The sequence below is a fragment of the Phocoena phocoena genome, chromosome 2 (assembly GCF_963924675.1).
Source record: "Phocoena phocoena chromosome 2, mPhoPho1.1, whole genome shotgun sequence".
In the NCBI taxonomy this organism is placed as follows: domain Eukaryota; kingdom Metazoa; phylum Chordata; class Mammalia; order Artiodactyla; family Phocoenidae; genus Phocoena; species Phocoena phocoena.
Genome location: NC_089220.1, coordinates 8,727,882 through 8,799,970, shown reverse-complemented (window position 1 = coordinate 8,799,970; position 72,089 = coordinate 8,727,882). Strand labels below are relative to the sequence as shown.

Here is a 72,089-nt window from a genome sequence, read left to right as displayed (position 1 = left end):
TCCGGTGGCGTGTTTTGGGGTGTCTGTGACCTTATTATGATTTTAGGCAGCCTCTCTGCTAATGGGAGGTGTTTTGTTCCTGTCTTGCTGGGTGTTCGGCATAGGGTGTCCAGCACTGTAGCTTGCTGGTCATTGAATGGAGCTGGATCTTAGCATTGAGATGGAGATCTCTGGGAGGGCTTTTGCCATTTGATATTACATGGAGCCAGGAGGTCTCTGGTGGACCAATGTCCTGAACTCGTCTCTGCCACCTCAGAGGCACAGGCATGACTCCCAGCCAGAGCACCAAGACTCTGTCAGCCGTACAGCTCAGGAAAAAAGGGAGAAAAGAAGAAAGTAAAATAAAATAAAGTTAATAAAATAAAAAAATTTTTAATTATTAAAAATAAAATGTAATAAAAAAAGAAAAGAAAAAGAAAGAAAGAAGAGAGCCACCAAACCAAAAAACAAATCCACCTATGATAACAAGCACTAAAAACTATACGAAAAACGAAACAAAACAAAAAATGGACAGACAGAACCCTAGGACAAATGGTAAAAGCAAAGCTATAAAGACAAAATCACACAAGGAAGCATACACATATACACTCACAAAAAGAGAAAAAGGAAAAAGAAATATATATCTATATTAAAAAAAGGAAGAGAGAAACCAAATCAATAAACAAATCTACCAATGATAATAAACTCTAAATTCTAAACTAATATAAACATAAAACCAGAGACAAATTAGATGCAGAAAGCAAACCCCAAGTCTACAGTTGCTCCCAAAGTCCATCGCCTCAATTTTGGGATGATTCATTTTCTATTCAGGTATTCCGCGGATGCAGGGTGAATCAAGTTGATTGTGGGGATTTATTCCATCGATCCTGAGGCTGCTGGGAGAGATTTCCCTTCTCTTCTTTGTTCGCACAGCTCCTGGGGTTCAGCTTTGGATTTGGCCCCTCCTCTGCGTGTAGGTCGCCTGAGGGCATCTTTTCTTCGCTCAGACAGGACGGGGTTAAAGTAGCAGCTGATTAGGGGGCTCTGGGTCACTCAGGCCAGGGGGAGGGAGGGGTACAGAATATGGGGTGAGCCTGTGGTGTCAGCGGTCTGCGTGACATTGCACCAGCCTGAGGCGTGCCGTGTGTTCTCCTGGGGAAGTCGTCCATGGATCACAGGTCCCTGGCAGTGGTGGGCTCCACAGGCTCCCAGCAGGGACGGGAGCTGTGGGTAGTGACCTGTGCTTGCACACAGGCTTCTCTGTGGCTGCAGCAGCAGCCTTAGCATTTCATACCTGTCTCTGGTGTCTGCGCTGATAGCCAAGGCTCACGCCCGTCTCTGGAGCTCATTTAGGCGGTGCTCTGAATCCCCTCTCCTCGTGCACTCTTTTGGGAAGTCTGAGGTCTTCTGCCAGTGTTCAGTAGGTGTTCTGTAGGAGTTGTTCCTAATGTAGATGTATTTCTGATGTATTTGTGGGGAGGAAGGGGATCTCCACATCCTACTGCTCCACCATCTTGAAGGTCTCCCCCACTTTTTTTTTTTTTTTGGTGGTACACGGGCCACTCACTGCTGTGGCCTCTCACGTTGCGGAGCACAGGCTCTGGATGCGCAGGCTCAGCGGCCATGGCCCACAGGCCCAGCCGCTCTGCAGCATGTGGGATCCTCCCAGACCGGGGCACGAACCCGTGTCCCCTGCATCAGCAGGCGGACTCTCAACCACCGCGCAACCAGGGAAGCCCTCCCCCACTCTTATATTGCCCTTCCTCCCTTCCCTCTTCCCACTGGTAACCGTTGGTTTGCTCTCTAAATCTGTGAGTCTGCTTCTTTTTTGTTATAGTCACTATTTTGTTGTATTTTTTAGATTCCACATATAAGCGATATCATACAGTATTTGTCTTTCTCTGTCTGACTTAATTCACTTAACATAATACCCTTCAAGTTCATCCATGTTGCTGCAAATGGCAAAATATTCTTTTTTATGGCTGAGTAGTAATCTATTGTATATATGTACCACATCGTCTGTATCCATTCACCTGTTGATGGACATTTAGGTTGCTTCCATATCTTGGCAATTGTAAATAATGCTGCTATGAACATTGGGGTACATGTATCTTTTCGAATTAGTGTTTTTGCTTTTTCTTGGAATTGTTAGGTCATATGGTAGTTCTATTTTTAGTTTTTTGAGAAACCTCCATACTGTTCTCCATAGTGGCTGCACCAATTTACATTCCCACCAACAGTGTAGGAGGGTTCCCTTTTCTCCACATCCTCACCAACATTTGTTATTTGTGTTCTTGTTGATGATGGCCATTCTGACAGATGTGATGTGATATCTCATTGCGGTTTTGAGTTGTATTTCCCTGATGATTAGTGATGTGGATCATCTTTTCATGTGCCTGCTGGCCATCTGCATTTCTTCTTTTTTTAAAAAAAATTATTTACTTATTTATTTATTTTTGGTTATGTTGGGTCTTTGTTGCTGTGCACAGGCTTTCTCTAGTTGTGGCGAGCGGGGGCTACTCTTCTTTGTGCTGCATGTGCTTCTTATTGTGGTGGCTTCTCTTGTTGCGGAGCACGGGCTCTAGGTGCATGGCCTTCAGTAGTTGTGGCATGAGGCCTCAGTAGTTGTGGCTCGTGGGCTCTAGAGTGCAGGATCAGTAGTTGTGGTGCATGGGCTTAGTTGCTCCGCGGCATGTGGGATCTTCCCCGACCAGGGCTCAAACCCATGTCCCCTGCACTGGCAAGAGGATTCTTAACCACTGTGTCACCAGCTAAGTCCCTGCATTTCTTCTTTGGAAAAATGTCTATTCAGATCCTCTACCCTTTTTTTTTTTTTTTTTTTTTGTGGCCTCTCCCGTTGCAGAGCACAGGCTCCAGACGCGCAGGCTCAGCGGCCATGGCTCACGGGTCCAGCCGCTCCACGGCATGTGGGATCTTCCCGGACCGGGGCACGAACCCGTGTCCCCTGCATTGGCAGGCGGACTCTCAACCACTGTGCCACCAGGGAAGCCCATCTCTGCCCATTTTTAAATTGGGTTGTTTGCGGTTTTTGTTTTTGATGTTGAGTTGATATTGACTACAAAATATTGATTACGTGTTGTGATGATAATGTTTTGAATATACTGGGTGAAATAAAATACATTATTAAAATTAATTTTACCTATTTCTTTTTTCTAATGTAGGTACTGGAAAACTTTAAATTATGTGCCTGTCTTGCATTATATGTTGATTGGATGGTGCTGGTCTAGGTTCTCACAGGGAATTAGTGGCAGTGGATGAGAGTGTGTGTGTGTGTGTACTGTGTGAGTATATGTATGTGTCTGTGTATATGTGTGTGTGTGTGTGTGTCTGTGTGTGAATGTGTGGGTATGTAATGGGGGGTGGGGCATGGGCGGGCGTGGGAAAACTGAGCTGTACAGTCAGGGTCTATAACCCTGCCCCAAACCTGGGACATTTTCATTTCAGCATCTTATGCTCTGGCATCTATTACATGCCATGCACACATCACACACAATTTCCTTAAATCCTCAGGGGAACACAGTGGTCTGGGAAGAACCCTCCTGCCTGCACAGGCTCAGAGGGGCTGAGGAACTCATCAGGTCACACGCTGAGAAGTGATGGGAGGGGGCCACGATGGGGTTCCAAGCCACCGTCCTCTCCACTGCAGGACCAGACCCTGCCTTGAACATCTTCCAGTCCCTCGTGACACCAGCCCTCACTCAGAGGCTGGGAGAGGGTGCAAGAAGGGGCTGCAAGGGAGGATTCAAAGTGAATTCCATGTTGCTGTGACCCAGGTGCAGGGCCAGTGCACATCAACCCCTGTCCCCCCATGTTCTCTCCTCACAGCCACGCTGCTTCAGCGGTCAGGCCTTGCACTTGGTCCCGAATTCATAAAGATCAAAGAAATTGCCAAGTTATTCGTGTCTGTTCTTTCAACATGTGTAGAAATAAATACTCGCACGTTCAAGAAAAAAACGCAAATCCGTGAGTGCCTGGGACCAGCCTGGGCTCAGATGCTGATTCTGCCTCTTTGTGGCTGTGTGACTCTTGCCTCCATCTCCGCATTTGTGTCACGGGCCCCTAATGCCTGCCTGTGTTGGGAGTAAGTGAAGTGATGCTGGTAAGATGCTGGCCACAGACTAGATGCTTAATACACAACACTTCCTCTTCCCTTCCTCTTTAGCTGTCTGTTTAAAGTTCTCTTCCCAACTGCTCGGATGTGACGGTTTCCTCTTAGATGATTTCCTAGACGAGTCTAGACGTGTAACAAGCAAGCAAACACAACCTCTAAGAATAATCAGTTATCCACAGCCACGACTTTCCGTATATTTTATTGAAGTGTATTTGATTTACAATGTGTTAATTTCTGCTGAACAATGTGTTAATTTCTGCTTTTTCATATTCTTTTGCATTATGGTTTATCACAGGATATTGAATATAGTTCCCTGTGCTCCACAGTAGGACCTTGTTGTTTATCCATCCGATATATACTAGTTTGCATCTGCTAATTCCAAACTCCTAATCTGTCCCTCCCCTACCACTCTCTTGCTTGGGAAACACAAGTCTGTTCTCTATGTCTGTGAATCTGTTTCTGTTTTGTAGATATGTTCATTTGTGTCATATTTTAGATTCCATGTATAAGTGATATCATATGGTATTTGTCTTTCTCCTTCTAACTTCACTTCCTTCCTTGATGGTGTTTCAATATAGGAATCATGTCGTCTGCCTCTTTGCATCCCTCTGTATTTGTTCGTCATTGCTATGTAACTAATTATCCCAAAGTGGATCCATACGGTAGTTCTAATTTTAGTGTTTTGAGGAACCTCCTTACCGTTTTCTGCTGTGGCTGCGCCATTTTACGATCCCCTCATAGTGCACAAGGATTCCAATTTCTCCTCATCAATACTTGTTATTTTCTGATTTTTTTGATATCAGCCATCCTAACGGGTGTGAGGTGGTATCTTGTGGTCTTGATGTGCACTTCCCTAATTGTTAGTGATATTGAGCATCTTTTAGTATGCTTATTGGCTATTTGTATGTCATCTCTGAAGACATGTCTCAAGTCCTTTGTTCATTAAAAAATTTTTTTATTTATTTAATTTATTTTCTTAGTTGTGTCGGGTCTTAGTTGCAGCATGCGGGATATTTTGTTGTGGTGCTCAGGCTTCTCTCTAGTTGTGGCCTGCAGGTTTCTCTCTCTGGGCTCCGAGGTGAATGGGCTCTGTAGTTTGCAGAACACTGGCTCTCTCGTTGAGGCGTGTGGGCTCAGTAGTTGTGGCGCGCAGGCTTAGTTGGATCCCGTGGCATGTGGGATGTTAGTTCCCCAACTAGGGATCGAACCCTCGTCCCCTGTATTGGGAGGAGGATTCTTTGCCACTGGACCACCAGAGAAGTTCCCCTTTGTTCATTTTTAAATTGGGTTTATTTATTTGTTATTGAAGTTTTTACATTTTTCAGTGGTTAAAAAAGAAGATTTTGTGGCTTGTGAAAATTACGTGCAATTCAAGTTTTAATGTCCATAAATTAAATTTCATTGGGATACAGCCATGCTCACTTGTTTATATTTTGTCTATGGCTGCCTTTGTGCTACAGCAGCAGAGGTGAGTATTTGCAACAGACTGTATGTTCTGTGAATCCTAAATGTTTTACTATCTCACCTTTTACAGAAAACGTTTGCTACTCTTGGGCTAGGATGTAAGAGGTAAAGAGAAAGCCTTCTGAGGCCTGAAGGCAGGGTGTTGTTGCCTTCTGAAGACAGTCGGGGGCAGCAGAGAGCGGATGTGCTGGAGATTCCATATGGGTTCTGCAGCCCAGAACCACAGGATGGATTCTGCCCAGGGTACCAGGGCTCGTCGGCTTGGAAGGGTTGGTGGAAACCATCAGAATGTGTGTGAGGCTCATCTGGGAGAGAGTAGAATCTTCTGGGGTCTCCCTGCCCTCCTCCTGCTTTCCCATCTCTCCTTCAGGTAGATGCCCGATTGCTCTTCCCCACAGGCATATCTGGCCCCACCACTTCCTGCTTGACCCTCTTCACTGGCGCTTTCTGCTCTCTTAGAGATCAAGTCCAAGTTCCATAAGTCTGGTTCCCAAGGCCCCGTTTCTCTCTGCCTTTATTTCTTGGTCTTCATCGCTTGGTTCCATCAGTGTAAGCTGACTCCAAACTTCACACTCCAATAATACAAACACCATGCTCCCTGCCCCTCGTGGCATTTTCTGGCCTATGGGTCTTTGTTCACACCTTCTGATGGCATGCTCTCACCCTGAACCCTGGCCCCTCCACCTCTTTAACCCTGATAACTGCCTCTATCCTCCTTCAGGCTCAGCTAATCCTCCACCTCCTCCAGGAAGCCTTCCATGACCACCTACTTCCACCCCAGACACAGCAGGTACCTCTCTTCCAGCTCCTTTAATTCTCAGTGTCTACCCCCCGCCTAGTACCTTAAACATGGCCACAGGTGAGAGAAGGACCAGGACCTAGGGATCTTTGGGTCCCCAAGACCTATGAGAGTTTCCAGCACATAGCAGGCTCTCAGCAAATGTTTGGAATGAATGAATGAATGAAAGAATGAATTGGGATAAGAAAGGAGTAAGATGTACAAACAACTATATATAAAATAGATAAACAACAAGGACCTACTGTATAACACAGGGACTATATTCAGGATCTTGTAATAACCTATAATGGAAAAGAATCTGAAAAAAAATATATATATATATATGTATATACACATATATATAACTGAACCACTTTGCTGTACACCTGAAACTGACATAACATTATAAATCAACTATACTCCAATAAAAAAATAACTAAAAAAAGAAAGGAATGAGATCCCTTCAAGTCCAAAAGCTGCTTTAGCATCATCCCCCATTTTCCCAGTGAGGCTGTACCTGGGCAAAAAGAGATGCTGGACATTGCAAATCCCTGCAGATTTGTGAGCTGAACTGGTTAAGAAGTATCCCTTCTGCTGCTAGGAAATTTTACCCAGTGAGGTTGACAGCCTGAGGCCCTCCCTGCCCCTTTTTGCCTAAACAGTCTCAGGTCAGGTGCATTTGGCACTTGAGACGGACCAGTTGCCATGGGGACCCCAATGATCACTCGTCACACTGCCCTCTGGAGCTGAGCAAGGTGGTAATGTTCTGTGACAGTATGGACACCCACTCCCCAGAGCAGGAGGAGACCAGGGCTCAGAGGCAGAATAAGCTTCATGGGTCCTCCTCTCATCCTGTCCCCCTCCTTGGACTGGGGCCCACCAACCCGGGGTGGATCAGAGCCAAGAAGAGCACTGGAGTGGGCATCAGATGACCTGAGTCTGAGGCTGAGCTGTGCTGGCAGTGGCTGTGTGACTTTGGGGAATCGCTTGCCCTCTCTGAGCCTTGGCTGTAACCTCCTGGGGTTACTGGAGGAAGACCACATGAAGATTTATCTGCGAGGTCTTTCTACAGTGTCAGTGGCTCTGTAGATTCACAGGTGGCTACTGGGCAGGCCACACAGGACAAAGCTACCACACACTTAAAACCTCTTTAACGGCCATCCAGAACCGTTTAAAGGAAGAGAACCTTTAAAATTCCAGCCAGGTTCTCAGTTGCACCTGTAGCTCTAGAGTCTTCCAGCGTGCTGACTCCACAGCTCAGCTCAGAGGCCTCAAACTCATTTTAGAATTCGCTGGAGGAATTACTCACTATACAAACAGACTCCTCCTGTCAGGTGCGATTTGTAAGTATCATTTACAAAAGGAAGTCAATTAAAACTTTCCCTGCTGACTCAGGCCTTCATGCCCCTGCCCTCCCTGGCCTGCAGAGTGTCACTCTTTTTTTTTACATCTTTATTGGAGTATAATTGCTTTACAATGGTGTGTTAGTTTCTGCTTTATAACAAAGTGAATCAGTTATACATATACATATATCCCCATATCTGTTCCCTCTTGTGTCTCCCTCCCTCCCACCCTCCCTATCCCACCCCTCCAGGCGGTCACAAAGCACCGAGCTGATCTCCCTGTGCTATGCGGCTGCTTCCCACTAGGTATCTACCTTACGTTTGGTAGTGTATATATGTCCATGCCTCTCTCTCGCTTTGTCACAGCTTCCCCTTCCCCCTCCCCGTATCCTCAAGTCCATTCTCTAGTAGATCTGTGTCTTTATTCCTGTCTTACCCCTAGGTTCTTCATGACATTTTTTTTTTCTTAAATTCCATATATATGTGTTAGCATATGGTATTTGTCTTTCTCTTTCTGACTTACTTCACTCTGTATGACAGACTCTAGGTCTATCCACCTCATTACAAATAGCTCAATTTCGTTTCTTTTTATGGCTGAGTAATATTCCATTGTGTATATGTGCCACATCTTCTTTATCCATTCATCTGATGATGGACACTTAGGTTGTTTCCATCTCCGGGCTATTGTAAATAGAGCTGCAATGAACATTTTGGTACATGACTCTTTTTGAATTATGGTTTTCTCAGGGTATATGCCCAGTAGTGGGATTGCTGGGTCATATGGTAGTTCTGTTTGTAGTTTTTTAAGGAACCTCCATACTGTTCTCCGCAGTGGCTGTACCAATTCACATTCCCACCAGCAGTGCAAGAGTGTCCCCTTTTCTCCACACTCTCTCCAGCATTTATTGTTTGTAGATTTTTTGATGATGGCCATTCTGACTGGTGTGAGATGATACCTCATTGTAGTTTTGACGTGCATTTCTCTAATGATTAATGATGTTGAGCATTCTTTCATGCGTTTGTTGGCAGTCTGTATATCTTCTTTGGAGAAATGTCTATTTAGGTCTTCTGCCCATTTTTGGGTTGGGTTGTCTGTTTTTCTGTTATTAAGCTGCATGAGCTGCTTGTAAATTTTGGAGATTAATCCTTTGACAGTTGCTTCATTTGCACAGAGTGTCACTCTTTAAAGAGGTGTGTGGCTGTTAGGACTAATATTGTGAGAATTCTCCTTTCCTCTATTAATTAGATACGATCTGGGTTTGGTTGAAATCTTTTGAAGTTTCAAGCTCTTGCTGTTGAGCTCTTTTTCCTTAGAAATAAATGAAGATGGTTCTTTATTTCTTCATTCATTCATTTGTTTTTTCAACAAATGGATGCAAGCTACTCACCTCTTTTGAGTTTGTGCTTGAATCTCACCTTCACCATGAGGTTTCCCCAAATACCTGTTTGTTTGTTTGTTTTAATATTTATTTACTTATTTGGTTACGCTGGGTCTTAGTTGCGGCTCGCGGGCTCCTTAGTTGTGGCACATGAACTCTTACTAGCAGCATGCATGTGGGATCTAGTTCCCTGACCAGGGGTCGAACCCGGGTCCCCTGCATTGGGAGAGCAGAGTCTTATCCACTGTGTCACTAGGGAAGTCCCCCCAGCTACCTGTTTAATTAAAGCTGCAACCTGGTCTCCCCACAACACTTCTCCCTTTCCCTGCTCTCTTTTCCCCCCCATCACCTCTAACAGACAAAGTAATGTACTTATATATTACGTTTATTGTTTATTTTGTCTTCCTGACTAGAAGTTAAGTCCCCTGACAATAGGGATCTTTGACTACTGTTTTCACACATGGACCCAACTGCTGGGACAGTGCCTGGTGAATAGCAAGTAATCAATGAATAATTTTTAATGAATAACAAGCTATGGACTTGTAGGAAAAGACCTGAGTTTTCAGTCTAAGACAGAGAAGACAGTGATACAGGCCAATGGAAGGAAGCAATGTTTACTGAGGGCTCTCTGTGGACCCAACCCTTACTGTAAGGGACCTTTGTCACTTAATCTTCACAATGACCCTACAAATTAAGTGATTGTTCTATCTTCACACAACGAAATGTCTGTCTAGAGAAGTTAGGCTATTTGCCTTAAGTCACAGCTGGTATGATGTGGATCTAGGTTGCAAACCCAATGCTATCCTACTTTAAAGCCCCAGGCACTGCAGCATGCATGTAGGAACCAATGCACTGGGGCTTCAGGGAAGACTTCCTGGAGGAGGTGGCTTCTGCACCATCTTGAAGACACGACACGGTATGGATATGCAGGGATGAGGTGCAGGTACTGTTATCTGTGATAGAGAAAAGGGTGAGCTGCCAGCCTAGGGAGAGGGTCATCCAGGGAAGGAGCAGCGATCAGAGCCCAGGCCACCTGGGAAGGACAGTCGTGGCCAAGAAGATCGGAAAGCCAGAGTGGGGTCAGGCATCAGGTGAGACTCAGGTCCAAAACTACCACTTTAATTTTCAATCTGCAAAGCTTTCATATATACTATTGAAAGATGCACCATTCTCCCTAAAGTCCTTAAAATAGTCACAACTCAGCATTTCTCTGCTTTACATCCCCTCAAAGGAGGCAGATCTAAGATGTACTGAAACAAAATAGAATTACCTTTTGGGTCTTCTGGGCCAATGGTTATAAAAAGCCCATTTGGTGGAAAGTCCAGCTGTTGCCAAAACATTTTTTAAAAGCCTTCAGTTGTCACGAGTGCCTACTATGAGCTGGACGTTTTTCATCTATTATGTATGCTTTAAGTACTCTGAGGCAGGCAGCAGGAAGGTCACTGTAAGGATGAGAAAATCGAGGCTCAAGGAGATTAAGCTCCTTTTCCAAAGTCACAGGGCTAGTGGAGGCACAGGTAAAAGTCCCGGGTCTGCGCTCACTTACCTGATGCTTCTTCTGCCCCTGAAAAATGCACGCCATGTCCTTGGAAATGCTGCTTTAGCGGCTGCCAACAGGGTGTCTACTGGGAAGAATAATTCATTTTAGGTCGCTGTGCCTCATCCTTTTAGGGAACTGTGGAAATGGTCCCTAGGAGCTCAACTTGATCCATTTAGCCGGGAACCTCCTGCAGGGCTGAGCAGATGAAGTGAGCAGGGAATCTGGGCTTCTGTCAACCTTCGTTTGATGGTGACAGTCTGGGAAAGCTAATGCCGAGGGAAGCATCATTTTCAGGACCAGAAATGTGCACCCGGCTTGCCCTGCCGAAGTCTGGGAGTTCTCCCATTATACATGCATCCAACTGGATGTTCATCCACTGGGCTAGGTTCTAGGAATATGAAGATGAATAAGACACGAACTTCGTACCCTCCAGGAGTTCCCAGCATAGGAGAGAAAACAGATGAGTAAAAAGGTCATCTTAGTACAGGCAGAGAAGCAATTGTGAAAGATACTCCCAGGGGACAAATAAAAATTCTAGAAAATCAGAAGCTTTGAACCAGCCCCCTAATAGCTCTGGTTCTGGTCCATTACTCCAAATGGCCCAACAAAAAAGCAGGATGGGTTGAATTCCCTCTCCCATCTTCATTTTGAGAACAGCATTGTGTTCCTGGATCAGTTTATTTCTACCCACTGCATGAGCTCTTCATCGCAAACCATACAGTCCCCTAAGCATGTGTACAAGTGGTTTGGGGACCGTCTAATCCTAAGAGGCTCCCATGCACAGACTTTTCCACTGTGATACTGCATGTTGTTCTGGTTTGAGGGACTCATTAAATGACACCTCTCTTTCCCAGCCTGAGTTCAGCAGATGGAGAGCAAAATAGCACCTCTATGCATTAGGTTGGAGGATGTAATAGTTAGCTTTTTGCTTCATAACAAACAAGCCCCCAAAACTCAGTGGCTTATGACCAAAGACAAAAAAAAAAAAACCATTTACTTTTCTACCTCATGGATCTGTGTACTAGAGCAGCTCTGCTTCAGGCTGCGGGATGGGCTTATCTCTGCTCTGTGTGTCTCTGATGCTGGGACCAGGACATGCTCTTCTCATGGCAGGTGGCATAAATGCCAGGGACCAGCAGACACATGTGATGCCTCTTAAAGTCTCAGCATGGAAATGGCACTTTTACCCATATTCCACTGGCTAAAGCAAATCCCATGGCCGAGGTCAGCATCAGAGTGGCAGGTTCACCCACAATGAACCGTTCCAAGAACAGGAAAGAAATCATACTTGCTGTGTGTAATGTGGCTTGGGTGCATGGAAACAAAGGAGATGTTGAACCCTTTATCAGAAAGTCCCACCCATTCTCATTGGCACAGCTAGACCACCACCAGCATCCCTGCATGGGGCCTGCCCCTGTAAACCTAGGGAAGGGCAGCCCAAAACATATACTTCCTGTGGGAACCTGGGTCGCTCCCTGAGGAGAAGGAGGAAGGAAGGAGGGGCTGAGCTGGGCACGCCCACTTCCCCTCCCCCTAATCAGAATTCATGGTATGAGTGAAGGTTGGCAGGAGGCCATGAGTGCTACCCTAATTGATGTCCCTCAAAGTGGAAACAGAGCAGAAACAAGGTTCCCTCCTTGTACATACGTGTGCACATGATACATCTTGGCACTTGACCTTCCACAGCCCACCAATGTAGGCGTATACCCTCCTTGCAAGGATGGTACCCCATAAACGGCCATTTGTTTTGAGGGTTGTGTTCATTTAATTCACTTGACGCCCATCAATTGAAAAATCTGTTATGTTCCAGCAGCGTCAGGGATGTTTAAGATCGTAGGTCTCAGACACCCTGGCCTTAGGATTGATTCCCCATCTCTTCTCATATCAAATATATTAAAATACATCCACCCTATGTAAAATTTTTCTTTTGCCTTAGAAGTTTTGAAAGGCTTTTAAGGCCTTGGTTTTACTTTTTAAATTATTGGGTGCAAGTCATTCTTTATGATCATCTATGATTTCTCAGCAACCATTGAGGGGTTCTTGCAAAGAGAAAAAACTACACACTTTTCCATTTATAATGACATTTTATGAACATTAAATGGAACAATTAATGAAACTGACTTATTGTCATGGTTAACAGACAAACATTAACTGTATTTTGCACTTTTCCCCCCAAATTTGGAGCTATCGTTGTTTTCAGGTCTCAAGCATTTTTTTTTTCAGCTCTTGAAAATTTAGCTGTCTCTAGGCACTGTGCTTATTTATCCCACAAGGATGAGATAGCTCTGAGCACCATGCAGGAAGCTGCAGGAAAAAGGACAGGGAAGGTGGGAGTCCTGCCTTCAGGAAACTCTCAGTTTAGAAGGTGAAACAGAGATGGAACAATGTAAGTTACAATGGCATGTGAGAAATGGGATCCTAGGCCTGTGTCTAGGGTGTAGAGGGCACAAGAGAAGGAAGGAGGCAGCCAGGGCACAGACTTCTTGGAGGCAAGGAAGCTTGGCTGTGACCTGAAGGGTAAGTGGATCCCCCCAAAATGGCGAGAGGGTAAGCAGGGCTGGGGGAGAGCAGAAGGGAGTTTGGGAAAGGAATTCCAGTTCTAGGAAAGGAGGTGAGCATACATGAAAAACCATGAAAGAGCGTGTTGGGAAGACGTGGGGTAAATTATTGCGGCTGGAGCACAGAATGGGAGGAGGCACGTGGCAAGCACGTGGCCGTGGGGCGCGTCTTCGTAACCGAGTCCTGGCCAGGCCTTATCAGTCTGCTGACCTGGCACTGTGATGTGAAGGTGTAACTTCTGAGGTCTGGAATTTTCTTCTATTGAAGTACTCCCGCACCATTTATGCTGGTTTTCTTTTTGGTAAAACTTTTTATTAATAGGTTAATATTCTGCCATTGCTTTTCTTTTACATTTTATTTATTTTAAAAAAATCCCTTGGGCTTCCCTGGTGGCGCAGTGGTTGAGAGTCCGCCTGCCGTTGCAGGGCACACGGGTTCGTGCCCCGGTCCGGGAGGATCCCGCATGCCATGGAGCGGCTGGGCCCGTGAGCCATGGCCGCTGAGCCTGCGCGTCCGGAGCCTGTGCTCCGCAACGGGAGAGGCCACTACAGTGAGAGGACCGCGTTCCGCAAAAAAAAAAAAAAAAAAAAAAAAACCCTTAGTATAAGACACACAAGGCCAGATGGAGGGCTTGCTTTTATTTTTATTATTTATTTACTTATTTTTAAATTTTATTTATTTTTGTTTGCGTTGGGTCTTCGTTGCTGTAGGCAGGCTTTCTCTAGTTGTGGTGAGCGGGGGCTACTCTTTGCTGCAGTGCAGTGGCTTCTCTCATTGTAGGGCATGGGCTCTGGGCACGCGGGCTTCAGTAGTTGCAGCCTGTGGGCTCAGTAGTTGTGGCTCTTGGGCTCTAGAGCTCAGGCTCAGTAGTTGTGGCGCACGGGCTTAGTTGCTCCACGGAGTGTGGGATCTTCCCAGACCAGGGCTCTAACCCGTGTCCCCTGCATTGGCAGGCGGATTCTTAACCACTGCGCCATGAGGCAAGTCCGAGGGCTTGTTTTTAACTCTTTCCTTCATGTCTAGGTAAACTCACTGGGGGCCTGGTTGCTTGCCCAGGCAGCCCAGTCGTTTAGATCTTTTCTCTCTTTCCTCTATAGCTATTAATTTCTTAACATTTTCATTCCGTTGTCTTTTTCCTTTTGAGTTGGAAGTATGACCTAGAAATCTGTATTCGTTTCTTAGGGCTGCTGTAACAAATTACCATGCACTGAGTGGCTTAAAACAACAGAGATTTATTGTCTCACAATTCAGGAAGGCAGAAGTCAAAATCAAGGTGTCCACAGGGCCATGCTCCCCCTGAAGGCTCTGGGGAGGAATTCTTCTTTGCCTTTTTCTAGCTTCTGGTGGCTCCTGCCAATGTTTGGTATTCCTTGGTTTGTAGCTGCATCACTAGAATTTCTGCCCCCGTGGTCACATTGAGACAGACTGGGACCTGGGACCCTTTGCTGCAGTGCTGCAGTGGTTGCACCTGGACACACCTCTCCTTGAGCGACAAAATACAAAGAAACTGTATAGGACTAAAAATAACTGTGCGCACATGCGCAGTTGGGACAAATTCTGGATAAAAGATACAAAGAGACTGAAAAACCCACCTGCCACTTTTGAAGAGCCCCGAGCAGAAGCAGGGGGTCGGCAGCAAAAAGCTGTGCGTGCCCCCTGCACCCAGCGCCACCTAAGGGGTGGGCGAACCACGGAAGCCGCCCCTCTGGCCCGACCCCTGGGCACACCCCTACCCTCACCCCATATAAGGAACAAGCTCGCCCCGCCCCCGCTTAGGGAGCGAGCAAACAAGAGAACCTGTTGTTTGTTCTCGCTCCCCCCGCTGCAGCAGGGGCCCCAGTAAAGCCTTGCCTGAATTTCTTGTCCGGCCTCTGATCAATTTCTATTGGTTTAGGAGGCCAGAAAACCACTGGTCGGTCACAACATGGCCTTCTTCCTCTTTGTGAATCTCTGTGAACCCTTTTGCCTCTTCACCAGTCTTTGGATTTAGGCTCTGTTCTAATCTGGTATAACTTCATCTTAACTAATTACTTCTGCAAAGATATAATTTCCAAATAAATTCACTCCCGAGGTTCTGAGTAGACATGAATTTTGAGCTCATACTCAACCCACTACAACTTCCTTCATTTGATTTTCGGCTTGGTCAATTCCGTCTTTAGCGCCGCAGATGTAGATTTCACCTTTGCAACCGCATCCTGGTTTTCTTGAAGGCTTTCATTGTTTCAGCCCATCTCTTCATGTCAGCCTGCTGCCCTAGGGTCTCAGACTCATCTGAGGCTCCTTGACCTTCTTCTAGAGAGGCCATGTCTTCTTCTGAGACCCCCTGAAAATGATTCCTAACAGTTTCCTTCTGCTTAATGGAGAAAATAATTTTCAGAGCAATTCTCTCCTGCGGTTCCTTGCAGTGTGACATTTCTCTGTGGCTGTGTATTTTTAATGGGTCCGGGGTGGCTCTTCCCCTCTATCGACCCATTCTTTATAGAGACAGATTCCGTCTACCCAGACCCTACACGTGTCCGCAGTGGGCAGTGTGGATTGCCTTTGGTAGAATGCCTAGAGAGCTAGAGCTACAGGAAGCGGGAAGGTACCTAACTCCTCTCCCCATCTCTGATACCCAGCCAGCATCCGCTGGTTCAGCTCTGCCGAGTTGGTTGAGACCTTCTCCTGTCCTCTCAGGTCTACAGGGAGGAACATTTGCGCTTCGAATAGCGGCTCCCATTCAAACCAGCCTGATCAGAATCACTTACGGATCTTTTCAGTTACAGATGCCTGGGTCCCATCCGTAAAGAGTCTGAGTGAGTAAGTCTGGGGAGGGGCTGGGCAATCTGGGTTTGTAACAGTTCCCCAAGGGATGCTAAGACACAGCCAGAATTAGGGACCATGTTAGCACAACGATTTGTTCAAGTTTGTTTCCCCCATGGGGTTGTGTGCTCCAGAATAATGATGCACATCCTTACCCAGCATGTTACTCTATACCAGGCACTGTCTAAGCACTTCATGTATATTTACTCCTCACACCAACCCTATGAGGTAAGTACTATAATTATGCCCATTTTACAGATGGGGAAATTGAGGCACAGAGAGGTCCCGTAGGTAATAAGAAGTCGAGCCAGGATCTGAACGTCTAGTCTTAAATAATACTCGGCTTCTCCCTCCATGACTGCAGAGCCTGTGTTTGACTGGCTCACCCCGGAAATCTCAGTCCCCACGTAGCATACAGCAGGTACTCCATAAGTGATTGCTATATGAATGACGTTCCCCTCTGCCAGACTGCTTTGCCCTGTGACAGTCTTATGGGACTGAGGCTGGCGGCCAGAGCATCTTGACATCAACATGCTGCTGCTGGGAGCACGGCTGGGGGGAATCCAAAGGGAAGTCTTGACTGGAAGCAGGTGGAGGTGAGCCAGTGGTTATATTCCAGGAGGACGCTGAAAGACACACACTTACAGAACCCAGAGAAACAGGGGCAACGGGCAGTGGGTTGACAGAGATGGCATGTGAGCTGACTGGCCAAAGAGTGGAAGCCAGGACAGCTCATTAGTGGAAGCCATGTGCTTCCCTGGGCAATGTGTGTGGCCAGTTGCTTAACCTCAACGGCGGGGTCTGAACAGGAGGAGCCGCGTCACCTTGGGCAAGTGTCTTAGACTTTCCAAGCTACAGTTTCCCTTACCTGAAAATGAGATGAATGATATCCGCTGCTTCCCATCTTATCTCGTTGCCAAGCACTTAGATTGCTTCTTTATGAGCAATGGTGACAAATTTTAAGGTTCACAGCAGTCAGCCTGGGCATTCCTCATGGGGGAGAGGTGCCTTAGTAGAGCAGGGCCCCGGATAAGCCCACTGTGGTGCAGAAAGACGCTGGGTTTCCAGGGCTGCATGTAGGCGGGGGGGGGGGGGGGGGGGGGGGGGGGGGGCAGGGATTGACTGTTGTTCAGGAAGTGAGTGGGAGGAAGAGGAAGCGAGGAAAGGGGGTGGGGCCAGCGAAGGGCCTACAGTCAACAGTGGGAGTGGTTTCTATGTGTCCTCCTGCTTGCTTTTCATTATTTTTCAAACTGTAGTTACAGTTACAATGACCATTTGTTTCTTTAAATGACCTTCAATGCAGACCAAGAGCCCTGGCCTGCAAAGCCCCCAGTTATTTAAAGATAGAAAGATGTGGTTTAGGCATTGCTAGGTTCTGTGACTTGGGAAGATATCTTGGTACCAAAGGTGACTTTTCTTTCCCTCCTCCTGAAGTGATGGGCTCATTTGCCTCCCCACCTCCCGCTGCGAGAGTATAGATCAATCTAAATAACTTCACCAGTGGAGTGTCTGCAATATTTCACTTTCCAGGTGGTTCCAAAAATGTCAGCCTCATTACTGGTGCTATTTTTTATCACTGCCCCATATTTCCATTTCCTCGGTGGGGATAGGCATCTCTTCCCAGTGACGCACGGGCTTATAGAGTCCTGGGGAGGGTGGCATGTTTTTGCAGCTCATCCCATCTTTCCTGCCTGTCCTACACTTGAACTTTCTTCCCCAAAGCCCAAGCCCTGTGCATTCTTGAAGACAAAATGCAGTCATCCCTCCGACAGGAAGTGAATGTCCCCTCTTCGAGGCTTCCCCGTGTTTTGCTGGAACCTTTTGGTGGGTGGGGAGCTCTCCCCCCTGCTGTGGTGCTGATCCTTCTTCAAGGTCAGAAGGACAAGGCCATCCTCCTCTTTTTCTTTTTTATTATTTTATTTATTTATTTTTTGGCTGCGTTGGGTCTTCGTTGCTGCGTGCAGGCTTTCCCTAGTTGTGGCAAGAAGGGCTACTCTTTGTTGTGGTGCGCGGGCTTCTCATTGTGGTGGCTTCTCTTGTTGCGGAGCATGGGTTCTAGGTGCACAGGCTTCAGTAGTTGTGGCTCGCGGGCTCAGTAGTTGTGGCTCACGGACTGTAGAGCACAGGCTCAGTAGTTGTGGCACACGGGCTTAGTTGCTCCGCGGCATGTAGGATCTTCCTGGACCAGGGCTCGAACCCGTGTCCCCTGCATTGGCAGGCGATTCTTAACCACTGCACCACCAGGGAAGCCCTATCCTCCTCTTGAAGAAGAACATAGCAGAGTAGAAAAAGCAGATAGTTCAGGGAAATGGGTGCATCCTTTGGAATAGGGTTTGAACCCTAGCCGGTGACTTAACAGGTAGGATGGATAAGTGATCAAGCCTGTCTGAGGGGGGTTTCTCCTCTGTAAGCCAAGTATCATAATCCCAGTGTCAGAGGTTGTGGGCGGGAGGCAGTGAGATACTCTCTATCAGGTGTCTGACACAGTGGCAGGAAGAGTGGGGACAACCAGGATTTATTGGTTTCTCTATTTTCCTCCTGTTGGGCAGGCTGATGGCACCCATGGAAATGGCTGTGGATGGAGGGGAGGAAGGAAAGGAAAGAAATACGGCAGGGAGTGGGAAGGAAGGGACCGAATGGGGAGGAAGGAAGGGAAGGAAGGGAGGGATGAAGCAGAAAGGTGCATGATGGAAGGTAGGACCATCAGACGTCCAGGCGGTTTCTGTGGTTGGACCACAGAGACCAGGGCCTTAACTAGGCTAAAACTTAGGCCAGGGCTGGCCTGCAGGGCTCAGCAGGGCTCAGCCCAGCCAGCAGCTCAGGTGAGGCTGTAGGTGATGGGAACATGGCTGGTACAGCCCGAGCAGAACTGGGCTATCATTCAGTAGGCAGGAGTCTGGTTCTGAGCTGTTCTGGCCTGAGCTTAGACATCCACGCAGTTCTGGAGAGAGGCCAGAGGTTGGCCTCCTCCTGGTGGCTTTGAGGGAAGAGCCTTTGCGGTCAGGAAGCCACAGGTGAGCTGGCATCACCTCAGAGCAAAGCCCGCTTAGACTTAAAGGGCCAGATCTGTTACACCAGGACCGGTTCCCCCAGAGATTGGGGCTGTGCTCTTTAGGGCCCAAAAGTCCATTCGCCCCATCTATGCATTGAGCCTTTATTGAGGGCCTGCTGTCTGCTGTGCTAGATGCTGATGATGTAGCGGTGAACAACACACTGTCCCAGACTTGAAGGAGTACCTAGGTTAGTAAGGGGTCACAATACCATAAGTTTCCAGTTCAGAGTGGTTAAGTGCTGTGCTGGAGATGGTAGGGGCTGTGGACGGTCAGGGTGTGTATCAGGGGACACAGAGTGTGCCCCAATCTTGCCTTGGAGGTCAAGGATGTCTTCAAGGTAGAGGTTACATCTGAGCTGAATCTTTTGCTTGGTCGAAAAGGATGGAAGACTGTTCCATTTAGAAGATGCAGCAGAGCTGCCTTTGGGGGCAGGAAAGAGCATGGGGCCTGCAGCTGCTGTGTGCTTTTATTATGACAATAGGGGAGGCTGCTAGTGACGGATGCACGGATGCCGGGTGAGGGCCTTGACGATTTATGGTGAAGGCATGGATGGGTCAGTGATAGAAGAAGTTTGACCAGGAGAGTGCCTTGGTCTGGTTTACGTTCTAGAAACATCGTGCTGGGAAGATAAGAGTGGTCAGGACCAGAGGGCAGGTGTGGGAGCGTGCACCAGGGTTCTAAGAGTAGAGGCGCAAAGGGGGACGCGGAGAGGGGAGATTAGGGAGGCGGAGTTGGCCTTGGTGACACCCAGATGTGAGTGTAAGGAAGAGTGAGACGAGCACAAGGGGACACAGAGGCTGCAGGACTGTCACCGGGGCTGCAGGGGAGACTCTGGAGACAGACCCCAGCCGGGAGGATATTGGGAAAGTCGGGTCAAGGCATGCCGCTGGTCAGAAGTAGAAGGGAGGTGCCTTCCCTTCTGTGGAGTAAAGGGCCACACCACCAAGATATCTGGGAGAAATCTCCCACCCTTTGAGTTGGAACCGTGTCCCACAAAAGAAATGGAGGCAAATGACACATACTGGATTTCCTGAGGTGGTCTGCATCCAGGCCACGGGCACAGGACCCAGGCTTCTGCCCTTTGGGTTAGAAGCACGTGAAGAAGCAGGAGCATCTGGTGGGGGAGGCAGCCGCTGAAGCCCCTTTGGATTTCGGGTCAGCAGTTGCCGGGTCCAGGGTCCAGCCCTGGGGGTGGTGTCTGTGCCCGACGGTGTTGGCAGCTGTGTCTGCATCAACTAGGTCTGCCGGGCAGTTTGGGGTCAGTCTCGGTTGTGTAGCCTACAAGCCCTGTTCTCTAGCCTTCCTCAAGAATGCAACTTCCCAATGTCTTTCTTAAATTAAAAAAAAAAATCATGGTAAACTACGAATACCATAAATGTACCATTTAACTGTTTCCACATGTACAGTTCAGTGGCATTTCACACATTCACATTGCTGGGCTACCATCACCATCTACCTCCAGAGCTTTTTCACCTTTTCAAACGGAAGCTCTGTAACCATTAAATATCAACTTTCCATCCCCCCCACCCCACCCCGCCCCGCCCAGCCACTGGCAGTCACAGTTCTACTTTCTGTCCCTATGAACAGTATTTGTCTTTTTGTGACTGTCTTATTTCACTTAGCATAATTATCCTCAAGGTTCATCCATGTTGTAGCGTATGTCAGAATGTCCTTCTTTTATCAGGTTGAATAATATTGCATTATATATATATATATATATATATATATATATCTCTCTCTCACATTTTGTTTAAACATTCATTCATTCTTAAATTTTAAAATAAAATGTTAATTTCTTTTTTTTTTTTTTTTTTTTTGCTGTACGCGGGCCTCTCATTGTTGTGGCCTCTCCCGTGGCGGAGCACAGGCTCCGGACGCGCAGGCTCAGCGGCCATGGCTCACGGGCCCGGCCGCTCCACGGCATGTGGGATCTTCCCGGACCGGGGCATGAACCTGTGTCCCCTGCATCAGCAGGCAGACTCTCAAACACTGCGCCACCAGGGAAGCCCAAAATGTTAATTTCTGAATAATTTTAGATTTACAGGAAAGTTGTAAAGACAGTACAGAGTCTGTATACTTCACCCAGGTTCCCTTGCTGTTAACATCTTACATTAACATAGTACATTTGTCAGAACTAAGAACCAACATCAGTACGTTACTGTTAACTGTACTTCAGACCTTATTTGGACTTTACCAGTTTATACGCTAAGGTTCAACAGGGTTTGGTTAGCTGTGTGGAATGAGAAAAAGCCGGGGCTTTGGGCTCGGGTGGCTGAGTGGGTGGTGGGCCTTGTGCTGAGATGGGGAGGAGGTTTGGTGGGGAAAGGGATGGAAGGTCACCAGTGTCTTTGCAGAGATGTGATTCTTCCTGGGTCTTTACACAGGTCTGAGCTTGGCTGGGAGCAGGTGCGGGGTAGGTCTTGGGAATTATTCTAGGAACCCAAAGCATCAATTCACCTGAGTCCTCCTCTTTCAGGAGCTGTCCAGGGTAGAGAAGAAACTCACGGCCAGAGTCAGGTCTTGCCCGTGGGTCTATACTTCCAGGATCCACGCAGTAGTTTGGACAGCGGACCCCACTTTCATCCCCCAATTTCCACTTGCAAGATTAAGTAGCACCTACCTCCCGTTAATTCCCATGGAAACACATCTATGGCCTCTCCTCATCAGCGTTCCACCTTAAAGCTGCCAAAGCCTGCCCAGAGGAAGAGTAGAAAATTCTTCGGTCACTTCCCTGCTTGTCCTTCTCTCTTTAAGGAAAACCTTCTCTTCGGGGGCTGCAACCACTGACTTGGGAATGAAGATTCCCTGGTCCAATCCTGGCTTTATTTAACTCTCAGGATGACTTGGGTGAGGCCCTTCCCCTCTCCAAGCCTCAGTTTCCCCTTCGGTAAAATAAGAGGGCTGCTGTAGAGCAGTGATCCTCAACCTCTACCCCACCGAGATGCTCTTTGTTTTCTGCCCTCAGAGGCCACATTTTTTTAAAAATTAACTTTTATTGGAGTATAGTTGCTTTACAAGAGGGCACATTTGGGAAAGATGTTGTCTGTCAGATGGAGCTGATTTAATAACATTAGGTCTTTCAGGTTTTATTAAAGACATTCATAACTTCCAACCAGAGCTTCTGGTCACAGTAAAAGCAAACTGGGTTGATGTCATTTCATGCAAGAGCTAGTGCAGCCTCATTTGGCTGGGAGTACTGTGTTCCCTTTGGAATTTAAAAGCATTAAAAATCATTCTCAGCTCTCCGTGACCACCCCTGGGAACTCAGGTTCAGTACCACTTGTTGTGTGGCAAGACCAAGGTATCTGGCTCTTAGAACCAGCTCTGTAATTCCATGAACTAGAAAGACAGTAGAATTTGGAGTCAGTGACTGGAGTTTTTAAAAATTTCTAGCCTACTGCTTAATCTGGTGTGATCTTGGATAGTGTGACAAAAGCTCACACATTCTTTGATACTCCTTCCTTTAAAAGGTGGAGCTCAATCTCCCTCCCCTTAAGTGTGGGCTGGACTTAGTGGTTCTACAAATAGAATGTGGTAGAAATGCTGGTGTTATACTTCTGACACCAGATCCTGAAAGGCATTCCAACTTTCTCCTTGCTCTCTCTCTTGGATCACTTGCTGTTCTACAAATAGAATGTGGTAGAAATGCTGGTGTTACACTTCAGACACCAGATCCTGAAAGGCATTCCAACTTCCTCCTTGCTCTCTCTCTTTGATCACTTGCTCTGGAGGAAGACAGTTGCCATGCTGTAAGGACGCTCAAGCGGTTTATGAAAGAAGTCCTCGTGCTGGGGAACTGAGGTCTCCTGTCAACAAACATATGAGTGAACCATTCCGGAAGCTGTATTAGTTTTCTATGGCTACTGTAAAAAATTACAACGAACCTAGCAGCTTAAAGCAACACACATTTATCTTACAGTTCTGTAGGTTACAAGTCCGGCATGGGTCTCACTGGGCTAAAATCAAGGTGTCATCAGGGCTGTGTTCTCTCTGGAGTCTTTAAGGGAAAATCTATCTCCTTGCCTTTTCAAGCTTCTGTAGCCGTCCCATGTTCCTTGCCTCGTGGCCGCCTTTTCTCCATCTTTAAAACCAACAATGTTGCAACTTTCTGAGGCTGCTCAGTTGTCATATCTTTTCCTCTGACCTTCCTCTCCCATTGCCCTCTTCTACTTTTTTTTTTTTTACATCTTTATTGGAGTATAATTGCTTTATAATGGTGTGTTAGTTTCTGCTTTATAACAAAGTGAATCAGCTATACATATGCATAAGTTCCCATATCTCTTCCCTCTTGCATCTCCCTCCCTCCCACCCTCCCTATCCCACCCCTCCAGGTGGTCACAAAGCACCGAGCTGATCTCCCTGTGCTATGCGGCTGCTTCCCACTAGCTATCCACCTTACGTTTGGTAGTGTATATATGTCCATGCCTCTCTCTCGCTTTGTCACAGCTTCCCCTTCCCCCTCTCCATATCCTCAAGTCCATTCTCTAGTAGGTCTCTGTCTTTATTCCTGTCTTACCCCTAGGTTCTTCATGACATTTTTTTTTCTTAAATTCCATATATATGTGTTAGCATACGGTATTTGTCTTTCTCTTTCTGACTTACTTCACTCTGTATGACAGACTCTAGGTCTATCCACCTCATTACAAATAGCTCAATTTCGTTTCTTTTTATGGCTGAGTAATTTTCCATTGTATATATGTGCCACATCTTCTTTATCCATTCATCTGATGATGGACACTTAGGTTGTTTCCATCTCCGGGCTATTGTAAATAGAGCTGCAATGAACATTTTGGTACATGACTCTTTTTGAATTTTGGTTTTCTCAGGGTATATGCCCAGTAGTGGGATTGCTGGGTCATATGGTAGTTCTATTTGTAGTTTTTTAAGGAACCTCCATACTGTTCTCCATAGTGGCTGTACGAATTCACATTCCCACCAGCAGTGCAGGAGTGTTCCCTTTTCTCCACACCCTTTCCAGCATTTATTGTTTCTAGAGTTTTTGATGATGGCCATTCTGACTGGTGTGAGATGATATCTCATTGTAGTTTTGATTTGCATTCCTCTAATGATTAATGATGTTGAGCATTCTTTCATGTGTTTGTTGGCAGTCTGTATATCTTCTTTGGGGAAATGTCTATTTACGTCTTCTGCCCATTTTTGGATTGGGTTGTTTGTTTTTTTGTTATTGAGCTGCATGAGCTGCTTATAAATTTTGGAGATTAATCCTTTGTCAGTTGCTTCATTTGCAAATATTTTCTCCCATTCTGAGGGTTGTCTTTTGGTCTTGTTTATGGGTACCTTTGCTGTGCAAAAGCTTTGAAGCTTCATTACATCCCATTTGTTTATTTTTGTTTTTATTTCCATTTCTCTAGGAGGTGGGTCAAAAAGGATCTTGCTGTGATTTATGCCATAGAGTGTTCTGCCTATGTTTTCCTCTAAGAGTTTGATAGTTTCTGGCCTTACATTTAGGTCTTTAATCCATTTTGAGCTTATTTTTGTGTATGGTGTTAGGGAGTGATCTAATCTCATACTTTTACATGTACCTGTCCAGTTTTCCCAGCACCACTTATTGAAGAGGCTGTCCTTTCTCCACTGTACATTCCTGCCTCCTTTATCAAAGATAAGGTGACCATATGTGCGTGGGTTTATCTCTGGGCTTTCGATCCTGTTCCACTGATCTATCTTTCTGTTTTTGTGCCAGTACCATACTGTCTTGATTACTTTACTTTTGTAGTATAGTCTGAAGTCGGGGAGCCTGATTCCTCCAGCTCCTTTTTTCGTTCTCAAGATTGCTTTGGCTATTTGGGGTCTTTTGTGTTTCCATACAAATTGTGAAATTTTTTGTTCTAGTTCTGTGAAAAATGCCAGTGGTAGTTTGATAGGGATTGCATTGAATCTGTAGATTGCTTTGGGTAGTATAGTCATTATCATGGTGTTGATTCTTCCAATCCAAGAACATGCTATATCTCTCCATCTGTCTGTATCATCTTTAATTTTTTTCATCAGTTTCTTATAGTTTTCTGCATACAGGTCTTTTGTCTCCTTAGGTATGTTTATTCCTAGGTATTTTATTCTCCTTGTTGCCATGGTGAATGGGATTGTTTGCTTAATTTCTCTTTCTGCTCTTTCATTGTTACTGTATAGGAGTGCAAGAGATTTCTGTGCATTAATTTTGTATCCTGCAACCTTACCAAATTCATTGATTAGCTCTAGTAGTTTTCTGGTAGCATGTTTAGGATTCTCTATGTGTAGTATTGTGTCATCTGCAAACAGTGACAGTTTTACTTCTTTTCTGATTTGGGTTCCTTTTATTTCTTTTTCTTCTCTGATTGCTGTGGCTAAAACTTTCAAACTATGTTGAATAATAGTGGTGAGATTGGGCAACCTTGTCTTTTTCCTGATCTTGGTGGTAATGGTTTCAGTTTTTCACCATTATGAATGATGTTGGCCGTGGGTTTGTCATATATGGCCTTTATTATGTTGAGGTAAGTTCCCTCTATGCTTACTTTCTGGAGGGTTTTTATCATAAATGGGTGTTGAATTTTGTTGAAAGCTTTTTCTGCATCAGTTGAGATTATCATATGGTTTTTATCTTTCAGTTTGTTAATATGGTGTATCACATTGATTGATTTGCGAATATTGAAGAATCCTTGCATTCCTAGGATAAACCCCACTTGATCATGGTGTATGACCCTTTTAATGTGCTGTTGGCTTCTGTTTGCTAGCATTTTGTTGAGGATTTTTGTATCTATGTTCATCAGTGATATTGGCCTGTAATTTCCTTTTTTTTGTGACATCTTTGTCTGGTTTTGGTATCAGGGTGATGGTGGCCTCATAGAATGAGTTTGGGAGTGTTCCTCCCTCTGCTATATTTTGGAAGAGTTTGAGAAGGATAGGTGTTAGCTCTTCTGTAAATGTTTGATAGGAGTCGCCTGTGAAGCCATCTGATCCTGGGCTTTTGTTTGTTGGAAGATTTTTAATCACAGTTTCAATTTCAGTGCTTGTGATTGGTGTGTTTATATTTTCTATTTCTTCCTGGTTCAGTCTAGGAAGGTTGTGCTTTTCTAAGAATTTATCCATTTCTTTCAGGTTCCCCATTTTATTGGCATAGAGTTGCTTGTAATAATCTCTCATGAATCTTTGTATTTCTGCAGTGTCAGTTGTTACTTCTCCTTTTTCATTTCTAATTCTGTTGATTTGAGTCTTTTCCCTTTTTTTCTTAATGAGTATGGCTAATGGCTTATCAATTTTGTTTATCTTCTCAAAGAACCAGCTTTTAGTTTTATTGATCTTTGTTATCATTTCCTTCATTTATTTCTGATCTGATATTTATGATTCCTTTCCTTTTGCTAACTTTGGGGTTTTTTTGTCCTTTCTCTAATTGCTTTAGGTGTGAAGTTAGGTTGTTTTTCTGAGATATTTCTTGTTTCTCAAGGTAGGATTTTATTGCTATAAACTTCCCTCCTAGAACTGCTTTTGCTGCATCCCATAGGTTTTGGGTCGTCATGTTTTCTTTGGCATTTGTTTCTAGGTATTTTTTGATTTCCTCTTTGATTTCTTCAGTGATCCCTTGGTTATTAAGTAGTGTATTGTTTAGCCTCCGTGTATTTGTATTTTTTACATTTTTTTTCCTGTAATTGATATCTAGTCTCAGTGTTGTGGTTGGAAAAGATACCCGGTACGATTTCAATTTTCTTAAATTTACCAAGGCTTGCTTTGTGGCCTAAGATATGATCTATCCTGGAGAATGTTCCATGAGCACTTGAGAAGAAAGTGTATTCTGTTGTTTTTGGATGGAATGTCCAAAAATATCAATTAAGTCCATCTTATTTAATGTGTCATTTAAAGCTTGTGTTTCCTTATTTATTCTCATTTTGGATGATCTGTCTATTGGTGAAAGTGGGGTGTTAAAGTCCCTAACTGTGATTGTGTTACTGTCGATTTCCTCTTTTATGGCTGTTAGCATTTGCCTTATGTATTGAGGTGCTCCTATGATGGGTTCATAAATATTTACAATTGTTATATCTTCTTCTTGGACTGATCTCTTGATCATTTTGTAGTGTCCTTCTTTGTCTCTTGTAATAGTCTTTATTTTAAAGTCTATTTTATCTGATATGAGTATTGCTACTCCAGCTTTCTTTTGATTTGCATTTGCATGGAATATCTTTTTCCATCCCCTCACTTTCAGTCTGTATGTGTCCCTAGGTCTGAAGTGGGTCTCTTGTAGACAGCATATATACACGTCTTGTTTTTGTATCCATTCGGCCAGTCTGTGTCTTTTCGTTGGAGCATTTAACCCATTCACGTTTAAGGGAATTTTCAATATGTATATTCCTATGACCATTTTCTTAATTGTTTTGGGTTTGTTATTGTAGGTCTTTTCTTTCTCTTGTGTTTCCTGCCTAGAGAAGTTCCTTTAGCATTTGTTGTAGAGCTGGTTTGGTGGTGCTGAATTCTCTTAGGTTTTGCTTGTCTGTAAAGGTTTTAATTTCTCTGTCGAATCTAAATGAGATCCTTGCTGGGTAGAGTAATCTTGGTTGTAGGTTTTTCTCTTTCATCACTTTAAATATGTCATGCCACTCTCTTCTGGCTTGCAGAGTTTCTGCTGAGAGATCAGCTGTTAACCTTATGGGGATTCCCTTGTGTGTTATTTGTTGCTTTTCCCTTACTGCTTTTAATATTTTTTCTTTGTACTTAATTTTTGATAGTTCGATTAATATGTGTCTTGGTGTGTTTCTCCTTGGATTTATCTTGTATGGACTCTCTGCGCTTCCTGGACTTGATTATGTCCTTTCCCATAGGGAAGTTTTCAACTATAATTTCTTCAAATATTTTCTCAGTCCCTTTCTTTTTCTCTTCTTCTGGGACCCCTATAATTTGAATGTTGGTGCATTTAATGTTGTCCCAGAGGTCTCTGAGACTGTCCTCAATTCTTTTCATTCTTTTTTTTTTTTTTTTTTCTGCTCTGCAGTAGTTGTTTCCACTATTTTAACTTCCAGGTCACTTATCTGTTCTTCAGCCTCAGTTACTCTGCTATTAATTCCTTCTAGAGAGTTTTAAATTTCATTTATTGTGTTGTTCATCATTGTTTGTTTGCTCTTTGGTTCTTCTATGTCCTTGTTAAACGTTTCTTGTATTTTCTCCATTCTATTTCCGAGATTTTGGATCATCTTTACTATCATTACTCTGAATTCTTTTTCAGGTAGACTGCCTATTTCCTCTTCATTTGTTTGGTCTGGTGGGTTTTTACTTTGCTCCTTCATCTGCTGCATATTTCTCTGTCTTCTCATTTTGCTTAACTTACTGCGTTTGGGGTCTCCTTTTTGCAGGCTGCAGGTTCGTAGTTCCCATTGTTTTTGGTGTCTTTCCCCAGTGGGTAAGGTAGTTTCAGTGGCTTGTGTAGGCTTCCTGGTGGAGGGGACTGGTGACTGTTGTGGTGGATGAGGCTGGATCTTGTCTTTCTGGTAGTCAGGGATGCATCCGGTGGTGTGTTTTGGGGTGTCTGTGAACTTATTATGATTTGGGGTAGCCTCTCTGCTAATGCGTGGGTTTGTGTTCCTGTCTTGCTAGTTGTTTGGCATGGGGTGTCCAGCACTGGAGCTTGCTGCTCATTGAATGGAACTGGGTTTTAGCGTTGAGATGAAGACCTCTGGGAGAGCTGTTGCTGATTGATAGTACGTGGGGCCAGGAGGTCTCTGGTGGTCCAGTGTCCTGAACTTGGCTCTCCCACCTCAGAGGCTCAGGCCTGACACCCGGCCGGAACACCAAGAGCCACAAGACTGCTATCTAGAGGCAGCTTTCTTCCAAAGTCGCTTTTCTCAAGCTGTCTCTTTCCCTCCATGGGTGAAGTTATTTATTTTCCTTTGTGATTTATAAGAATTCCCCTTCTGTTTCCAGGGTTATTGTCATCAGCTCTTCAGTCAACACATCTCACAGTCCTGGAGACAAACACAGGAGCTGCAACAACTCTCTCCAGCTAAACATTTCCTCCGGGGTTGATCCTCTGTTTATTTGTGAAGCATGAAAAGGCCAGGCTCAGAGAACCGGCAGTTGGGTTTTTTGGTCTCTTTGTACCTTTTGTACAGAAGTTGCCCCTATTGCAGCATGCACACAGTTAGTTTTAGTTGCATACATAGTTTCTTCGTATTTTGTTGCTCCATGAGAGGTTTGTCCACGTGCAAACACTGCAGCAAAAGGTCCCAGGTCCCAGCCTGTCTCATAACTGCTGTGAAGATAGATCATTACAATAGTGGATGAATGAGTGAGTGAGGGAGGGAATAATGAATCACGTTATGTATAACCTATACATCATGTCACCTTTGCCCTGTATTCTGTGCGTTAGAAGCAATTCACAGGACACATCACATTCAAGGGGAGGGGATGCTGCTAGGGTGGGAACATCTGGAGGTGGGGGTCATTTTAGAAGCTGCCTACCACACTGTCCAACCCATATTTCATACACTGTGATCCTAACAATTCCCCAATCCCTGTCATTCTGCCTTTGCACATGCTGTTCCCTCTGCCTGGAATTCCACTCCCTCTACCTTTGCTCACCTAAGGCCTCTGCTAAAATGTTCTTTCCTTTGGGCTCTGGCCAGCAGCACACAAATCTGTGTTGCTTTCTTCTATCATAATACTTATCCCCCTGCATTGGTATTTTTCTATTTATTTGTCAATCCCTCCACCTCCATCACCGCCAGAGACTAATGTAGAATCTACACAGGACCTGGACATTCAGGAAACACTTGCTGAATGAGTGAGTGAATAAATGGATTTACGAGGCCCCAGCTTGGAACTCAGGACCCCAGCTCCCAGTTCTGGACCCTGTCCTGCCCAGGGTCTGTCTGCTGGATCCTGTCTCCCGGGACCCCCTCTGCCGTCTCTATAACTATGCTGGCGCCGTGTCTGATTTCCCCTAACTTTGAAATAACTTTCCCCCTGCAGTTCTCAGATGTACTTTCCTGGAATCTTTCTGACTGTTCTGAGCCTCCCTCCTCCCCCTGCTTTGTAACTCTATGGCCCAGCCAAACACTGGAAGCTCATTATTAAACCAGGAGCTGCCTTATATTATCCCAGAGACTCCAGATGGAAAATATTAGCTTCTATCTTGACTGAGGACTGACATAGTAAAGGCTCCTTGAGCTGCTAGCTGTCAAGGAGAGGGATAAAAGATTTTCATCTGCATGAGTAATTGTTTCCTGTGTTATCCAGAGAGACTGTGGATTTATATCGCAGACGCTGTCACACTGGGCCAGGAGCAGCGGCTGTTGCAGAATCTAGACACGTACTTTTCCCCCTCCTTCCTCCTTCTCCTTCTTGGAGTTGGTCGGAAGAGAAATTAGGGAGGTGAGGGGGCAGCAGGGAGGAGAGAGGGGCTCTGAAATGTCCAGAATGGGAGGAGTAGAGCCAGGAAGGTTCTAGAACACAGTTGAAGACCAGGCCCAGTGGAGGAGGCCAGGAAGGCTGGCCAAGCACATATTGGTCGGCTGCCCCTCCTCTCTCTCCACCACACCTCTCCTCAATCCACCAGCCTGTCCTATCACCTTGACCTCCAAAACGTGACCCGAACCCAGCCCCTCCTCCTTTCTAGCCCAGGCCATGCACCTCTTACCAGGACCACTGCAACCTCCTCCCAAGGGGTCTCTGGGTCCTGCTCTCAAACCCTACAGTCCATTCCCCACACAGCGGCCAGACTGACCTTCTTATCCACAGCCAATTCGTGCTTCTCCTGTTTCTCATGGCCTATGGAATGAAATCTTGGCCTCTGGGGCCCTGTATGACCTGCCTCCCATCCCCACCTCCTAATCTCATCCGAGCTCACTCTTCCCTTCATCCCAGCCTTTCTGGTCCTCAAACACCTCAGGCTAGTCCTTCCCTTGGCATCTTCATACCGTCTGCCTGCCTCCTGGGAAGATGCTCCCCCCGGTCACGGAGTTCTGCAGAGAGGGCTTCCTGGACCACGTGGTCTGACATAGAGCCCCCTCCCTCCACCATGCTCCATCCATTATGATGCTTTATTTTCCCCAGAACTCTTCACTATCCAGACTTATACCAGTTGTCTTTTCTTTATCATCTGCCCCCTGCACTAGAATGGACAGTGATTGGAACAGGAGAGACGCGTCTGTCTCATTCACTCCTGAACCTGCAGCACCTGGGGCCATGCCCAGCGCCAGGCAGGGGCCCCATAAATCTTTGTTGAATGAATTCATAGAAGCCAGGTGATAGAAGGCCGAGGGAGGGAGACCAGCAAAGAGGTAAGTTTGACACCTAAGCAGAAGGGTGACTACCGCTGTCTGAGAACAGCCAATACACAGGGATTCAATAATAATAATAACAATCGCTTCTGCTGTGTTCTGGGCTGTGTTTTAGGTTCTGAAACAGTACAAAGCACTTTTATGTATAGAGGTTGGTTAAAAATCAATGAGACAGGGAGAATCAGCAGAGGAAGCTGCTCCCGCGACCACCTGAAAGCAGATGGACTTATGCATAGTGATGGGGAACACAGGACCCAGAGCAAGAGGCGACAAGGGGAAAGACATGAAAAACGACAACAAAGGAAAAAATCCTGAACGTTCACATCTTAAAATGACTTCACGTACACATTCTCAGTAATCTCCTACACTTGCCATGTTTTATATGCCGTGAGCCATAATGTAAAATGTGTATCACAAAGCTTCCAGTCTACACGGAATATAGGGTACTGATTTATATATTAAAAATTTCTTTTATTTTATATTGAGTATAGTTGATTTACGATGTTGTGTTAGTTTCAAGTGTACAGCAAAGTGATTCAATTATACATATACATATATCTATTCTTTTCCAGATTCTTTTCCCATATAAGTTACTACAGTGAATTGAGTAGGGTTCCCCTGTGCTATACAGTAGGTCCTTGTTGATTATCTATTTTTATAGATTATTATCTATATATAGTATGTGTATATGTTAATCCCAAACTCCTAATTTATCCCTCCCCTGACGTTTCCCCTTTGTTTTCTCTTTGTGAGTCTGTTTCTGTTTTGTAAATAAGTTCACATGTATCATTTTTTTAAAGATTCCACTTATAAGTGATATCATATGATTTATGATTTATATTTTTAAAAGTGATACAGACCCTCTATGCAGTGGAGAAGTCTCTAACATTCCTGGACCTTGCGTGTCAGGAAACTTAAAGAGAGTGAACCCCCAGAAGAAAATCCGAGTGTCATAAAATGCAATCTGAGTGGCAACTTTTCACTTTAGTCCAAACAGCTCAGCTAACAAGCTTTGTAACTGAGAAGGTCCCACAGATATTTCAGAGCCGAGACGACATTTTTTGTTCTGGACAAATGAAGGTCCAAGTGATGGCTTCCTAGTTTCTTTGTACTACAGTTAACTCTTCTCCTAAAGGAAAAGATATCTTTCTGATTTATTTCCCTTCTCAAAGCAGCATGGGTAGGGGAGATTCTAATAATTTTGTTTCCACACCACTACCGATCAAGAACAAGCCTGACCAGGGATGACAGCACACGTGTCCATATGTCATCTCTAATCCTCACAAACCGAGGAAATGAGGATCCAAGAGGTCAAGTAGCGTGTTTGCCATCACAAAGCTCATACGTTTCAGAACGCACATCCAAGCCTGAGTGTCTTCTTCCAAAAGATGTGCTCTTTGTATCGTTCTTCACGACTTCTCTGCAGCAGGCACGAGGCCATCGGCAACAACAGTTTAGTTTTCCTGACATTTATCAGGCATCTGATATGTGCCAGGCCTACTGCAAACACCAAGAAGATGTAGTGCATAGTCTACCTTATCCATCCAGCATCAGGGAAGTTGTTATCAGGCAGTGGGGCCTAAGGCAAAGCCCTGGGTCAGAGGCAGTGTTCCAGTTTCTGCAAAGAATGAGAGAGAGAGAGAGAGAGAGAGAGAGAGTGTGTGTGTGTGTGTGTGTGTGTGTGTGTGTGTGTGTTGGGGGACTAGGATTGGGGGTGGAAGGTGCCCCCTGCAATGTCAATATTAAGGCACATCTTCTATGATGGAGGGACAGGGTGTGGGGCAGGGGCTCAGATCCTAGTTTCTGATACCAGTATGGCTAGCAGACAGCCTGGACATGCTGAATTCTCAGAGGCATTGGACTAGGCCTCCTTTACATATTCCCCTTCTCCAAATCAGGATAGAATTGGACTCAGAGCTGGTGCAGGGCTGAACTTTCAGGGGGATGAATGGCTGTAGGTGCTGGGAGAGGACTGACAATGGATCATGGACCCAGTGGGTCACAGCAGGTGGGCTTGGCTGTATGTTGCACATTTGTGTACATCTGAGGGTTTCTCGTTGCTTCCACTTTGCCCTCATGCCTGCCCATCTCCTATAGGAGGTCCCTAGAGCACCATGAAAGTTGGAATGCTGCAGGAAATCTCCTATTTCCTGGAGGCTAGGGAATCCAGTTCGGGGAACGAAGATGGACAGTGATTAAGTGGCCACATTTTTTGCTCTGTTTGTTTGATGAAGCCTCACTTAGCTAGTCCCCCATGCCCCCATCAACAAAACACTCAGATTCTCTGATGAGAAAGACGAATGGTGCAGCAGGGCGGGGGGTGGTGGGGAATGCACACCATTATCAGAAGTTTAGGGGGAAAACATTTAGGAGATGAACGGTAGTTAATTTCAATTCCGCCCACCGTTTTAAACCTTATGTCAAAAGGTGAGCATCACCAGTGTCAAGATGTGGAACCAAAGGGAAAGCCAAAGACTGTTAAAAAGCGGGAGGGTCAGCAGCATGAAACAATGCAGAGATGCCGGGACGGTGTCTGCCCATCGTCTGCCACCATTAGGAGGGTGGCCCATGGGACCTTCAAGACAGCACTTGCAGTAGAGGGTGCGGAGTTGAGGTGGGAAGGTGGTTGGCAGAAACAAGATGATAAGGTGCTCTGTAAGAGGCGTGAAGCTTGAGCAAGACAGTGCCTCTGGCTTCTTCTGGGACATCTGGCTTCGAAGGGGAAGGTGGAGAGCTAGCACAGTACCCAAAGTAGTAGTCAACACCCAAAGCTCTTACTGTGCTAAGGACTCAGCCCACATGAGCTCATTTCAACCTTACAACTACACAAAGTAGGCTGTGTTCTCATTATCCCCATTTGCCCCGCCAGTTACTTGCTGCAGTTCGCATGGCTAGTAAATAGCAGAGATGTGATTTGAACCCAGATAATCTGGCTCCAGGATGTGTTTTTAATCCTTCCACTCTGCTGACCTTCAACCTAGAAACATGGTGGTGAGGAAGCTTGTTTTAAAGGGTGGGAGGGAATGCATGACATTTGTATAAACACAAGGGAGGGAGAGATGGCTTAATCTCTTTTCCTCTTGAAAACCAGATATTGGCTGGCATCCCTGGGACCTGAGATCTCCAAGAACCTATGACCGTGGCCTTGCATATCTGGCACTCCATCCATTACCCTTGTGCATTTCATCCCCAGAACGTCTCCTAGACAAGTTGGAGTCTATAGGACCCGAGTTAATAAGATGATGCCCTTTGTTATGATGGAGAAACTTGGAGCTGGGCCCTAGATGGCCTACAAGGATTATAGGAGTGAGTAGTATTTGGCAGTGTAACTAGAGAGGTTGGCTAAGTTCCGTGGACATGTGTGCCCAGCTTGTGAATGCCAGCCTGGTTTCTATCAGTCAATGAATAGAGTTGCAGAGTGGAAGAAAGCTTGGACTCTGGAATCAGACACACTGGAGTTCAGATTCCAGCTCTTCTGCTCACCAGCTCCATGATCTTCACCAAGTGATGGTCGCTTTCTGAGCCTTGGCACCTCATCTCTAGAATGAGGAGAAGAGACCACACAGAACAGTTCCCATGGGAAGTTTATGACGCAGTAGCCTCCCTCCCCTCATCCCCCCAGGCTTTGATTGGAAGCTTGCTCCTTGCAAAGACCCAATTTCTTCATCATAAGAAGGCTGCCACTGATTAGGAACCAAGATGGCAGAGTAGAAGGATGTGCTCTCACTCCCTCTTGCGAGAACACCAGAATCACAACTAGCTGCTGGACAGTCATCGACAGGAAGACACTGGAACCCACCAAAAAAGATACCCCACATCCAAAGACAAAGGAGAAGCCATAATGAGATGATAGGATGGGTGCAACCACAGTAAAATCAAATCCCATAATTGCTGGGTGGGTGACTCAAAGACTGGGGAGCCCTTATACCACAGAAGTCCAACCACTGGAAGGAAGGTTCTGAGCCCCACGTCAGGTTCCCAACCTGGGGGTCCGGCAATGGGAGGAGGAATTCCTAGAGAATCAGACTTTGAAGCCTAGTGGGATTTGATTTCAGGACCTTGATAGGACTGGGGGAAACAGACTCCACTCATGCAGGGCACACAGAAAGTACTGTGCGCATCAAGACCCAGGGGAAGGAGCAGTGACCCCAGGGGAGACTGAACCAGACCGACCTGCTAGTGTTGGAGGGTCTCCTGCAAGGCAGGCGATGGCTGTGGCTTACCGTGTGGACAAGGACACTGGCAGCAGAACTTCTGGGAAGTACTCCTTGGCGTGAGCCCTCCCAGAGTCCACCATTAGCCCTACCAAACAGCCCAGATAGGCACCAGTGTTGGGTCACCTCAGGCCAAACAACGAATAGGAGGGGACCCAGCCCCACCCATCAGCTGTCAAGCAGATCAAAGTTTTACTGAGCTCTACCCACCAGAGCAACAGTCAGCTCTACCCACCACCAGTCCCTCCCATCAGGAAACTTGCACAAGCCTCTTAGATAGCCTCATCCACCAGAGGGCAGACAGCAGAAGCAAGAAGAACTACAATCCTGCAGCCTGTGGAACAAAAACCACATTCACAGAAAGATAGACAAGATGAAAAGGCAGAGGGCTATGTACCAGATGAAGGAACAAGGTAAAACCCCAGAAAAACAACTGAATGAAGTGGAGATACGCAACCTTCCAGAAAAAGAATTCAGAATAATGATAGTAAAGATGATCCAGGACCTTGGAAAAAGAATGGAGGCAAAGATCGAGAAGATGCAAAAAATGTTTAACAAAGACCTAGAAGAATGAGAGAAGAAACAAACAGAGATGAACAATACAATAACTGAAATGAAAAATACACTAGAAGGAATCAATAGCAGAATAACTGAGGCAGAAGAACGGATAAGTGACCTGGAAGACAGAATGGTGGAATTCACTGCTGCAGAACAGAATAAAGAAAAAAGAATGAAAAGAAATGAAGACAGCCTAAGAGACCTCTGGGACAACATTAAACTCAATAACATTCGCATTATAGGGGTCCCAGAAGGAGAAGAGAGAGAGAAAGAACCCAAGAAAATATTTGAAGAGATTATAGTCAAAAACTTCCCTAACATGCGAAAGGAAATAGTCACCCAAGTCCAGGAAGCGCAGAGAGTCGCGTACAAGATAAACCCAAGGAGAAACACGCTGAGACACATAGTAATCAAACTGGAAAAAATCAAAGACAAGGAAAGTTATTGAAAGCAGCAAGGGAAAAATGACAAATAACATAAAAGGGAACTCCCATAAGGTTAACAGCTGATTTCTCAGCAGAAACTCTACAAGCCAGAAGGGAGTGGCATGATATACTTAAAGTGATGAAAGGGAAGAACCTACAACCAAGATTACTCTACCCAGCAAGATCTCATTCAGTTTCGATGGAGAAATCAAAAGCTTTACAGACAAGCAAAAGCTAAGAGAATTCAGCACCACCAAAACAGCTCTACAACAAATGTTAAAGGAACTTCTCTAAGTGGGAAACACAAGAAAAGAAAAGGACCTACAAAAACAAACCCAAAACAATTAAGAAAATGGTCATTGGAACATACATATTGAAAATACCCTTAAACGTGAATGGCTTAAATGCTCCAACCAAAACACACAGGCTCGCTAGGTGGATACAAAAACAAGACGCATATATATGCTGTCTACAAGAGACCCACTTCAGACCTAGGGACACATAGCGACTGAAAGTGAAGGGATGGAAGAAGATATTCCATGCAAATGGAAATCAAAAGAAAGCTGGAGTAGCAATACTCATAACAGATAAAATAGACTTTAAAATCAAAAATGTTACAAGAGACAAGGAAGGACACTAAATAATGATCAAGGGATCAATCCAAGAAGAAGATATAACAATTATAAATATATATGCACCCAACATAGGAGCACCTCAATACATAAGGCAACTGCTAACAGCTATAAAAGAGGAAATCAACAGTAACACAATAATAATGGGGGATTTTAACACTTCACTTACACCAATGGACAGATCATCCAAAATGAAAATAAATAAGGAAACAGAAACTTTAAATGACACAATACACCAGATAGATTTAATTGATATTTATAGGACATTGCATCCAAAAACAGCAGATTACACTTTCTTCTCAAGTGCGCACGGAACATTCTCCAGGATAGACCACATCTTGGGTCAGAAATCAAGCCACAGTAAATTTAAGGAAATTGAAATCATATCAAGTATCATTTCTGACCATAACGCTATGAGATTAGAAATGAATTACAGGGGAAAAAACGTAAAACACACAAACTCAAGGAGGCTAATCAATATGTTACTAAATAACCAAGAGATCACTGAAGAAATCAAAGAGGAAATCAAGAAATACCTAGATACAAATGAAAATAAAAACACGACGATCCAAAACCAATGGGATGCAGCAAAAGCAGTTCTAAGAGGGAAGTTTGTAGCTATACAAGCCTACCTCAAGAAACAAGAAAAATCTCAAATAAGCAATCTAACATTACAGCTAAAGAAACTAGAGAAAGAAGAACAAACAAAACCCAAAGTTAGCAGAAGGAAAGAAATCATAAAGGTCAGAGCAGAAATAAATGAAATAGAAACAAAGAAAACAATAGCAAAGATCAATAAAACTAAAAGCTGTTTCTTTGAGAAGAGAAACAAAATTGATAAACCATTAGCCAGACTCATCAAGAAAAAGAGGGAGAGGACTCAAATCAATAAAATCAGAAATGAAAAAGAAGTTACAACAGATACTACAGAAATACAAAGCATCCTAAGAGACTACTCCAAGCAACTCTATGCCAATAAAATGGACAACGTGGAAGAAATGGCCAAATTCTTAGAAAGGTATAACCTTCCAAGACTGAACCAGGAAGATATAGAAAATATGAACAGACCAATCACAAGTAATGAAATTGAAACTGTGATTAAAAATCTTCCAACACCCTACCAAACCACCACTGGTATTTTTCACAGAACTAGAACAAAAAATTTCACAATTTGTATGGAAACACAAAAGTCTGCGAATAGCCAAAGCAATCTTGAGAACAAAAAACGGAGCTGGAGGAATCAGGCTTCCTGACTTCAGACTATACTACAAAGCTACAGTAATCAAGACAGTGTGGTACTGGTACAAAAACAGTAAGATAGATCAATGGAACAGGACAGAAAGCCCAGAGATAAACCCACGCACATATGGTCACCTTATCTTTGATAAAGGAGGCAGGAATGTACACTGGAGAAAGGACAGCCTCTTCAGTAGGTGGTGCTGGGAAAACTGGACAGCTACATGTAGAAGTATGAGATTACATCACTCCCTAACACCATACACAAAAATAACTTCAAAATGGATTAGAGACCTAAATGTAAGGCCAGAAACTATCAAACTCTTAGAGGAAAACATAGGCAGAACACTCTATGACATAAATCACAGCAAGATCCTTTTTGACCCACCTCCTAGGGAAATGGAAATAAAAACAAAAATAAACAAATGGGACCTAATGAAACATCAAAGCTTTTGCACAGCAAAGGAAACCATAAACAGGACCAAAAGACAACCCTCAGAATGGGAGAAAATATTTGCAAAGGAAGCAACTGACAAAGGATTAATCTCCAAAATTTATAAGCAGCTCATGCAGCTCAATAACAAAAAAACAAACAACCCAATCCAAAAATGGGCAGAAGACCTAAATAGACATTTCCCCAAAGAAGATATAGACTGCCAACAAACACATGAAAGAATGCTCAACATCATTAATCATTAGAGAAATGCAAATCAAAACTACAATGAGATATCATCTCACACCAGTCAGAATGGCCATCATCAAAAAATCTAGAAACAATAAATGCTGGAGAGGGTGTGGAGAAAAGGGAACACTCTTGCACTGCTGGTGGGAATGTGAATTGGTACAGCCACTATGGAGAACAGTATGGAGGTTCCTTAAAAAACTACAAATAGAACTACCATATGACCCAGCAATCCCACTACTGGGCATATACCCTGAGAAAACCATAATTCAAAAAGAGTCATGTACCAAAATGTTCACTGCAGCTCTATTTACAATAGCCCGGAGATGGAAACAACCTAAGTGCCCATCTTTGGATGAATGGATAAAGAATATGTGGCACATATATACAAAGGAATATTACTCAGCCATAAAAAGAAATGAAATTGAGCTATTTGTAATGAGGTGGATAGACCTGGAGTCTGTCATGCAGAGTGAAGTAAGTCAGAAAGAGAAAGACAAATACCATATGCTAACACATATATATGGAATTTAAGGGGAAAAATGTCATGAAGAACCTAGGGGTAAGACAGGAATAAAGACAGAGACCTACTAGAGAATGGACTTGAGGATATGGAGAGGGGGAAGGGGAAGCTGTGACAAAGCGAGAGAGAGGCATGGACATATATACACTACCAAACGTAAGGTGGATAGCTAGTGGGAAGCAGCCACATAGCACAGGGAGATCAGCTTGGTGCTTTGTGACCACCTGGAGGGGTGGGATAGGGAGGGTGGGAGGGAGGGAGACGCAAGAGGGAAGAGATATGGAACATATGTATATGTATAACTGATTCACTTTGTTATAAAGCAGAAACTAGCTCACCATTGTAAAGCAATTATACTCTAATAAAGATGTTAAAAAAAAAAGAGGGATAAATAAAATGCATGGAGAAGCTGACCATTGAATTCAGCATTTTCGAAATAAAGAGGTTTTCAAAAAAAAAAAAAATCTTCCAACAAACAAAAGTCCAGGACCAGATGGCTTCACATGTGAATTCCATGAAACATTTAGAGAAGAGCTAACACTCACCTTTCTCAAACTCTTCCAAAAATTGCAGAGGAAGGAACACTCCCAAACTCATTCTATGAGGCAACCATCACCTTGATACCAAAACCAGACAAGGATACTACAAAAAAAGAAAATTACAGACCAGTATCACTGATGAATATAGATGCAAAAATCCTCAACAAAATACTAGCAAACAGAATCCAACAACACATTAAAAGGATCATACACCATGATTAAATGGGATTTATCCCAGTGATGCAAGGATTCTTCAATATACGTAAATCATTCAATGTGATAAACCATATTAACAAATTGAAGAATATATGATCATTTCCATAGATGCAGAAAAAGCTTTTGACAAAATTCAACACCCATTTATGACAAAAACTCCCCAGAAAGTGGGCATAGGGGGAACTTACCTCAACATAATAAAGGCCATATATGACAAACCCACAGCAAACATCATTCTCAGTGGTGAAAAACTGAAAGCATTTCCTCTAAGATCAGGAACAAGACAACAATGTCCACTCTCACCACTATTATTCAACGTAGTTTTGGAAGTCTTAGCCACGGCAAGCAGGGAAGAAAAAGAAATACAAATTGGAAAAGAAGAAGTACAACTGTCAGTGTTGCAGATGACATGATGCTATACATAGAGAATCCTAAAGATGCCACCAGAAAACTACTAGAGCTAATCAATGAATTTGGTAAAGTTGCAGGATACAAAATTAATGCACAGAAATCTCTTGCATTCCTATACACTAATGATGAAAAATCTGAAAGAGAAATTAAGGAAACACTCCCACTTACCATTGCAACAAAAAGAATAAAATACCTAGGAATAAGCCTACCTAGGGAGACAAAAGACCTGTATGCAGAAAAGTATAAGACACTTTTCTTATAAGTGGATATACTTATACAAGTGGATGAAAGAAATTAAAGATGATACCAAGAGATGGAGAGGTACACCATGTTCTTGGATTGGAAGAATCAATATTGTGAAAATGAGTATACTACCCAAAGCAATCTACAGATTCAGTGCAATCCCTATCAAATTACCAATGGCATTTTTTACAGAACTAGAACAAAAAAATCTTAAAATTTGTATGGAGACACAAAAGACCCCGAATAGCCAAAGCATTCTTGAGGGGAATAAACGGAGCTGGAGGCATCAGACTCCCTGACTTCAGACTATACTACAAAGCAACAGTAATCAAGACAGTATGGTACTGGCACAAAAACAGAAACATAGATCAATGGAAAAAGATAGAAAGCCCAGAGATAAACCTACGCACCTGTGGTCAACTAATCTATGACAAAGGAGGCAAGGATATACAATGGACAAAAGACAGTCTCTTCAATAAGTGGTGCTGGGAAAACTGGACAGCTACATGTAAAAGAATGAAATTAGAACACTCAGTAACACCATACACAAAAATAAACTCAAAATGGATTATAGACCTAAATGTAAGACCAGACACTATAAAACTCTTAGAGGAAAACATAGGAAGAACACTCTTTGACATAAATCACAGCAAGATCTTTTTTGATCCACATCCTAGAGTAATGGAAATAAAAACAAAAATAAACAAATGGGACCTAATGAAACTTCAAAGCTTTTGCACAGCAAAGGAAACCATAAACAAGACAAAAAGACAACCCTCATTATGGGAGAAAATGTTTGCCAATGAATCAACAGACAAAGGATTAATCTCCAAAGTATGTAAACAGCTCATGCAGCTGAATAGTAAAAAAACAATGAACCCAATCCAAAAATGGGCAGACAAGCTAAATAGACATTTCTCCAAACAAGACATACAGGTGGCCAGGAAGCACATGAAAAGCTGCTAAACGTCACTAATTATTAGATAAATGCAAATCAAAACTACAATGAGGTATCAGCTCACAGAAGTCAGAATGGACATCATCAGAAAATTTACAAACCATAAATGCTGGAGAGGGTGTGGAGAAAAGGGAACCCTCTTGCACTGTTGGTGGGAATGTAAATTGATACAGCCACTATGGAGAACAGTATGGAGTTTCCTTAAAAAAACTAAAAATAGAATTACCATATGATCCAGCAATCCCACTACTGGGCATGTACCCAGAGAAAACCATAATTCAGAAAGACACTTGCACCCCAATGTTCACTGAAGCACTATTTACAATAGCCAGGACATGGAAGCAATCTAAATGCCCATTGACAGACGAATGGATAAAGAAGATGTGGTACATATATATGATGGACTATTACTCAGCCGTAAAAAGGAATGAAATTGGGTCATTTTTGGAGACGTGGATGGATCTAGAGACTGTCATACAGAGTGAAGTAAGTCAGAAAGAGAAAAACAAATATCGTATATTAACTCATATATGTGGAACCTAGAAAAATGGTACAGATGAACCGGTTTGCAGGGCAGAAATTGAGACACAGATCTAGAAAAGAAACATATGGACACCAAGGGGGGAAAGTGGTGCGGGGTGGTGATGGTGGTGGTGTGATTAATTGGGAGATTGGGATTGACATATATACACTGATGTGTATAAAATGGATGACTAGTAAGAACCTGCTGTATAAAAAAATAAATAAAATTTAAAAATTGTTTTAAAAAAAGAAAAGAAAAAAGAATGCTGCCACCGGGCTTCAGGGAATGACCCACTAACAGCCAATTGCTTCCTTCTGGGTCATTCTGATGGATTAAACGAAGGACCATTTAAAACCACGGCCCAAAGAGCCAGAGGGAGAGGCTGTGGAGGGATGATGCAGCTGGAGCCCCATGCATGCTCGTGGAAGCTCGGTACCACCGTCAGGAGAAACCCCAGGCACACAAGGGCGGCCTCAGCGAGCAGCCAGCTCGCACGAGCCACCTTGGCATAGATGCTGACCTCACTAGACCAATTACAAAGAAGACCTTCAAGTAAAGTACGATAATTACAGAGTCCCAGGGGCCATCTGTTCGGCATGGGGCTTTGTCTATCCTAACCTCTCTCCTTTCACTGCAAACTCAATAACCAGGGCCTCTGCTGTGCTGTGAACACTTTTAGTTTTGAGTGCATTTTCTATAAGGCGTTGGCAGGAAGAGTGTCTGAATAAGTTCTATTCCAGCACACCTCTGGGTTCATGTTGGATGTGGCTGGAGCTGTTTTGAACCAAGAAAACATCTGACTAAAGAATATTTCAGTCCAACAAGTATTGATATTTGCTGGGTCCCGCCTACATTTCCAGTGCTACATTTGATGCTGGAACACAGAGATGAATAAGAGATGGTACCTTACCCTTAGTTAACAAATTACCATTGACTGAGGCCCTACCATGCGCCAAAGCCTTTACAAATGTTATTGTTCCTTATGACAACTTATTAAGGTTGATACCCCATTCATGTTACCAGTGACGAGTAGGAAGGCTAAAAACGTTAAGTTACAGGCTCAAGGTCACTCAACTAGTAAGGGTTGGAATTAAGTTTGGATTCAGGGATGTTTGATGGCCAACCCCACTTAATTTCAAATACTCTAAGGTACCTTTTTTGTCAGGGAGCCAGGGTCGAGTGGAGACAAAGATATAAAGCTTTTTTTTTTTTTTTTTTTCGGTACGCGGGCCTCTCACTGTTGTGGCCTCTCCCGTTGCGGAGCACAGGCTCCGGACGTGCAGGCTCAGCGGCCATGGCTCACGGGCCCAGCCACTCCGCGGCATGTGGGATCTTCCCAGACCGGGGCACGAACCCGTGTCCCCTGCATCGGCAGGTGGACTCTCAACCACTGCGCCACCAGGGAAGCCCAGATATAAAGCTTTAACTACTATCCAGTCACTATAAACCCACATGCTATGAGTCAAGGCCAAGGGAGTTGGACGCTGTAGCAGAAGTCAGAACAGGAAGGCGGGAAGCAGTGGTTCTGGAGTCCGTGCCACAGGCTGGAAGCTGTGTGCTTCTGGTTTCCCAACTCATTTGCAAATGGAAAATATTATTATGGTTTCTGGAGGAATAGACACCCTTGACACCCTCTCTCTCCATTTTTGTGGGGAGGGAGAAAGAATAACGGGGTTACATGAATTCAACTCTTGATCCTCTTCCAACAAAGCTCTGCTGTGAAAGACAGCGCCCCAGCCCATACTCCATCCCCTGAGGCAGGGAAGAACTCAAAAGCCCCTCTGACAACAATGCAGACCAGATTGCAAGGGCAGGACAGGCTCTGTGTTAATGGAGAAAACGTTTCCTCATTTGGGCTTTAGACTGTCGTGTCCTATGGGGGAAATGTCTGTCCTTGGGAGAAATGCCGACTCTTTTGATCTGTTAATAAAAGAACTAGCAACTTATAGTTCTTGCCGATGAGGAAACTCAAATCAGAGAGGCCAGGTTCACCCTTGGCCATCAGACTGGAGTCCATCAGACCAATTGCCCTTTCCCCCTTCCCCAGGCTTGTAAAACTGGGCAGCACCCACCTGGCTGAAGCCTACACCCTGCTGTAGCCCAGGGGCCAGACCAAAAGGACACTCTGAAGGAAGAGGGAGGGGCCACGGGAGGGGAGGGCTCACCTGCCGGCAGGGGTGGAATCTATCCAAGTGGAGACTTAAGAAATGGATGCTTATGGGGTGAGGGGTTATCCCGCAGGTGGGCAGGCAGGATAACGGGCTGGAGGGACAGTCCACTGGGGAATCTCTCCTTGCAAAGGCTAAAGTTCCTAGGTGTTTTGTCTTACAAAACTCAAGGGGAAGTCCAAGTTCTCCCAAACCCTAATATTTGTCTCTTCTGCATCAAAATGTCCCTTCTGAAACGGACCCAACCTTCAGTAAAGAAACCTACATTGGCCCACCTGCCTGCTGGGGGTGCTAGTTTTGTGGAAACTGACTCCGGTGACCTGGTTCCATTTTACCCTCTCCTAGTGCAGAAGGGGCCTGGCCAATAAGGCAAACCACGCCTCTTGTCCACGTTTCATTTTTGCAAATGCTTTTCCGCGTTTTTCTTTTTCTTCTTTCTTTTTTTTTTGCCGATATTATAGAGTTTTTAAAATGTATCTCATTTTAAAAGTTTGCATTTTCTCAATTCCTTGTGAGGTCGAGGTATGGCAATCGGCCATTTGCATTTCCTTTCTGTGAACTTATCTGAGCCTTCTCCTATTTTTCCAATGAGTTGCTCCTTTTACTTAATTGGTTTGTGAGAATTCTCTTTATATTCTGGAAACGAATAGTTTGCTGCATATTTTTAGTATTTTCCCATTTTGGTCCTTTTTTTCCTTAATATATTGCCATTAGAAGATATACTTTTGGGCATCTCAAGATGAATCAGTCTTTTTATTTGCCTTTTGCTTTGTGTACCATCTCTAAGAAGATTGTCCCTACCTAAGGATCATAAATATATTCGCTGTGATTACCTGCTAATAATTTCATATACGGTGTTTATTTTCTAGCATTAGGTCTCTCCAAGCCATTTGTAATTTTCTTATGAAAAGTGGAGGAGGGGAATTTCCTCTCACCCCCACTAATCTGAAACTCTTAAATGCATCTAACCCTGCTTCTCCTTCTTACCACAGTTACAATGGAAAGAGAATCCTTCCTCCCCTCAAGGGCAAGCCATCCACTTGGGTTCTCACCTCTATGCCTCCCTTTCTCAAGAACTGCCTTCAGTTTGTACCTTACCTGTCATCATCACCCCTTCCTTCCCTCTTGGATCACTTCCATCAGTACAAAGACATGGTTTAATTTCTTCCACCTTAAAAAAAAATACCTCCATCCTTTGGGGTAAGATGAAATAGTTTGCAACAGGACACAGCTACAGCCAAGCCATAGAAAATCTGGATAAAAATAAAAATTGTATTTCCCAAAGCATTAGGGAGCTATGGAGCAACCAGGACCAGAGGAACTAAAATTCTGGAGAAGGGGAGACTTCTCAGAGGTGAGCATCTGCAAATGCTTTTCCCTTCTGGTCATTTGATGATTCTGGGTCCAGGCTAGAGGGTGAAATAAGGCTGGATCACAGGGCTGGTGTAGAGTGACAAAACTGGAGGCTTGGGGGGCCACAAGCATCCAGCCAGATTCCACTCGAGACGAAACAAAGCAGGACCCTACGGTTCTTACCCCCCATGTCCTCCGTCTGCCTTTTGTCTGTAGAAAAACGTTAGTCAAAGAATAAGTTTAATCAGAGAAGTGAGAAAATGCAGAAACAAAGGAAAACAGTCAAATGAGACCAAATAATAATAGTTTAGTCATTAAGCAAAGTCAAGGACTTTATTTCCTCCTCAAGGGCTACAGATAATATTCTGAGCCATATCCTTTGAGCTGTCTTATAGATACTGAAGCCACCTCCAGGTGGAAAAAGTTAACTACATGATGACCAGACTGTAGCCATGACATAAGCTGCCATTCCGAGAACTGGCCTCAAGGAAATGGGAACAAACCGACCCTGGAACTGAAGATGAACCGTACTTAAAACAATGAAGACGATGCTGGTCAGACCACCAGTGACCAACTTCAAGGTGACGGTCACAGCTGACTGTGCTGTTTCTGCATGTAGCCCCCTCTCTCCGCCTATAAAAGCTCTTGCCCACTGATTGGGAGGGAGGGGCAGTCAGCCTCTGGGCATGAGTCCGCCCTTCCTCTCCCAGCTGCCAGCCTCTGAAATAAAGCAAACTTTCCTTTCCACCAACCTTGCCTCTTTATTGGCTTCAGAGCAGTGAGCAGCTGGACCTGTGTTTGGTAACAGAGATATGTGTTGAATTATGAAGCTGTGTGACGTAAGAGGCTGAAAAACTAAGCTGAAGACCTCTGAAAACAGACTAGAATTCTCTGGAGTCTCTTGAAAAGACAAAGGTTCACCAGGGGTTGGAGTGAGGACAACCTGGTAAGAGCTGAAGGTACGGGAGGGAGCAATGAACTGACATCAACCATCAGGCACCTGTGACTGCCTTTTTCCTGAGGACACTGGCTGATTCTGATGCATTTGGCCAAAGTGGAGACTTGAGGGACCTCATACTTAGACCAGTGCCCTCTCCCAAAAGGGCTTTTTACAAAGAGAAGCGGCTCAGGGCAGGATGCTGAAGAGCAAAGCCAGAGCCCCGAAAGACAGAACAGAATCTCCCGCAGTCTCTTTGTGTCGAGACAAAGCCCTACCAGGCTCTTGACTGAGAGCCACACTATAGAAATAGGGTGAACTTGAGGGAGGTAGACTGATGCTCACTGGAACTGGAACTGGACCTTGATTCAATTCTGTTCTTATCAGAAGTAAGCTGTTCAGTATCTCACTCTATCTGCCCAGCAGAGGAAACAGTTAACGCCATCTGGGGGAAGACAGTACTATCTAGAACTTTTCCGGGGTTTTATACCCACTATTTGGTATTCACCTAAAAATTACTCCCAAAGAAAAAACATGTAATTGAAAACCAAGTGAAAAAGCAGACTATAGAAGCAGACCCACTAGTAACCCAGAAGTATCAGAAAAGAACTTTAAAATCACTGAGGAGTATGTTTAAGGATACAGAAAGAATGATGGACAAAATGGTTCAAAAGATAGAGATTATCAGAGAAGTTTCAAATCTATTAAAAAAAAGCATCAAATGAACATTTTGGACCTGATAAATATAATATTTGCAGTTAAGAAATCAACTTATTGGTTTAAGAGCTGATTAGACACAGCAAATGTCAAGATTAATAATGAACTGTAAAATAAGCCGATAGGAGACATCAAAATTGAAGCTCAGAGAGGAAAAATGTTTAAGCCTCAAATAAAGCAGCACAGGGCATAGGAGGCATGGTACACAATTTATAAGGTGTAGCAAAGTGTAATTGGAAGCACAGAAGAAGAGAGAGAGAATGAGAGGAATAACGGAAGCTGTAATGACTGGGAATTTCCCAAAATATCAAAAAAAAATAGAGTTAAGTGAATTTTTGGATGTAGGGACAATATACATAAATCAGTTGCGTTTTGCTATACCAGCAGCAAACAAATATAACACAGAGTTTAAAATAACACCACTTAAAATAGCATTAGTCAGGGCTTCCCTGGTGGCGCAGTGGTTGAAAGTACGCCTGCTGATGCAGGGGACACGGGTTCGTGCCCCGGTCCGGGAGGATCCCACATGCCGCGGAGCGGCTGGGCCCGTGAGCCATGGCCGCTGAGGCTGTGCGTCCGGAGCCTGTGCTCTGCAACGGGAGAGGCCACGACAGTGAGAGGCCCGCGTACCGCAAAAAAAACCAAAGAAGAATAGCATTAGTCAAATACTTAAGAACAAGTTTAATAAAAATAGAGAAAAATTAAAGACAACCTAAGATATGGAGGGGAGGGACACACACTATCCTGAGATTGTAAGGTTCAATATGGTATGGATGTCAGTTCTCTTCAAACAGACCTATAGATACAACACAATCCCAATCAGAATCCTAGCAGGCTTTCTGGAGGAGAGGGATGGTAATAAACTGATTCTAAAATTCATATGGAATTGCAAAGGTTAGAGAATAGCTGAATTAGGGTTCTACAGAGATATAGGACCAACAGGGCATGTGTGTATATGTACATATATGTATATAGAAAGAGATTTATTATAAGGAAATGGCTTACATGAATATGGATGTTGGCAAGTCCAGTATCTGCAGTGTGGGCTGTCAGGCTGGAGACCCAGGAGAGCTAAAGGTGCACAACCTGGAGAGGCAGGAGAACCAATGATACAGATGAAGTCCAAAGACAGTCTGCTGGAAAATTCCTCCTTGCCTGGGGAGGCCTTTTCAGTCTATTAAGGTCTTCGGCTGATTGGATGAGGCCCACCCACAATATGGAGAGCAATCTGCTTTACTCAAAGTTCACCGATCTAAATGTTACTCTTATCCCAAAACACTGTCTAAGGTGACACATAAAATTAACCATCACATTATCCAGGCAGTCTAGACGGAGAATAAAGCTAGGAGATTTATACTACAAGATATCCATACCTATTTTAAGGCTATAGTAGTTAGAAATGTGCTATTGACACAAGGATATAAAAAAAAAAAGAATGGAATAGAAAAGAAACTCCAGAAACAGACCCGTACATATATGTTCCAGATTTATGACAGAAGTGATAATACAATACAGGAGAGAAGGGATAGTCTTTTTAATAAATGGGATTAAGTTAATTTGATATTAACATGGAAAAAGATACTCTAGATCTTTTCCTCACATCACACACAAAGGTAAATTGCATCTAAATATAAAAACTAAAACAATAAAACCTTTAGAAGAAAACAGACTATATCGTCAATGCCTTGGAATAGACAAAACTTCCCCAAACGCTCATTCTTCAGTTCCATGGCTGCGTCGAGTTTCTTTTATCATCCTGCCAATTTATACTGTTGATAGTTTGAAATAAACAGAACTGGAACTTGGATGTTTTTGCCTGTAATACTGCCTGAACCATCTCCATCCAGTCCATTTCTAGGAATCCCCGATTACTGAGTCACTCTTTTGTTTTATCATTAGTTCAAACGTTTATCAAGTGTGTACTTATGCCATTTCCTTTCCCAAACACTGTCTTTGCTCCTGATCAACTTGATCAAAATCAACTAGTTGGATTGGCATCCTTGCAATGAAGCGGCAGCATCCACCCCCCCACACATACCACCACCATATTCTCCTCCTTCCTCTTATGATGAGCCTGCATCCCCAGCACTAGCTAATCCTCATTATTCTCTGACCTCCAAATACATCCTGAATGTCCCCTCTCCATGTCCTTATTCATGCTGGTGAACAACCCCATCTGTGCCATGCTATTTCCAGGCCATCTGACTCCAGTGTCCAGCCTGCCTTGGCCAATTTGGGCTCAGTACATGGGAGGAGATGAGCAGAATATGCAGAGATCTTGGTGACCAAGACCCAGCCTTCCAAGTCCTGCTCAGTGCCCATCTGTGGTCTAGAATCATCCCCGTAGGCTGAGGGCCCCAGCACCAGGACACCTGGACTTAAGGTTTGTGAAGGGCGCCCTCTGCTGGAGGAGGATAGCATTGGGTCCAGGCATGACTACACTGTCGTTTTTTTTTTTTTTAACATCTTTATTGGAGTATAATTGCTTTACAATGGTGTGTTAGTTTCTGCTTTATAACAAAGTAAATCAGTTATACATATACATATGTCCCCATATCTCTTCCCACTTGCATCTCCCTCCCTCCCACCCTCCCTATCCCACCCCTCTAGGTGATCACAAAGCACAGAGCTGATATCCCCGTGCGATGCACTAGCTATCTATTTTACGTTTGGTAGTGTATATATGTCCATGCCACTCTCTCACTTTGTCACAGCTTACCCTTCTCCCTCCCCATATCCTCAAGCACAGCAAAGGAAACCATAAATAAGACCAAAAGACAACCCTCAGAATTGGAGAAAATATTTGCAAATGAAGCAACTGACAAAGGATTAATCTCCAAAATTTACAAGCAGCTCATGCAGCTTAATAACAAAAACAACGAACAACCCAATCCAAAAATGGGCAGAAGACCTAAATAGACATTTCTCCAAAGAAGATACACAGATTGCCAACAAGCACATGAAAGAATGCTCAACATCATTAATCATTAGAGAAATGCAAATCAAAACTACAATGAGATAGCATCTCACACCGGTCAGAAGGGCCATCATCAAAAAATCTACAAACAATAAATGCTGGAGAGGGTGTGGAGAAAAGGGAACCCTCGTGCACTGTTGGTGGGGATGTAAATTGATACGGCCACTATGGAGAACAGTATGGAGGTTCCTTAAAAAACTACAGATAGAACTACCATACGACCCAGCAATCCCACTACTGGGCATATACCCTGAGAAAACCATAATTCAAAAAGAGTCATGTACCAAAATGTTCATTGCAGCTCTATTTACAATAGCCAGGACATGGAAGCAACCTAAGTGTCCATCAACAGATGAATGGATAAAGAAGATGTGGTACATATATGCAATGGAATATTACTCAGCCATAAAAAGAAATGAAATTGAGTTATTTGTAGTGAGATGGATGGACTAGAGACTGTCATACAGAGTGAAGTAAGTCAGAAAGGGAAAAACAAATACCGTATGCTAACACATATAAACGGAATCTAAGGGGAAAAAAAAAGGTTATGAAGAACCTAAGGGTAAGACGGGAATAAAGACACAGACCTGCTAGAGACTACACTGTCTTTACAAGGCTCTGCCCAGAGCTATCCTGGAGAGATCAAAGGGCTTCCCAAAGACTTTGGTGATACCCACCCTGGAGAGTGAATCCTTCAAATTGCAGGTACCAAAGATGGACACTTGGCCAGGAAACATTGCTGTATCTCAGACATGATATGGGCCTGCTGAAGGACAAGGGTCCAAATTTCTGTTCTCATAGCCCGCCAGTGATCTTCCTTCTGTGCAGGTCCAAGGGGCCCAGGATGGAGCACATGGCATGAGAAGGGAGATCAGTGAAGCACTTCTATTCAGTTTCAGTGGCGTGAGGTGGGGATGACAGTCTCTAGCTCATGGAGTTGTTGGGAGACGTAACTGAGAGGACACACGTATGGTGCCTCATGTGGCGTAGATGCTCTGCACGTATTGACCAGTTCTGCCCCCACCCCACATACAGCCACATACTGGCTCATCTTGGAGTGAGGTTGAGAATACCCGTACATGTTTGTGATATGGAGTGATAGAGATAAATACTAGTTGCGTTCGTGTTACAAAGGGTGGACTGATGGCTTTTGCTCAGGAAGGGGACAAGTCTGGGAGCATAGCTAGTACCTGGCATTTTTCGAGTGCTCACTATGTGCTAGAGGCACTGCTCTTTATACACCATCTCATTTCATCCTCAGAGTAACCCAGTGGGGTTGGTGCTTATAGCAGACAGGCTCTGGGGAACCCCCTTGAGCCCTGACTCCTGATATCTACATCCTTGTATAATTGAGTGTGGGCAGGACCTGCTCCTATCCCATAGAATACGGTAACAGATGTATGTGATTCCATGTATGTGACCGTGTTATTCAAGACCTTAATGCCCCTCGTCTCCTACGGCCACTCCAATCCCACGATAGAAGGAAAAACACCAGGGAAGGAGGTGGAATTGCTGTGAAAAGAAGCTCAGGCTCAGAAGCCCAGGGTGCTTACCACATGGGCCTGCCTCTTGTGTCTGTGGCCTCCTGGCAAAGCAGAGCTAATAAGATGACCAGGCCAAGCGGGTGCTCCGGACCCCATGGTCAAGGATAGGGTGTGCAGGATGGCCACACACCCTCCCTCCCGTGGCCTGGTTTCCCTCACACTTTATACGATCCCGATTGCAAATGCCCCTGGGGCACTGGCTCATTTTCTGTGGAGAGGGAGCCTGATTTGCCCAGGAGGTTCCCTGGCCAGCTATCTCCAGGGGCAAGAATCCACTGAGCTCACTACCCCAAGGGTTCGCGATCGGGGTCCTGCTGAAGGAATGGCCACGGGAAGATGCCCTGGCAGTCCCTGCCAGCTCAGAATCTGGAGCTCGGAGGTTTGCATAAGGCCTGGCAAGAGCAGAGGATGCCAGCGATAGGCTGCGGAGGAATCAGCGGAAGCAGGGGAGTGTTGATCTTAAGGAACCAAACTGCCCCTGCGCAGAGGCCTGGGGGGGCTCTGTACCTGGGGAGCTTCTTATCCGCCGGCCCCTGAGGCTCCTGACTCCGGTCCGAGCACCTCCAGGCAGGTGGGCCCAGTTCCTCCGACTCCTGCTCTGTGGCCCCGCCCCTGCCTGCCCCCAGAGGCAGAGGGCTCCTCCCCGCTCTGGCTCTGCCCCTTATTCAACCCCCTCGAACCCTCACACCTGGGCTCGCTGGTCCCTGCAGCCCCTGCCAAGGCTCACTGGCCCCGCCCCCAGGATCACCGGCCTCACCCCACTCGGGAGCCAGTCCACTTAAGGAGACTGAACACCTGGGAGGTTCCCTGTGTGCCTCGAGGCCTGCCCTGGGCACAGCCTTGCAATGGAAGCAGAAGCTTCTCCGCCCCTTGGGTCGCCCCCATGCTGCCTGTGGTTCCGGAGGCCTGGCATCTACGAGGATGAGAATGGAAGGACCTGGGTGACTGTGGCCTTGCGGATCAGTCCCTCCCACAGAGCTTGGGGCAGGGGCTCCCCTGGCAGCACAGTGAGTCGTGGGGCATGAGGGGAGGCAGCGGAAGGGTGGTACGTGGACTTTAGCCCGTGGGGGCCCTGCATATTACGCAATGAGGATGCAGTTCTCACTGGCGCTGGAAAACTCGGCCTGTGTGGGTTTGAGCGTGCTGACCAGGAGCCCCTGCCTGGAGGGACCACAGGCAGAGCTTATCTACAGGAGATGATGCAGTCCTCCATGGGGTGGCTGAAAGAGAGGTAGCTCAGGGCCTAGTCTTGCCTCTAGTGCATGCTGAAAAGGCTTCACACATCCGGCGGCTATTCAGGTGGGCTCTGCGGGATGAGTAGGAGTTCTCCAGGATCAGAAAGGAGACAGGACAAGCACAAGCAAAAGCATTGCAACCTAGAGCAGCAGGTGGGCCAACAGTATAAAATTTACCTTGGCTTCAGGCTCGTCACCTGCAAAATGGGAATAATCTACTTCTGTGGAGGTCACAGACACAGCTCACCATCTGAATGGCCTGGGCGAGCATTTGAGAGGTAACACATTCTAGAATCCCACCTTGGAAACTGATTCAGGAGCCTTGGGTGGAGTCTAAGACCCTTTATGTTTTAAAAGCTCCCCAGGTGATAAGGATGATCACTCAGATTGGAAAGAGCTGCCCTAAACTAGGGGTTTGGATCACAGCCCATCTTTGAGGGACAAAATATAAATACTTCAGGGTAATATGGTAAATACTTATCCAGGTATTAAATAAACAATTCACGGTCATTTTAAACAATATAACACATTTCCTAGCTATCTTCAAATAGGTAATCCAGAAAATTTTTTGTTGAGAACACTGAGTCTTTTCCACCCAATAAAGCATGCAGAAAATTCTGGACAAAATAGTTTAGGAAGTTTTTAAAAAGCATACAAAAGTGTTCAATGGGAAAAGAATGGATTCTTCAAATAACTTAGCCATGAGTGGGGGAGGGGAACCTGGAGGCTGAGCATTGTTTTCACAATTTGAAATGATTATTTCTGAATAGTAGATCTGGGTTTTCACATGCAGTCTTAGGATGGGAGATGGCTTTCGAGCATGATCGAATGCAAGGGTCAGCAAACTTTCTGTAAAGAGTCTGATAGTAAAAATTTTCAGCTTTGCAGATGGTAAAGACTCCGTAGCAACTACTCAACTCTGCCCTCGTAGTGCAAATGCAGCCAAAGACAGCACACAAAGGAAGTAGTGTTTGTTTGCAATAAAGCTTTATTTACAAAAGCAGGTGGTGGGCCAGATTGGGTCCATACTTTGCTGACGCCTGATCTGAAGCCAGAATCCAAAGGGAAAGAGATTTTGCCACATAATTAAAACTATCCTTCTTGCAAAGCCAGCTCATAAAGTTAGGACAACAAACGGAGAAAAATAACTTGCAACATGTATGACTGATAAAGGGCTAGATTCTTAGCTCGGAAAAACGTTCAGCACAAAGACAAATACTCTGATAGAAAACTCTGTAAAGAACTTCCCATTTAGTTGCAAAACACATGGAGCTTTGGTTATAGTTGTCTGGTGACTTTCCCTCATTTTTATACCTTTCTGGATTGGCTGATTTTTTTTTTTCTTTTAATGTTCACAACAAGTAGTGATGGCCATGATCAAAACTACAAAATATTTTTAAGGGAAAACCCATCCCTCCCAGATCCTGAGGTCTATGGATATCTTATTTTTATTTATTTATTTTTTTAGATATCTTATTTTTGAAAAGAGAATTTTTAAAACTATGGAAGTGGCCAAGACAGAGGGCCAACAGAGTAATCAGTGTAGGCCCAATGTTGCGGACAGGCTGGAAACAGAGGCTAACTTTTCAGGGTGTGGTGGGGTGAGTGGGGTGCAGGTCAGTGGGAGGATGGTACAGAGGAGGCCTGGAGAGAACTGGTCCAAGGAAAACCCCCAAGTGATGGTGCCAAGGCTCTGGGTGTGGGATTCTGAAAGCATGCCCATCGACCTCTGGTCTGGGCAGCCCACCAGCCGGGCCAGGGGATCCAGGACCCTGGTTGTGTGTCTGCAGTTCAACCATCCCTGACGTGCGCCCTCCTCTCTGGTCCCTTCAGCATGAAATCAGCGTCACAGTCCACATGTGGCAGACACCAGTGCACCCCCAGATGCCCAGGTCCCCCAGCCATCTGCTCGTGTTCGGGCTGCCCCCCAAGTGGGAGCTCTACCCCGGGCGAAGGTACCAAGCAACGGATTCAAGACTCTGGGAAATAGTGGACCATGGCCAGGCAAGTGCATGGTGGCCCAGGTGAGGGGGATGGGCATTAAGTAGTGACCGTAGGTGTGCAAAGTGGGGCAAAGGATGGGAGGGATCCCTTCCCCGGGCCCCTAAATCCACAAACCCGGGTTCCCATCTGCTTCATTTGGATAGAAGAGCATCTCCCAGAGGCTCTGATCACTGCTCCCCCCGTTCTGCAGATCAACTCCATGGAGCAGCTGATCCTAAAACGTCTGCCGAGTGGGAGCCGCTGACGGGGCTGGTATGTCAGGCCTGGAGCCTCGCAATGCGGACAGCAGACACTAGCAAGGAGGACACTCCTCTTTACAGAAAGGCAATGCTGGTCACCTTGCCCTCAGGCTGCTCCCTGAGTTTTTCTTACGTAGCCACCCCTTTATGCCCCCTCCCAACCCCAGTGGATGTGATTTCCACCGTGGACAGACCCCTAGTATGTTCACAAAACACTGAATAATGGTCATCATTTAATTCTCAAAAGAATTCTCTGAGGTGTACATGTTAACATCCCGTGTTACAGATGAGCAAACAGGCTCTGAGAGCTGGAATGATTTCCCTGAAACCACAGAGCCTGGAAATAGCCGTGATCAAGCTTGGATCCAACGAACGTGGATCTCTAGGTCTGGCCGTGGCACTGGGGTGCCACAAGTTCAGTCGATGACAGTGGCCTTCAGGGACCCTGCATCGACCCACAGAGCCTTCTTCCTGAGACTGGCAGCAGCTCGAACTGCACTGAGGGCCCGGAGCGGGGCTTTTGCCCTCCTACCCCTGGTCCTGCTCTGACGGGCCGCCGCCCGGCTCTTCTGAGATTCCCTGACTGTCACCTTTTGTCTCCTCCCAGGCCCTGCTGGCCCTGTGATCCTTATGCACTTGCTCTTTGGTTTGCACACCTACCAGGGCCTCCTTGGGGGGGGGCAGAGGCAGCGGGCCCCCTGTCCACTCTGCATTTCCCATCTCCCTCCGTCTGTGCTCAGGGTGACCTGCCATAGCTCCTCTTCCCCCTTTGTATCCCTCACGCCGATCTTCCAGGTGCCACTCCCCCAAACACCTCCCCCCCATGCCCACCAGACCCAGTGCCCAGCCAGAGCCCCGAGCCTCCAGTACAGCCTAAAATGGGAAACTTGCCCTCGGCTCTGCTTGGCCTCGGGCAGGGAGTGGCTTGAAGAGTGACAGGTCTGGACTTGAGACTCAGATGCGCCCTGGATGTCACTTTTGCTGACACTTTGGCCGGGAGTAGATCAAGTGCTGGGCAGGCTGTTAGCTCCTGAGCCTCAGTTAGCCCATCTGCACAAGGGGCATGTGGAGCGACGGGTTTGGCCTGTGGTTCTCCCGCCCCATCAGTCCCAGGAAGTGATGCTGGTCCCTGAAGGTTGCCTCCCAGTGCTGGGTAATTAAATGTCATTGCGCGTTCTTCAGCTTTTGTGCGGAATCGGAGCTTAGCTTAAACTGGTTCCTAGTGTAGAAACGCGGCAGCTGACACTGAAGGTAGAACTGTAGTTACCCCTTTAGTGTTTTTCCAAGCAGGGGAGGAAGTTGGGATTGGCCCATTTCAGCAGCAGGACGTCGGCAGAGGGTAAGGGAGTGGAGGGTGGGCTCTTCGTGAGGCTGGGCTATGAAAAGGCAAAGACTGTGGTAGGTGCAGAAGGATATCCAGTAGCAGGCGTGAGCTTTCACAAGCGGTGATGTTCCTGCATGTCCTGGGTGAAGAGGCAACAGTCCTTGAGCGGGGAGGGGTGAGGCAGAGTCCGGGGCCCTGACGGGTCTTGCCCTTGGAAGCGGAGGGTGGAAGAGGGCGGCGTGGATGCAGGGCAGGGCAGTAATTTGGTGACGGCACGATGAGGGAATTCGCTCCCTCACACCCGTCACGAGAAGAGATCACCGACAGATTAAAGTCCTAACCTTAAAAATGAATTCGTAAAATTACTGAAGAAAGCACAGGGGAATATGTCCATGATCTTGGGATAGAAAACACCTTAAACAAGACAAAGATAGAAAGAAAGCAAAAGACAGTGTGAGACGATTAACTTTCTCAAATGCAGCATTTTCTATGTGACAAGATGCTAAAAAAGCAAGGGTGGAAATATCAAGACTAGGTACAAAGCACTAGAGTGCAGAATACATAGAGAACTCCTAGAGCTCCCTAAGAGAAGAAAAATGGGCAAATGCCAGGAATGAGCAACTTACAGAAGAGGAGACGCCCAACTTGGGAAGCGCAGATTTCAGAATTCAGAAACGTGTGTCCTCGATGTTGGCAGAAGTTAAGCCTTACGTGTTGTGGGAGTGGATTGTTATAGACACTCTGGAGGTGTGCCGGACAATTCAGAAGCGTTTATCAAATTTTAAAATGGCACACAGAGCCATACCCAGAGTATATACCAAGAGCAGGCTTTCTAAGCTCAGAGCTGTGGACATTTGGGCCAGAAAATTCTTCGTCATGAAAGGCTGTCCTGTGCCCTGTAGGCTATTTGGCACTATCCCTGGTCCCTGCCCATAAAGTGCTGGTAGTAGCCCTTTGCCCAACCCACCCACTGAGTTGTGATTGCCAAATGTGCCCCCCCCCGCCGGGGGGGTGCAAAATTTTCCCCAGTTGAGAATCACTGCCCTAGAAAAACACTTGCATGCATGCAGAAGAGGGAAGGGGAGGGAGTGCTGTGGTCACAACTCAAGTCCGCCGTGGAGGAGTGGTTAAGGAAAGGGAGACCAGGGGCTGGGCCAAGCCCCTTCCTCTTAGAAGCTCCTGTGATCTGACAGACTGGCTCTTTAGAAAACCCTCCGCCCCTCAGCTCGCCTTCCCCTCCCCTTGGCCTGAGATGGGTGGGGGCATGTCGGATGCAGCCTGCAGCCCAGCCACACACAAGGAAGGATTCCAGGAGACGTACTGGGCAAGACTTCCCTCCTCCCTCCCCTTCCTGCCCTAACTCTGGGGCAGGAAAGGCAGCAGGCTGTCCTCTGCTTCTCCTAGGTCATGGAGCTCCATTGCTAATATGCTCGAGGACAAGAAAAATCTGGAAATGCTTTCACTGGATGGCAGCCTGGCTGGCAAGGGTGCTGTGCTGCTGCGGAATCCAACTGCAAATGTCAAAAGCCTTTGATCTCTCTCCGTGTCCTTGGAACAAAGTCTAAGTCTGCCCTTCCCTCCAGGAGGTAGCTGTCTCAGGCCATCCAGGACAGAGGTTTGGCGTGTGAGAGAGCAAAGAGAGCAGAAGCACATCGAAATGTTCAGAATCACTCCCGGGGCATATCCAGGAGTGCTTACACCCACGAGCTTGAAGTCCGCAGGGCGGTCTCCTCCATCCTCTGTGCGGTTCCTGAAGGCGTATCTCCATGCGTTCATCAGTGGGGTGTGGGTCTGTGGTGTGGGGTCCTGGAGATTGGGTCTAATACCTCTTGACAGTTTGCTTTGGTGCAGGTGAGAAAATAGTTCTCAGTTCCATCTGGCCAGAGCTGAAGACTAAAAGCAGCTACTAGGGATTATGTTAATGACTTCGGGTGATGGACAAAGGAGAGGCTGTCCCGCAGAACACAGGGAAAAGTATCTTTTTGTAAAGGATGATGGGCAGCGCCAGGTGGTTTAATCAGTATGTATAGGAGCCTCGTATGTCAGAATCACTGACCACGAAGGATGCTTTCCGCAGGAGTGTTCTCCCTCCACTCAGCCAAAACCGGGGGCCATGTCTGAAACCCTGCACTACCCTTGTTGCCTACACACTGACCAATGGGAACAGACGCTGAGCACACATCCTGGGATGCCTGCATCCTGGCTGAGCCCCGGCCTGGCCCTTCCCAGGCCCTTCCCACTGGACATCTTCCTCCGTGGGAACGATTAGATGTTATGTGCCAGATCTCTCTGCCCTGGCCGTATTTTTTTTTTTTTTTTTTTTGCGGTACGCGGGCCTCTCACTGTTGTGGCCTCTCCCGTTGCGGAGCACAGGCTCCGGACGCGCAGGCTCAGCGGCCATGGCTCACGGGCCCAGCCGCTCCACGGCATGTGGGATCTTCCCGGACAGGGGCACGAACCCGTGTCCCCTGCATCGCCAGGTGGACTCTCAACCACTGTGCCACCAGGGGAGCCCCCCCCCCCGCCATATTGCTCATCTGTGTGTCTGTTTCTCCTCGTGTCTGGGAGCTCCTTGAGGGCATTTGGCCAAGTTCCGCAAACATTTACAGAACGTCAACTCTGGGCCAGGCCTATGCTGAGTTGAAGGAAAGAGAAATGGGCAGGAATTCATCCCTGCCCTCAAGACTGAGCACATACCCAGGGGACTGTGCATCAGGGCTGAGTGCAAGGGAGGCCTATCAAAGTGTGTCAAGAGAAGGAGGGGGCGGGTGTCATGCAGCTGGGGGATCCGGGGAGGCTGCCTGGAGGAAGAAGCAGGGTAGAAGAATCCTCACCATTACACCATGCCCTGTCATCCTCACAGCACTTTATGTTTCAGATTCAAGGTGAAACAATGTGATGTGAAAGCTTGATCCTTAAAGCAAGCCCAGGAGGCAGGTCAGGCCCCGCTGTGTCTATTGTTCTACATGAGGAACTCGGGCCTCAGCAATGTGCCCCGGTCCGTAATCACCTGTGGCAAAGCCAGGGCTGGAGCTCAGGTCTCCCAGCTCCCCATCCCGGCTTTTCTCCTCTGCCCCACCAGGCACAGTCTGTGGGAATGGAGAGGAACGGACAGATGCAAGAGCAGCTGAGGAGAGAGAATGGACAGAGTTTGGTGACCGAGCAGATGTGCGAGGATGGGAAAGCTAGAGACAGGTTGCCGCTCAGGGTCCGTGGTTTGGCCAGCGGGGTCCTGAGTTGGGAACATGCAAGGAGGCGAGGCAGAGATCCAGGATCAATCAAGCCATGAGTTGGGTTCGGGATACTGAGTTTCAGATGCATGTGAGGTATCCATGTTGAAATGCCCTGGACACATGTGTGGGTCTAGAGAAAGGTTTGGGCTGAATTCATAGGTTGGGAAGTCATCATCAGAGGTCATTGATGTCAGAGGAGAAGAGAGAACTACCTGGGACAGAGGTCAGCAAACTCTCTATACAGGGCCACATAGTAAGTATTTTTGGCTCTGTAGGCCACGTGGCCCTTGTAGCAACTCCTCAACTCTCCTATTGTAGCATGAAAGCAGCCATGCAAGACGCATAACAAATGGGCATGGCTGTGTCCCAGTAAAACCTTACTTACCAAAACGTTCAGCAGGCCAGATTTGGCTCACTGGCCATAGTTTACTGATCCCTGATCTACGGAACAGGTATGACAAGCAAAAAGAAAAATGCCAGATTCTTAGCATGACAGAGAAAGAATCAGCAAAGAAAACTAAGTAGAGGCAGTCCAAAAGGTCCATGATGGAAGGCAGCCAGCTGGAAGAGAGAGAAAAGTGTCTGATGCAGAGAATGAGAAAAGGAGTGTAAAAAGGAAATATAATCTTCCTCTTAAAGATAGCAAATGGCTGAGAAAACAAGGCCCCATCTTTGGCTGCCCAGGTGCACAACCCCGGGGACACCACCCATTCATACTGTGAGAGAATGGTGCCCCCCAGCGCTGTGCATCATGGTGGCCTGCTCCCTTCAAATGATTTATAACCACACAGAACATAACAAATACAAGATAATGACCAAACACTAGAAAACACCACCACTGACGGTAAGTCCACAGGGACCTTGACCCTTGGCATTTCACAGGGCATCGTGCTGGTCACTCTATTGAAGACTTCGTGCTACTTGACCTGATGAGCAGGAAGTGGTCGGCACCCCAGCTGCCCTCATGAGATACATGTGTATCCAGAAATAGGAGTTAACCCCCCGTGAAGGTTCAGTGAAGTTTTAGGGTCCTGTGGTTCGCGGCAGGACAGGACATCTCCTCCAAGCTAGAACATGGCCTGCTTGCAGCGGGGCCCAGAGCAAGGGAGGGCTCTGCCACGGATCTGTCCTGCCATCAGGACCAAGTGATGCAGCAGACCCGAAGGCAGTTTTCCGGGTTCCCCGCTACGTGGGGCAGAGCGACATTCTCAAGTGCAGTACACGGTGCCCTCAAAAGCCAAGGAGGCCCAGCCAGTGCCAGGTCTCTTTAACAGTGGGAGACGCGAGGCGAGGGGAGGGGAGAGGTGTGAAAACTCCTTTAGCAGGGTACCATTCTTATAGCCCCTGCCCCCGCAAAATAAATCATAAAATGATACCACATAGTTCATTAGGTACATGTAAGTATAAATACAGAGAAAAAGGACGACGGTGATACATCCAGAAATAAAAATAGGAGTTAGGGGACCTCCCTGGTGATGCAGTAGTTGGGACTCCATGCTCCCAGTGCAGGGGGCCCAGGTTCGATTCCTGGTCTGTGAACCAGATCCCACATGCGTGCCGCAACTAAGAGTCCGCATGCCACAACTAAGGAGCCCGCCTGCTGCAACTAAGGAGCCCATGAGCCACAACTAAGAAGCCTGCCTGCTGCAATGAAGACCCAATGCAACCAAATAAATAAGTATTAAAAAAAAAAAAATAGCAGCTAGTACACCTGGGTTTGGGGTGTGGTCAAATTTGTAATGTTTAATTTTCTTATAAGGAAAGTGTACTTATGTCTCACTTGTGCAATTAAAGTTGATATTAAAGAAATGAAAAACAACCTCCCACCAAAAAGTAATTACAGGTGGTTCTCCACCTACTTATCTTCACTGCCAGTACCTCTTCATCTTCCTATTTCCTACCTGGACCAGAGGGTGACAAACTGTAGCCTATGGGCCACCAGTCCCCTGTTTTTATAAATAAAGTTTTATTAGCACACATCCATGCTCACATTTATGTATCGCCAGTGGTTCCTTTCACCACGACAATGGCAGTTGTGTAGCGGCAACAGAGACCTTTATGGCCCACAAAGCCAAAAATCTTTACTATCTGACGCTTTACAGAAAAGGTTTGCCGGCCTCTGCCCTAGATGCCTTCATCGGTTTCTCCGCATCCAGGCCTGTGCCTCTACAATTCATCCTCTGTGCTGAAGCAGGAGGTGAGTCAGATGCTTCTTGGCTTCCCCAAGGCCCCTAGCACAAAATTATCTTCCTGGCCAGCAAGGCCTTTCTCAGGAACATGGGGCTCTTGTGCGTCCCTGCCAGGCTTGCTTGGTGTTCCCCCAGCTGAGAAGCCCACCCTTCAGCTCTCAGCACAGATGGCACCACTTCACCTCTGGTTCCAGCCCCAGTGTCGCCACCTCAGGGGGGCTTGCTTGATTGGCCCACCCACAGTCGACCCTTCCTGCATCCCTGCTCACTGCCCTCTGTTAATCACCATCAAGGCACTTCCTTCTGTGCCGGGATGTGCACCTGCTGCGTGCATCTAGCTCAGGGCCAAGGACTGAGCCGAATACATGAACACTGGGAGCCAGACGTAGGACGGATTCTGGCAACCTCTGGGCCACACCACTTACTAACTTCGGGCAAGTAACCACACTGCTGAGCTTTCTGTTTTCAGTAGGAAATCGGGGATAACAAGAGTACTTACTGCTTTATGGGGTTCAAAGGAGATTGTTAATCATGTATCACGCTAACTAATCCCTCTCTGGACAGAGGAGGTGACCAAGGTGCAGAAAGGGGCTGGTGCGACTCATTCCTGCAGGAAGTTAGTAAGTTGGGGCTAAAACCCCAGCCTCGTGACTTTTTGTCCTGCGTTACAGGCCGTCAGCCTCGCATTGCCAACCAGTGGGCTAATTACACCGAGCCTTTTGGAACTGAAGGATAGGGGTCCCCCATTATCCAGGGGGCATATGCTCCAAGGCCCCCAGTAGATGCCTGAAACCATGGATAGTACTGAACTCTCTATATGTTTTTTCCTATATGTACATACCTGTGATAAAGTTTAACTTATAAATTAGGCACAGTAAGAGATTGACAATAATAACAAAATAGAACAGTTATACTGTAATAAAAGTTACATGAATGTGGTCTCTCTCTCAAAATAACTTACTGTAGATTTAATGCCTTTTCCATCTTTTTTTTTTTTTTTTTTTTTTTGCTGCCTCTCCCGTTGCGGAGCACAGGCTCCGGACGTGCAGGCTCAGCGGCCATGGCTCACGGGCCCAGCCACTCCGCAGCATGTGGAATCTTCCCAGACCGGGGCACGAACCCGCGTCCCCTGCATCGGCACGTGGACTCTCAACCACTGCGCCACCAGGGAAGCCCACCTTTTCTATCTTAATTAAGCATTTATCATGCACTGTGGCCCTAACTTTTGTGGTTTGAGTTGCAGCAGCAAAATTAGCACGAATTTCTTTTTCCTTCTTCACAATTTCATGCATAGAAGATTCCTTCTTACTGTAGAGCTTAATGGTATGATTTTTTTTCTTTCGTTATTGAGAACCTTCACCTTTTTACTTAAATGAAACACTTTACCGCTTCTCTTTGGTGTATCCAAATTGCCAGCATCACTACTCTTGTGCTTCGAGGCCATTATTAATAGGATAAGCGTTATTTAACACAAGCAGTGTGATACTGCAACAATTGATCTGATCAGCAAGATGGCTACTAAGTGACTAACAGCCGGGATATGCTGGAAAAGTGATGATTCATTGTCCTACACAGGACAGTGTGAGATTTCATCAAGTTACTCAGAATGGCCCACAATTTAAAACTTATGAATTGTTTATTTCTGGAATTTTCCATGTAATATGTTCTGACCCCAGTTGACTGTAGGTAACTGAAACCATGGAAAGCGAAACCACAGATAAGGGGAGACTCCCGTGGCTGTGTACATTTAAAGAATACTGGGATTAACGAAAAGTCAGGATGCGATACTTACAAATCTCTGTCTAAAAGGATTTCTAGAAACGTGAGAGGGAAAAATGCATAATACACAAGTTTTATTCTTTTGTTTATATATACAAAGACCTGTGTTTTAAGTAGCTACAAAGCTAACAATACTGTTTTATTTCAAGTTTACTTTTCATTCTGTGGTATTAACACCTGGATAGATTCATTCTTAGGTAGCTTGAAGCAACCAGGGATGGGGGTGCCTGTCACCTTGCTAAACAGTCTCCAAGGGAAGTAGAAATGTTGAAAAAAGGCAGCTGTAACTTGGCGCAAAAATCGACCTAATTATTTGTGATTATGTATGTCATGTTTTTTAAGGTGAGCCCCTCAAATAAACCAATTGTTTGACTCTTTTTTAATAGAGCAAATTGTATTGTTCTTGCAATATTTTTCGTCTCTTTAGCTGAAGACCAAGTCATTCCTCCCCTCCTGTTTAAATAATATTAATAAAAATAACAGGTATTGATGTCTTGTTTGTCCCTCAACTTTTTATGATTCCTTTTTTTAGTAAGGTAAAACTATCTTAGGAAGTTTTAAATTTTTTCCCCTTAAGAATGCCGTTAATGATACTTTCCACTCAACACAGAAAATTTCATAAAGGAGGAATATTACAACTGATCGAATCTACTATGTGCCAGACACTTTCCAGCTTTTAGCTGATTTAATAGTCACAATGACATTCTGAGATAGGTTTCAACGCACCTATCTTACTACAGTGAGGAAACTGAGGCTCTGAGAGGTGAGACATTTTACTGTGGGTCTGAGTAAGAGGTGGACTGGGCTTCCATCCAGGCATGTTTGTTTCCAAGTCTGTATAATATCATGGTGACTAATAAGAGCATGGACTTCAGCCAGGATCCCTGTGTTTGGATGCAGGTCTGCTACTTACTAGCTCTGTTTAACTTAGAGTAAGGTAGGTAATCCCTCTAAGCCCATTTTCTTGTGTGTAAAGGAGGCATCATTATAATGATATATCCCTGAGGGGTAGGTTCTCAGAATGGCTCTTACTTAGTCAAGCAGGCTTGCTTTCAGTCCTGGGCCTCCTCCTGGCCTTGGCCCTCTCCTGGAACACTCCAGGACATTTCTCAGCAGACCGAGTCTCACTTGATTTCCAGAAAGTGTTCCTCGATGAGTCCTGTTCATTTGAACTCTCTCTCCCCTCCTCCCTCCCTTCCCAACTCAAACATTCTGAGCAGGTGTACTAGAAAGAAAGGAAGCAGAAAAAGTAAGAAAATAGAAAACCCGAAATTAACCGCAGCAGCTCCGCCTCCTAGGAGAGATTCTCCTTGGAACGATTCATCCTTTATGTAGCAAAACACTTTGATGGGGCATTGAATTCAGAAAAGCTAGCCCCAAGTCAAACAGAACCAAGTTGTTCTGCATAATAAGGTAAGAATGTTAGCATTTCAAAGATTAGTTATAAGAAGGGAGGGGGGGTCTGTGAAGGAGGGAAGAGCCCAGAAAGATGAGGTGATGGGCTTAGTGCGGAGGGGCTGTAAAACCAGAGTGTTCAGTATCCCACTTGAAAGCATAATCTGAGTGTTGAACCAAAAACCTCCCCAAACCCTCAAACTTAACTCCAACCATGCCCCCAATGTCTGTCACCTGCAGCCCTCTGGTAAAGGAATGACAGCGGTGCCCAGTGGGAGGTGGGGTGATATGCATGGAACAGGAATGGGATGGATGGGAGATTACCCATAAACCAAGGAAAATCAGCAGATGCTAGAACTTGAAGTAAGGGGTGATGGGCAGATGTGTGACCCCATGAAATCTCTGGAGGGATAGTGAAGTGTTATATGGAGGTCGGGCGGGGGGGGGGGTGGGTCGAGATAGATTAAATCTTGTCTGTAAGGATGGGGTGCCCCAGATGACAAACATACCACATCAAACACAGGGGATTTCACAATGAACCAGATGGGATTATCAAATTATGATCCAAGTCTATTATTCTTCTATAAGATATGCTAAATCTGTGTGTGTCCCTTCCAGGACGAAGACTTATTATGGTTACCCATGGCCCTCAAGAGTCATAGGATCAGTAGGAATGAGACACTCAGATATTTAACCCAGTACAATCCAACCAAAAAGGTGGTAAAATGGACACGGCTTCTTGGTGCCCTTGGTTGGTGGGTTGATGAGGCCAGTGTTGAGGGGAGGCACCATCCAATCAGAGCAGCACAAAGTTCCCTAGATTTTAGGCTTTTTGGCTCTCCAAGTTCACAGGCCCAGGTAACTGGCATCTTAACCAATGAAGCTGCTGTATAAAGTCCCGTATCATCTGGACCAGGTGCCAAAGTTGAGTTTATAAGTTTAATTACTGAGAAGTGCAAAGAGCTCTCCCATATTATTGAAATGTTCCATTTAATAGTTTCAAGGGCTATTGATTTTTCACCTCAAAACTATGAAAGTTCAGCATTTTCTTGGAAAATTTCTCACTACAATTTATAAACTGTGTTTGCCCTAGGAGGTTCACTCACTAACACTAGGAGGACTCACTCACTGACAATGGACTTAACTGGACTAGTTCAAGATAACTTGTTTGGTATAAAGAGATGGGGGAGAATCTTTTAGAATTAGTATATTTCTAAAGACATTTCCCCTTTGTATATAAACTCGTTTTGTAAGCAAAATACAGTGACACTAACAAAGTGGCTTTAAAACACAATAAGGATCAGGGCAATTTAGTAACAATGGCATTGTTTCCCAATCTCCTCAAAGCCCCTCACAAAATTCAGCAGAGCAACAAGGATAGAGAGAGAAAAATAGTGTAGAAAGTAGAAATAAATCAGTAGAAGGATTCTTCCAAGGGAGTCAAGTGAAAGTGATGGATATAGGGGACAGGCAAAGAAGATCCAACATATACATAATAAATCCCCCCCACACCCCCCAACCTCAGAAAAGTAAGGCTGTGGAGTAGAATATACAAAACTATTTTTAAAAAACTTTCCTGAAAATAAAACAAAAAATAACTTGAACTTGTGTATTTAAAAAGGACATGATGTACCTGGGACATACAACCAAGAACAGTCAACTCCAAGACATAGTCTATTCAAATTATCAGATTTTATAGAATTGAAATCCTTTGGCATAAGGTAAAATGACCAAGTAACTTATATGGGATTAGACCTTCATGGTATGCTTTTAAATTAAAACATAAGGGCATAAATGGAGTAATGAAGTACAGATACCCAAGAAAGAAAATGTGAGCCAATAATGATTTTATTCAGCCAAAGTGACCTTCAATTATAAAAGACATAAACTGTGATGAAGTTGAGGGAATCAGGGAATATTGTTTCTGTGTGCCCTTACTGAGAGATCTACTAAACAATAAGTTCCAGACAATCAAGAATTCTTTAGAGAAGCTTTTTGTAAGAACTACTTGTGACCACTGAACACACATAACTGTAGAATGAAGACTAGTAGGCACAAAGGTGAAAAATACTATGTTATATCCTCCAATAATGAAGACATAATTCATCTATCAAAAATGGGGAGAGCAGGGAAAGATTATGTAGAAAGTAAGCTTAATGCTTGCCTCAAAGGTATTATTTAGCACTAAATGGATATCACTTTAGATACTTTGGGGAGAGGAAGGGAGGGGAAGAAGAGATTACTAATTTCAATAATGTTCATAGTAGGGAACCAAAAGACCTGCACCATCCAACATGGTAGCCACCAGACATACATGGCTATTTAAAATTGGTGTTTTTGGCCATGCCGCTCAGTATGTGGGATCTTAGCTCCCTGACCAGGGATTGAACCTGCTCCGCCTGCAGTGGAAGCACAGAGTCTTAACCAATGGACCACCAGGGAAGTCCTGGCTACTTAAATTTTAATTAGCAGTAAATAAAATTTACAATTCAGTTTCTCAATCATATTAGCCACATTTCAAGTGCTCCATAAGCTACTACATGTAGCCAGTACACCTTCCACATTAGAGAACACAGAACATGTCCATTGTCATAGCAAGTTCTTTGGACAATGCTTTTTTAAAAGAAGGAGTAATAATATTACCCTAAGATATTAGTATAAAGGTAACCATTGAAACAAAATACCCAATCTATGGTATCTTGATTTGGCAGCCTAAGCAGATTAATACAGACAGCAATTCTCTCCATATTAATATACAGATTCAACACAGTCTCTATCAAAATACAAGCTGACTTCTTTTCAGAAATTGACAAGCTGGTCTTGAAATTCACATGGATATTCACGGAATATGGAGTAATGAAAACAATCTTGAAAAAGAAGAACAGGGACTTCCCTGGTGGTCCAGAGGTTAAGACTCTGCTTCCACTGCAGGGGGCACGGGTTCAATCCCTGGGAACTAAGAGCCTGCATGCCTGCACTGCACAGCCAACAAAAAGGAAGAACCAAGTTGGAAGACTCACATGTCCCAATTTCAAAACTTACCGCAAAGACATAGTGATCAAGACAGTGTGGTATGGGCATTAGGACAGATATGTACATCAATCAGATAGAACTGAGGATACAAAAATAAGCCCTTGCTTTTACTGTCAATTGATTTTTGACAAGAGTGCTAAGACAATTCAGTGGGGGGAAGAAGTCTCTCTAATGGTGCTGGGGCAACTGGCTATACACATGGACCCCTACCCTCACAACATACATAAAAATTGACTCAAAGTGGACTACATACATTAAGGGAAGAGTTTAAACTTTAAAACTCTTAGAAGAAAATATAGAGTAACCTTATGACTGTGAAGGTTAGGCAAAGCCTTCTGTGATATTGGTTGGCCAAAAAGTTCGTTCGGGTTTTTCCTAACATCTTACTAAAAAACCCAAATGAACTTTTTGGCCAACCCAATATAATATCAAAAACACAAGTGATAAAAAATAGATACATTAGATTCATCAGAATTTAAAAGTTTTGTGCTTTAGAGGATACCATCAACAAGTGAGAGGCCAATACACAGATTGGGGGGAAATATTTGTCAATTTTATCTGATAAGGAAGTTGAATCCAGAATATATAAAGAACTCATAACTTGGTAATAAAAAAGAAAATAACCCAATTTTTTAAAGTGGGCAATAAATAACTCATGATGACTTAATGTACAGCAAGGTTACTATAGTTAATAATACTGTATTACACATTTGAAATGTGCTAAGAGAGTAAAAATTATTTATCATCACAAGAAAGAAATCTAACTATGTATGAGGTCTGATGTTAACTAGACTTACTGTGGTGATCTTTCCACAGTGTGTACAAATATCAAATTACTATGTTGTATACCTGAAACTAATATGTTTTAGGTCAATTAAACCTCAACTAAAAAAATGGGCAAAAGATCTTAATAGCTCTTAATAGGCATTTCTCCAAAGAAGATATACAAATGGCCATGCCATTTGATTTTTGATAAACAAAACCACAAGTACAATGAGATATTTTATACCTTCTATATGGCTAGAATCAAAAAGCCCGATAACAAGTGTTGACAAGCATGTGAAGAAATTGAAACTCTCATACACTGTTGGTGGGAATGTGCAGCCACTTTGGAGAACAGTCTGGTAGTTCCTCAGAAAGTTAAAAAAAAGTTACCATATGACTCAGCAATTCCACTCCTACGTATATAACCAAGAGAAATGAAAACACGTGTCCACACAAAAACTGTGTGTGAATGTTTGTAGCAGCATTATTTATAATAGGCAAAAAGCAGAAATAACCCAAATGTCCATGATTGTATAAAATGGGGCATGTAATGGAGTATTATTCAGTCATAAAAGAAATTAAATACTAATATACACCATAATACGTGTGAACCTTGACAATATTATGCTGAAGAATCCAGCCACAGAAGAAGACATACCGTATGATGACATTTATACGAAATACCCAGAATAGGCAACCATGGTGATGGTTGTAAAACTGTGAATAGACTAAAAACAACTGAATTGGACACTTTGAAAGAGTGAATTGTATGGTACGTCAATTACTTTTTTTTTTTTTTTTTTTGGCTGTGTTGGGTCTTCGTTTCTGCGCGAGGGCTTTCTCTAGTTGCGGCGAGCGGGGTCCACTCTTCATCGCGGTGCGCGGGCCCCTCACTGTCGCGGCCTCTCTTGCTGCGGAGCACAGGCTCCAGACGTGCAGGCTCAGTAGCTGTGGTGCACGGGCTTAGTTGCTCCGCAGCATGTGGGATCTTCCCAGATCAGGGCTCGAACCCGTGTCCCCTGCATTGGCAGGAAGATTTTCAACCACTGCGCCACCAGGGAAGCCCCGTCAATTACATTTTAGTAAAGCTGTTACATAAAATATCTATATAAAAATTTAAAAAGAAAATAAACACTCAAAAGAGCTAGAAAAGGGACAACAGAAACAAATATATAACTAAAGAACTAAAGATAAAAACAGACATCAATGATATAGAAAACAAACGAACAAAACAACAGAATTAATAAATGAGTCAAAAAGTTGGCTTTTGGGGAAATAAAATAGACAAACCTAATTTTACTAAATGGGATAAAGCACAAAAAAGACAAAATAAGAAATGACAAGGGGCAATAATAATCCAGAGAGAATATTAAAACCCCAGAGACTATTTTGAATAACTATGAAAATAAAATATAAAACCTAGATGAAATGGATACTTTTTAAGGAAAATTTATTTAACCAAAGTTGAATCCAGTATAGCTAAAAAGCTTAAACAGCCAATTTCCACAGAAGAAACAGGAAGTTGTAGAAGAAGTGCTCCTTCCAGAAAAGCACCAGGCTTGAATGGAATTCTCCCAAGCTAAAAAAAGAAAGATAATCCTCATGCAGTTTACAGTATTACAGGGTAGAACAAAAGAAAAGCCTCTAAGTTATTTTTATGAAGTGAATATAACTTTTATGCCAAAATCTGACAAAGATTGAGAGGGGGGAAAAAAGAAAAAATTTCAGACCATTTTAACTATGATGCAAAAATTTAAAATAAAATATTAGCAAAGAGATCCACCAATACATTAATGCGTTATTCATCATGATCAATTCCAGGAATGTAAGAAAGAGTCAATACCCTAATATCAATATAATACTAATAGAGTTTAATAAAAGTATCATCTAATCATCTCCTTAGACTTCAAAAGGCATGTAACAAAATTCAATACCTGTTCATGTTAAAAATCCTAAAATAGGAATTGAAAGATACTTCTTTAACTTGATAAAATAAAAATATTTCAGCTGCAAAGACAGGATCATACTTAACAGGGAAGCTCCAGAGGCCTTCCCGATAAAGTTAAAATAAAAGGATGCCTATTACTACTTATGATAGCTTTGGAGATATTAGACAAGAAAAAGGAACTACAATAATAAGAGTTAAGAAGGAAGAGGTAATAATATCTCTATTTGCAGATGCTATCACCATGTATCTGGAATACCCAAACAATAAATTAAAACTACTGTAAATAGTAGGATATTTTAGCTGGAGAGGGTGTGGAGAAAAGGGAACCCTCCTGCACTGTTGGTGAGAATGTAAATCGGTGCAGCCACTATGGAGAACAGTATGGAGGTTCCTTACAAAACTAAAAATAGAGTTGCCATATGATCCAGCAATCCCGCTCCTGGGCACATATCCAGAAAAGACGAAAACTCTAATTCAGAAGGACACATGCACCCCAATGTTCACAGCAGCACTATTTACAACTGTCAAGACATGGAAGCAACCTAGATGTCCATCAACAGATGAATGGATAAAGAAGGTGTGGTATATATACATACAATGGAATATTACTCAGCTATAAAAAAAGAATGAAATAATGCCATTTGTAGCAACATGGATGGACCTAGAAATTTTCATACTAAGTGAAGTCAGACAGAAAAGGATAAATATTATATGATATCACTTATATGTGGAATCTGAAAACTAATACAAATGAACTTATTTACAAAACAGAAACAGACTCACAGGCATAGAAAACAAACTTACAG

The 72,089-nt window shown here is 44.8% G+C and overlaps 1 protein-coding gene across 1 annotated transcript; it reads left to right on the top strand.

Annotated features, from left to right (window-relative positions):
• The first annotated feature begins 52,984 nt into the window (after positions 1 to 52,984).
• On the top strand, positions 52,985 to 55,622 carry TCL1B (TCL1 family AKT coactivator B). Its single transcript, XM_065871630.1, has 3 exons — positions 52,985 to 53,146; positions 55,208 to 55,378; positions 55,569 to 55,622. The coding sequence occupies exons 1-3, from the start codon at positions 52,985 to 52,987 to the stop codon at positions 55,620 to 55,622; spliced, it is 387 nt and encodes a 128-aa protein (XP_065727702.1).
• Positions 55,623 to 72,089: the final 16,467 nt, after the last annotated feature.

Coding starts and splice junctions, on each gene's coding strand:
- TCL1B (XM_065871630.1), top strand. CDS start 52,985: ATGGAAGCAGAAGCTTCTCCGCCCCTTGGGTCGCCCCCATGCTGCCTG. Junction 53,147..55,207: donor GGGGCTCCCCTGGCAGCACA/GTGAGTCGTGGG, acceptor TGGTCCCTTCAG/CATGAAATCAGCGTCACAGT. Junction 55,379..55,568: donor AAATAGTGGACCATGGCCAG/GCAAGTGCATGG, acceptor CCCGTTCTGCAG/ATCAACTCCATGGAGCAGCT.